Source organism: Benincasa hispida, chromosome 7 (genome assembly GCF_027475165.1).
Source record: "Benincasa hispida cultivar pf3 chromosome 7, pf3_genome.v1.1, whole genome shotgun sequence".
Classification (NCBI taxonomy): Eukaryota; Viridiplantae; Streptophyta; class Magnoliopsida; order Cucurbitales; family Cucurbitaceae; genus Benincasa; species Benincasa hispida.
Genome location: NC_143484.1, coordinates 36152687 through 36224775, shown reverse-complemented (window position 1 = coordinate 36224775; position 72089 = coordinate 36152687). Strand labels below are relative to the sequence as shown.

The window sequence follows — 72089 nt, the reverse complement described above, 5'->3', positions numbered from 1 at the left end:
AAAAAAGCTTAATCTTCCCCAAACCAAAATATCCTAAACCCAAATAAGTGAGATACTAAGTCAAACTAAGTAATCATCTAAAAATCTTCTCACAATCTCCAACAAATGATCTTTAATAATTTATACGAACGACCTGAACTAGGAAAAACAAATATTATGAAAGATTTCTTAGAATCAACAAAGAAAAATGTACAAAAAGATCTTAACAATCACACAAAGATTTAAACAAAATGTTTAAAATAGTTATGAGGAATGATCCCCCTCTCAAGCTACATACATGTCGTGAATGTTCATAATTAAAACAATGGACACCACAAACAACCATTTTACTATCTAAAAAGTGATTAAAATGGTTATAATTAAGACATGAACCCCTCCCCCACGCTATGAGCATGCTGTAAAGCCACTTAAACAAATATATAAATGCCCTTTAAATCTCCATAACTATCAGATTCCTACAAATAAACCAATAACAAAGTTCCTTTAAAGTGCACAATTAGGTTTCAAGATAATCTAAAACACAATGACAACATATACATCCCCCTTCCCAAGCTATGAACGTGCCCTAGTTCCACCTAAATGTCATTTAGACCTACAAAGTAGCAAAAAATGTATAGAAAGTGTCGAAGTGAATCTCCCCCCTCTAAATCCACCTAAATTTCTTTCAAGGCTAAACCCGTCATTTGATAGTTCTAAAAGCATATAACTCAACTCTCGGATCCCTACAAATAAGCCAAGAACAAAGTTTCTTTAAAGCGTACAATTAGGCTTCAAGATAATCTAAAACACAATTTCAACATATACATCCCCCAAGCTACGAGCATATCCTAATTCTACCTAAACACCATTTAAACCTACAAAGTAGCAACAAATGCATAGAAAGCGTCAAAGTGAATCCCTCCCCTCTAAATCCACCTAAATTTCTTTCAAGGCTAAACCCATCATTCGATAGTCCTAAAAGCATATAACTCAACTCTCGGATCCCTACAAATAAGCCAAGAAAAAAGTTCCTTCAAAGTGCACAATTAGACTTCAAGATAATCTACAAAATAATTACAACATATGCATTTCACTTCCTCCTCCCTTTAATGCTATGAATGCGTCCTAGTTCCACTTAAACGCCATTAAACCACAAAGTAGCAACAAATGCATAGAAAGCGTCGAAGTGAATCCCTCCTTCCTAAATCCACCTAAATTTCTTTCAAAACTAGACTTGTCATTCAAAATGTCCTGCCTAAACTATGCTACAAACATGTCGTAAACACTACAAACAACCATTTTACTGCTACGAACATGTTGTAAATCCACTTATACAACTTTTGAGACTAAATAAGTAATTAAATAGTCCTAAAAATATATAGTCATCAAAAGCTTAAATAAGCCAAAAGAAAGTCCCCCCCGTTTTAAACCCCTCCCTCCTAAATCCACCTAAATTTCTTTCAAGTCTAAAATCGTCATTCAAAATAACCTAGAAGTCTAAACTATACTACAAACGTGTCGTAAACACTACAAATAACCATTTTACTATGCTAGAACATGTTGTAAATCCACTTGTACAAGTTTTGAGACTAAATAAGTAATTCAATAGTCCTAAAAATATATAGCTCATCTCTCGAAAGCTATAAATAAGTCAAAAGAAAGTTCTTAAAAAGTATCGAAACCCCTTCCCACGTTGTGAATCCCTCCCTCCTAAATCCACCTAAATTTCTTTCAAGACTAAAACTGTTATTCAAAATGTCCTAGAAACCTAAACTATGCTACAAACGCATCGTAAACGCTATAAACAACTATTTTACTATGCTACGAATATGTCGTAAATCTACTTATACAACTTTTGAGACTAAATAAGTAATTAAGTAGTCCTAAAAATATATAGTCCACGAAAGCTATAAATAAGCTAAAAGAAAGTTCCTAAAAAGTCTTGGAATCCTTCCCTCCTAAATAAGCTAAAAGATTTTTTCTCTTGAAACCTACAAAGTAGGAAAAGAGGAAAAAAAAAATATTTCTACAAAACTACAAACTTGTCTTAAACACACCTAAAACATAGAGAATGTTGAAATAAAAGCATCTATATTGGCTACCATAGCTGCAAGATAGCCACATAACAATATAACAAGTTCCTAAATCTACTAAAACACACATATTTGACATAAATTTACACATGTATTGTTGGGAATGCGACCAAAGTCCCACTTGGTTAGATAAGAGGAGGATCATGGGTATATAAGTGAGAATGACTATCTCCATTGATATGAGGTCTTTTGGGGTGAAACAAAAAAAAAAAGCCACGAGAGTTTATGCCCAAAGTGGACAATATCATACCATTGTGGAGATAGTTTGAGGGTAGTTGTCCCTATCAAGTGGTATCAGAGCCATGCTCCTGAATTAACCATGCTCGGTAGAATCCTCGGTGCCGAACAAAGATGTATAGTGGAGCCTTGGAAGTAGTCATGGTGTGATCTGTGGTTGAACTCTATTGGATAGGCGGTATGCTCGGGTGAAAAGAAGTTAGCCTAGATATGAGTTAGACGGATGGATGACTGTTTGAGGGGAGGCTCGGTAGTCCTTTGTTCGAGGGACGATTGTTGGGAATGCCACCAAAGTGGAGCTTTGGAAGTAGTCATGGTGTGATCCGTAGTTGAACTCTATTGGATAGGTGGTATGCTCGGGTGAAAAGGAGTTAGCCTAGATATGAGTTAGACGGATGGATGACTGGAAGCTTGGAGGATCATGGGTATATAAGTGAGAATGACTATCTCCATTGGTATGAGGCCTTTTGGTTTTAGTTGTCCCTATCAAGTGGTATCAGAGCTCTAGTTGATCTAACTAAGGAGGATTTGTGGTAGTGTGTGCTGGCAGCCATGAGTAACTCTCCATCCTTGCGTTCCTTTTTAATCTTGAGGTTTCTCGTTCTCAAGGCATCCAACACTATATCCATGGACAATGAATCCCATCCATATTTAATAGCTGCCTTAACTTCTCAATACGATTCTGGCAAAGAATTCAGAAGAATAATTGCTTGATTTTCATCCGACATCTTCTCACCGATGTTATTGAAATCAACTATAATCTTCTGGTCATCTAGGTTCTCTTCTAAGCCTTTACTTGAGTCCATCTTATATCCAAAGAATTTCTCCTTTAGATATAATTTATTTGGCAAGGACTAAGTCAAATAAAGACTTTCTAATTTCTTCCACAACTCCGCTGTAGTAGTGGCCTCATTTACTAGCCTAAGTACCCCATATGACAAGCTTTGGAATTAATTTTATACTTTAAGTACCTCTTTAAAGTTTCTACTATTCCTTTCTATCCCTTCGAAGGGTTGTAACATGGGTTTCAGAACAACTCAAACTCTAGAAATGGATATACTTTCTTAGGTCCATTCCCAACCTTGACTCTCCAATTCGGTAGCATCATTGGAGCCAACCTCTGAAGTCTAAAAATGGAAGTTACACTTACAAGAGTTACTAAGTGTTAGTTGATCGAAAACATTAACTAAATGACTATAGGAATAAGAGTTATTCGAGATAATATTTAGTCAAGATTGTCTTGCTTCAATGAAATAGTATTTGACTGCCCCGCGGTAGCATCTATTCTGACTCACTAAAGTATAGTTGCAAATAAATAATGAAATTTGGGTAAATTATTACTTTTGCTAAAATTAAAATTGAATTTAAAAGCAATTACTAATTAGAATTTGTTTATAATTTCAGCATGTTGACTTCTTCAAAATCACTCACTTCCGATAAAAATAACCGTCTTAATCATTCAACATCAAATATAAACATAATAATAGAAAATGATGATTTTAAATTTTTTTTAACAAAGGAATGTCCTCTATCTCCCAACTCATCTGCAAATCAAAAGGTTTTGAATGTCACAGATGAGAAAACAAAAAAAGCACAACAAAGTAAATATGATTTGATTGTCATTAGGACATGTTTAGTGGAAAATGATAAATTAACCTGGATATTAGATTCAGGTGCCACTAACCATATCTATACTTTCGCTCAGGAAACTAATTCCTAGAGACAGCTTATAGAAGGCGAAACAACTTTTAAGGTAGGGACCGGGGTGGTTGTTTCAGCTAAAGTAGTGGAAGATATAAAGTTATTTATTGATGATAGATTCATTTTACTTGAAAATGTTTATTACATTCCTTCTATGAAGAGGAATTTAATATCTATCTCATGTTTGTTAGAACAAAATTATAAAGTATCTTTTGAAAATAATGAAGTGTTCATTATTTCGAAAGGTATCAAAATGTGTTTTGCAAAACTGGAAAATAACTTATACATGTTAAAACCAACTAAGGTAAAAGCCGTTTTGAATATAGAGATGTTTAAAACAATTGAAACTCAAAACAAGAAACGTAGAATTTCTCCAAATGACTATCTTTGGCACTTAAGACTAGGTCACATAAATCTCAATAGGTTGGCAATTATGCAGTTGACAAAGTGAGAGCCCTCATCGCTGATTAAGGCCCGTGGCGTCCCATATCGAGCAAAATTATTCTTCTTAAGAAACTTCGCCACTGTGGCTGCATCATTCTTAACACATGCGATGGCCACAACCCATTTTCACATGTAATCAACCACGACTAGGATATAGTGATGACCTTTTGATGGTGGAAACGGGCCCATGAAGTCAATTCACCAAACATCAAATAATTCCACTTCTAAGATTGATGTCAAGGGCATTTCATTTCTCTTTGACATATTCCCCATTCTCTGATATCTATCACATTGTACAACGTGGGCTTCGGCATCCTTGAACAGTGTTGGCCAAAAATAGCACACTGTAGGACCTTTGCGGTAGTCCGTTGCCCCCCAAAGTGTCCTTCGTAAGGGGACTCATGACACATCTCCAGAATGTGCTTGACTTCATGCCCAAGAACGCATCGACGTAATATGTGATCAGGACCAAGTCGATATAGGAATGGGTCGTCCCAGAAATAAAATTTGACATCATGTCTTAACTTCTTTTTCTGCTGGTAAGTATAATCGATGAAATTTGACCGCAAATGATGAGTCTTTATTTTCTTTATGCGATACTACTTCTAGATATGTGTTAATGATGGATGTTTTTGTAGTATGTTGTGCATTGTCACAAGTTTCCTTGCATTGGAACCAAGTATAATTCCACCGCAAGTTTCTCGGTGTGATCCGAGGTCGAACATAGGGACTGTTTGAGGTTATTGCGTTACATTTGTGATATATGCAACCAGGGGTTTTTCAATTTATAAAATATTTTTGTGTAGAAGTAATTAAACATGTGATAAAGTAAAGTAAAGCGGTAAAGATGCGATAATAAAATAAATTGCGATAAAGTAAACCTAAGCTAAGATGATACAAGATACATGTTTCATGATACAAGATACCGAGGTCAAGGCTGGCTGTAAAGATTATACAAAGATCGTGTAATGTGGTGGCAAGTCTTATGTGCGAAGCAGAAATAGAAAAGATAGTTAATATAAACAGTGTAAGTTCCTTAATTGCATTAAAGCTATAAGTCCAGTTCTGCTTTTCTCTTAACGTACACCTATCGGTGATCGGCCGCATTCCCACATCTCTGTGGTAAAACAGGGATGAACGTAATGAACGCAAGGTTGCTTCCATTTCTAGAAGTACTACTCGCTTTAGTTAACACATTCTTCTAACCTTCTCTCGATAGATCAGAATGGCATCTTCACTTCTGCTCTCACAGGTGAAGATGTCGTCTAGCATGCCTTAACTAAACGCATTTACCTCTTTAGCACAGCTTAAGTTACTCATTTAATCCATATTAATTACCAACGGATAAAGAAAACTTCATGGACAAAACGATTAATGGAGGAATGAAGGTAGACAGAGAAGTGGAAATGGAAATGATCAAGACATTCAATAATATTATTTAGCGTCTGATACATGATTCGTAAATGAAGAGATTAAGAAGATGAAATATAGTTGATGAATAGAGTTAGAAACAAATGTAAATAAGCGCCTAACATTTTGACACCAATCTGGATGGAGATTTGCTTGCCGGTGTGGATGGCTCGTGCGGAAGGATGAACTTCCCTCTCATGCTTGCTCAATCGGTAGCAAGGATCTAAGCATAGAGCTTCACAGCGGGGATCTGGCAGAATAGCACTGAGACTCACCTCTCGGCCTTGTCTCTTTTCTTCCCAAATTTCTTCCGATCAGTACTCAGCTCAGCCTCTTTCTCAATAATCTAGCATCAATTTGCCCTCGTATCAAATATATCTTCTCTGAATTCTATGGGGGTATTTATAGGCGAAAAGCTTTGACTCTTAGCTTGTGGACCCCAATTATTGTTATGGAAATTCCGAAGATGGAGGAATAAATATTCCCTTTGTTATGCAATCAGACCGTCAAATTTGCACAATGGTTAGTTGTACAAGTGTCACAATCCTCCGCATTTGCGTTGCTCAATTGCATTTTTCGATCGGGTGCTTGCATGCGGTGTTGTTTTTATTACCGCATGCGGTTGAAATTTAGCTCAGGATCGACTATCGCATTGCACCATCATTGCGTTGATCGTTTCTTCATTGTGGTTTGCCGAGTGCAATGTGACGGAGATGCGTTATTCGGTTTCTTGTTGAGCCTTGATCACAAGCGGTGGCTTGGTTTCCTACAAAACAGAATAGAAATCTCCTATTCTACCATTTTGATGATGTTAGCGGGTGTAATTACGATAATTCATAATTATTGTATTTCTGAGTTAATTTTCATACAATCAACGCATATTCCTTCTCTTTCGACCGCTTTATCTAGATAAGGCAGCATAAATAACTTGTATTTCTACAAGTTATCAGTTGCATGCATTGTGTAGACGATGAGATTCTCGTATATTGTTTAAAGCGTGCACGCTAGACGATCGTTTAGGTCAGTAAGCTTCATTGATTAGTAACTGATCAAACGATCGCTTAGTAATGCAAGGTAAATCGTTTACCTGTCGTCGCGCTACACGATCACATAGATGATTAGGCGTTGCAGCCTCGTTGTCATCTACACGATCGTTTAATATTGCTTCTATCGTCTAGTGCACGCTGAACGATCGTCTACCTACTGAAGTTTGCTACACGATGAAAACCTCCTGGCAGTTTAAGACCCGGTTTGCTTGTCAATCGGTTTGCTCGATGAAAAATGTAATAGATAGGGTTTTTTTCATTCGGGTTTTTGTAAAGGCTCATCCTGGTCCATTAATCCTTTGTTTATTACATGCGATGTATGTTTATTATATGTCATATGGTATGCACATATAGTAAATCCCACCTTAGGTTATGCAATGGTTATGCATCATCTCTTTATTATAATTGATTTAGAGAAGCATGATTTTAATTATGTAAGAGCATGCTCATACATCATATAATATAAGAGTTATATTTATGCATGCATAAAAAGTATTGACATGCATCATCTTTATATTATAAATGTTATAGTATAAGGGTGAACGATTGCATGTTTGCTTGGTTGTTATGCGATATATAAAAGTTATATATGATAATAGGCATAAATGCACGTTATCATAGTACTAAGTTCTTAAACAATGTTAGATTGTGTTGATGAAATATGTTAAAATGCGTCCATTAAGCATAAATTCTATAATACTGCGGTCGCATGCGTCCAATGCATTAGAGCAGTTGATCTTTACATTTTTGTGCATAATATGCGTTAACGCAATGCAGAGATTGCGATCATAGAAGTACATTGGTCGAGCGCAACTTCACCGCAAGACTTTGCGTTGATCGTGCTCGCAAACATTCGCCCAAGAAGAATCACTGCAACTTGGTTAGCACAACATGGTGGGCGCATCCGGGTGAAAGGATAATTAAGAGTGATGGGACAGAAAGCTGATGACAGTCGGATCCAAATTAAGTTGACAGCCGATAACAGTCACAAAGTATATTTAGCTTTATCGGTAACAATCATCCGGCACGTCAATCAGGAATTAAAGTTTCCCCATCTGTACAACCGGGAGGAGAAGCCGCCTTTCACCATGGAAACTCTATAAATACCAAGTGCATTCTTCCGAGAAGGGGTTAAGCAATCGATTACTTTATCACTTTACAAATTCACGCCTCTATCCATAGTCTTCTTTCATTTCAAGGCGGATGCGAGGAAGAAGATGTGCCGATAGATCGTCCCGGGAAGTTTGGAAAAGCACCGGAAGCTCAAAGACAGAGAGAGGGCGACGCTTGTGGAAGCAGGAACATTTGTAGATCAAAATAGAGATTCAGTGTAAAAAGCCTCGGTCAGCAAGGAATTGCTACCAGGCTCTCTACCTTTACTTTCCATTGTCATTTTGTACTCAACTCAGTTATAATAATGGAATGTTTTTCTCTATATCTGTTCACTCTCTGTTATTTATGCACGAGTAGCTAAATTAGTTGAATGGGTTGAGAAGTAGATAGCTAGCATAACGAGGGAATCTACATCTTTGCGATTAACCTGTTTATGTATGCTTCATTCATCTATTAGAGATACTCGGGAGGGTAGTCTAAAGATAGGATCTAGACTTAGGAAGGTCAGGTCAGAATCTAGGTTTGGAAGAACCAGATTAGAATGCATACACGGGAGATAGGCGCTTAGGAATAAGCACTATTTATTATTAACGCATCACATGCATCTTAGCAATAAGATATGATTATATGCGGTCATCTTGCTTTCATGCATTTTGCATCAACGCATAGGACAAGAGTAGAGACTTAGGGATAAGCTCTATGGACATTTTGCATTCAACACATGCGTCCTACACTTAGGAGCATTGCATTTACATTGGGAAATGATTTGCTGTGCATGGTTGTAACATGATCGCAAGGTTTGACGCATTCCTGAGTAAGCTAGCTAACGATCTTCTCAACCCGTTCATCACATACTCATTGCATCTATCAACGCAACTATCTTTCTCAAATCCGCCGCCTTTATTTACTTCTTTTTCATCAACACAACAACACACCCAAAACTTATTTATTTACTTGGTTACCACAAAAATTTCATAAATATTACCAACGTAACTATTTTCACAAGTCCCTGTGTTCGACCCTGGACTTACCAGAAAACTCAGGGGAATTTACACTTGAATTCCGCTGGGGAAACTTGAGTGCACAACGTAAGCCACCAACGCATATCATCCATATTTCCATTCATAAAATAACGCATCAATATATAGTAATGACTGGACATTGCATGAAGCATGACACATAGGTTATTTTATAAATGTTATAAACGCCTCGTTGTGTGCAATGGTTTAGTTGTTTTTTTTAAGTTAAAGAGAAATTAGAACTAAAAGAAATAAGAAAGACATGCATGCTCACTTAGGCTTAATTCATGGTTTTAAAATGTTTAAAACTTGGATCACTTAGACCTAAGATCACGATTCTAATACGATTAGCAACCCTAAGTCTCTAATCTTTTAATCAGTTTAATAGGATTAAATTGTCTAATAAAAGGTTAAGTGTAGCAAATCTATCTATAAGGGACCTTTTGTCTAAGGCAAGTTTTGTCTAGGCTGGGGTATTTAAGTTGACGAAAATGTAACACCCCTACCTAGGAACTTACCTGGAAAGGTGAATTAGATTTGATGCATGCATGCAAGTTAAGGACAATCTATTAAAGTGTTTAAATGTGACTACTTGAACTTGTTCATATTTCATAGACAAACGTTGTTTATGAGCAGAGTTTAAAAGGACGACTTAGACTAAAATCAGTAGCCGGATTGTCTAGGTTAATGAATCCCTAGGTAGAACATTTAGTGGGAGGTACTTGGGGCATAAGATGCTCTACTTAAACCTTTTACGTTTCTCCTAAATAGTCCACATCGTGAGATCCATCCTCGGCCTCGCGGCACCTTTGGCGTATCCCCCCAACGGATGATGTTTGAGTAGGTCAATATCAAGGTGGATGGAGAGAGTATTCATAGTAAGTGGGAGCAGGAAGTGCGATAGCATATCCCTCAACCTTCTTCGTTAGGTTGAATAACGTGACTATGCATCGCCTCGAGGCACACTGGGAGTGTCCCCCTAAAGGATGGCAGTTTTGTGCGTTTCTTTATTTGATCACCTATAAGAGGATAAGATTATTTAGTCTCTTGTCCTAATCTGTCTTTTCCCTACGGTGAGCGCATTAGGGCGGGACTCTGGCATTGAAAACGAGGGGTTACACTTACGCAGAATAGTTAAAGATTAACGATTCTGGACCGAAAAATGGTCATTGTTAGGTTTAGTTCCAAGAGTTGGTTCTGCCTAATGGTTGAGAATTTCTCATCTTAGCGAAGGGGTAACTGATCACCCCATCGATGGCGTTTATCCTGCCTCACTGGGCATCATTGCAAAATAGAAATCTATAACAAGAGGTTACTTGAAACTATTTTGCAAAACTGATTGGTTTAAAAGTGGTTTAGCAAAATCTAATAAAGTTTTGTTCGTATTTTCAGCAACATTTTCAAAATGGCAACAACTATGTTATCGTTGTTAAAGCCGAAAAACTTACTGGCGTTAATTTTGCAACATGGAAACACATGATCATGACGATCCTAATCATCGAGGATCTCATGTTCGCCCTCACAGAGGCTTGTCTTCCTTTTCCAGCTCCGAATGTCGCTCGAAATGTCGGATTGCGGATGCCCATAAGGCAACATTTAACCTCATCACCTCATACATCTCCTCCGAAGACCTCCAGCCTCTTTAAAGTTTATACTATTCTTTTCTAGCCATACCCCACAAAATAGCGAAAGAAAAAGCTTGGCTGCAACACTCTTCTCTTTTCGGGGGGAATTAATTTTAAGAAATTAATTATATAGACTAGCTTGGCTATACAACAGTTGGGCATTTTCCTTAGATGAAATTCTAAGTCTTTTATTTTGAGTTACAACAGTTTTAAACATCTCTATGTTATGGAGGGCATTTGTTGCTAACGGCCTTAGCACATATAAATTGTTTTCCAGTTTAGCAGAACATATATCAACACCATTCTTTGTAATAAACACTTTATTAAAAGAAAAGTTTAATTGATAAATATGTTCCAAAAGACACTTTACAAAAACTAAGTTCCTTTTTAAATCAGGAACAACTTATACATCATTCAAAATGAGAAATTTGTTCTGTAAAGTTAACTGGAGACCTCCCACTACCACAGTTAAGACGACGTGCCCGGTTCCAACTTGCATCGTCATCTCACCAGCATCAAGTTGTCGTCAGGAACTAATTCCCTGAAATGAAGAACAAACATGGTTAGTGGTCCCAGAATCAATAATCTAGGCAGAATCATTATTCTCCACTAAACAAGTTTCTAAGACAAGCAAATCACATTTACCTTGTTTGGCCTTCTTCTTTTCTGCCAAATACGTGGGGCAGTTCCTCTTTCAGTGCCCATCCTGGTTGCAATGGAAACATTTTTCCTTATCAACCCTCACTGGTTGTTTACCCCTTTGAGCAACAACTCTTGGGTTGGCAACAACCTTTCCCTTTCTATCCTTATTCTTCTTCCACTTTTTGGTGTCAAAGGAAGAATGTACAGACTTAGTTCCTGGTCAAATATTTATAGAACTTTTTAGAAGATGAAACAACATTTACTTCACCCTTCTTTTCCTTGCTTTTCAACAAGAATTGGAAAGTCTGCAGCTCATTCAGAAGGGTAGTCAGGTTGTAGTCAATCCTGTTAAAAAATGCATTACTACGGAAGTGCAAGAAACTTTCTGGTAAAGATTCCAGAATGATGCTAACCGGACTGGCCTCATCGATACTTGACTCATTCATCTCTGCCACATTGAAGTGGATCATCATGTTGAGAACGATTTCTTGAACAGATGCCCCTTCTTGCATACAGACATTGAAGATGTATTTGAAAGCATCGTGCCTAAGCTGTGCAGAAGGTTATCCGAACATTCCCCTCAGGGACTCCATGATCTCACGGATGGTGAGCATGGGCTCATGCTTCTTGTCAAGACTTCGTTTTTGACTTACCAAGATATACACCCAGGCCTTTTGATAACTTGTAAAAATACAAGTTATTATATCTCTTTTATTTAAAATAATAAGGCAAAGGCGTGCAACTTAGATAAATTTTTCCAATAAATTTATACAAAAAGAAAAGCATGCGATCACTTACTTCTAACACATAACATACACCCAGGCCTTTTGATGCTTTATTTTATGTGATGAAATTATGGAATGAATTGCAATTATGGGAATGCGTTGAGCAACAAGTTTTCTCAGCAGAATCCAAGTATAAATTCCACTGAGTTTCCTGGTAAATCCAGGGTCGAACTCAGGGACTAGGGAAACGGTATGCGGTGATAATTTTCAAGAAGACTTTGCGGTAACCAATAAATCAAATGGTTTTTTTGAATTGTTGTTTGCGGTATAAAAAGTATGCGGTGGATTTAAGAAAAGATTGATGATGCGGTAGATACACTGAGTATGCGGAGGAACGGGTTGAGAAGGTCTTTAGCTAGCGTTTCTCGGGAATGTGTCAAACTATACGATCATGCTACACTCATGCGACAGCAAATCATTTTTCAATGCAAATGTGGTGCTCCTAATTCTAGGACGCATGTCATGAATGCGATAATGTCCATAGAGCTTATTTCTAAGTCTCTACTTTTTGCCTATGCGATGATGCAAGATGCACATAACAACAAGGTGACCACACACAATCGTAACCTATCTCTAGGATGCATGCGATGCGTTAATAGCAAACAGTGCTTATTCCTAAGCTCCTATCTCTTGATTATGCATTTTAATCTGATTCTCCCGAGCCTAGATTCTAACCTGACTTTTCCAAGCCTAGATTCTGTCCTTAGACTACCCTCTCGAGTATCTCTAATGGATGAATGATGCATACATAATACAAGATAATCGCCTAAAATGAAGATCCCCAGTTATGCTAGCTAGGTGCTTCTTAACCCATTCGACAGAGTTAGCTACTCATGCCTAATAAACAGATAATGAACAGATATAGAGAAATAAATTCCATTTCTATAGATAAGTTTAAGTACAAACTGACAATGGAAGATAAGGATAGAGAGTCTGGTAGCAATCCCTTGCTTCCTAAGGCGTTTACATTGTCAACTCTATTATGTTCAAAAGATATTCTTGCTTCCACAAGAGCTGGCCCTCTCTCTGATCTCGACGCTTCCGGCAATCTTCCAAGTTCACCGTAATGATCTTTCGGCACAATCTCGCTTCTCTCACTTCCGCCTTAAATAAAAGAAAATCTAAGAACAAGGCTACTTCTAACTATGGAGAAATTTATCTAACTGTCGAACTGGACGAATTAACCCCTTCCCTGAAGTTTGCCTTCGGTATTTATAGAGCTTCAGGGTGAAAGACTTCTTTTCTCTTATGATTGCACTGATGGGATGACATTAATTCTCTGTTTGATGCGCCGAATATTTGTCATCGAAAAGCTGAGTGTACTTGCTACAGTAGTTCGTTAGCGACTTGTCAACTTAATTCGGACTCGACTGTCATCAGCTTTCTGTCCCATCGTGATTTACTATGCTTTTCACCCAAATGCGTCCACCAAGTTGTGCCGGCTCTATGCGGAAATCCTTCTTGAGCAGATATTTGTGAGCACAAATCACCGCAAAGCCTTGCAGTAATGCTGCACTCGACCGTTGATTTCTTGTGATCGCATTTTTCGCCTTGCGTCAACGCATATTCTGCATAAAAATACAAAAGTTAACTTTTTTCATGCGATGAATGCATACGACCGCAATGTCATGAACTTAATGCTTTTGGACGCAATCTTATATATTTTATCAATGCAAACCTGCATTGTTTAATAACTTAGTACTGTAATAACGTGCATTTCTGCCCGTTATCAGTACTGCACAATCGACATCAGCGCTAGGCGATGACGTTGGGCGATGGCGCTACGTGATGGGCGTGAGTGCTAGACGATAGCCGTGTTGCACTAGATGATGGGCGTCAGCGCTACACGATAGTCGTGCTGTGCTAGACGATGGGCATCAGCGCTACACAATGGGCATCAGTGTGCTATGTGTTGGGCGAGATTGTCGGGTGACAAGCATCAGCATGAGGTCACTAAACGATGAGCTAAATGATGGGGTAGTGAGCGAAACGATTAGACTTGTATTGGTCGGTATTAATCATCAATTAAAAATAGCAGATGTCCTTAGCACCAGATTTAAATCCATGAAAAATGAAGTTTCATGTTATGCTTTAACGAGAAGCGTGGAAAGCGGTATAAAAAATGGAGGTCGAACTTCAAACGATTAGTTTGATCAATTCCTTCGTGCAAATTTAAAGTTCTTGGTGTCGTTGGAAAGCTCTGAGAGTCTACTTTTAGAGGTGACGCTACCGAAAGAAGACCTCGTCGTATTAAGGCTGGAGAAGGAGAAAAAGGATCATAGGTTCTGTTCTTGGGTGAATCCGAGCCATTGTTAAAGAATTGAGTCTCTAGAACAGACCACGAGGAGTCTAAAGTTGAATTTTTGAGGCAGATGCTTGACTTGAATAAGCTGACAGCTCGAAGGAAATACTTGGACAGACTAAGGGCTGAGTTTTTCCATGAGTTAGACTTGTTGTGTAGGCCGAGGAGAGCTTGCAGTGGAGTTTTGGACGCATAAGCAGCCTTGAGGACGACGATTTGCAACTGTAAAAACACTTAGAGAGAAAAGTATGGTTGCATAAGTGGTGTTGCGTTTGTGAAGAGTGGTTGGAAGCTTTGCATGAGCCAAATCTCAAAGAAATTCCTAAGTGTCTAAACCTACAGCAAGGATTGACACCAGTGATAGAAGCATATCGACCCTTGAGGAATAGTTCTAAAAATTGTGAGTGACTAAATATTTACAATGTTTTAAAGAAACCATGTTTTAAAGAAAGATTATTCTCATGCTAGCTAGTTTTACAAAGTAATTTCCAAAAAAACCATGAGTTATGTTTTAAACGCATGCCATGTATGAAAGTTTATTGAAAAACTATTTATGTGTGTTTAATTACACAAATCATGCGTTAGCATCTTTAAAGACATGTTTTCTATGTGTTATGCTTTACATGCTTTAAAGAGAAAGTCATTGTATGACTAGTTTTAGTTGAAACTCTATACCGAGGGACATTTGAGAAGGGATTCGAGCAGCTCGATACTAAGGGTCAAGTTTTGAGAAGGTATCTGAGCAAAAGTACCTAAGGGATGACGGTACTTAGTTATGGCCACGTGCACGTAGGCAGTTAAAGTAAAAGATTGAGCAAAAGGGTTCTCTCTTGACTAGCAGTTGACGTTGGGATTTAACCATAGCAGGGTTATTCTCAACTAAGGAACAATTTAATGTTTTATGATGAAAACAACTTTTATATACTTTATGCTTGGAAAATGTTTACATAATGCAGTATAAGGTTACTGTAGAAATTTATATTTCAGTTTAATCTCTTTATTGGGACTTTTGTATGAGAATTAGTTTTCTTTCTTAAATCACTCACTGGGCTAGCAAGCTCACCCCGTTTTCAAATGTTTTCTTTTCCCCTCAGGTAGCGGTCAAATCCTCAGGATGTAGCTCTGCATTTGCTTTGCCACTCAAAGATAAAGTTATTGTAACCCGTCTGTTAGGTGGTTACTGTAAATAGTGTACACATGTTACAGTTGGTCATATAGGGACTAAGGTTTTGGACATCGGGACTTATGAAACTAGTAATGTAATCTCTCTAAATATTTTGTGTGTAAACTTAATGTTTTAGCCTTGGAGGCATCCGCTGTGTATGAGATTGCATATTGGTATCAGAGTTATTTCTGCTAGAGTTATTAAGCAGTAAGTGTCAACAAAATGGTTGATAACTGTTGCAGTCATGTCCTTTCCTAGGCTCAGAGAGTAGTCTAGGAGGGGGTGTGACATCATATGCTTCCCGAACGTTTCGAGGAGCAGTAGAAGGTGGAATGAGAGGACACTCTTCCATTAGAACGAAACGCAAGTCATCGATGATTAAAATTGTGTTGATCGTGCTTTTCCAACTAGCGTAATTATCACCAGTTAATTTATCGAGGGAAAGAAAACTAAGTGTAGCAGTAGCCATTTTATTTTCTTAAAAAAAAAAGCTTAATTTAGTCTACTTGCATTAAACAACTTTTAGAAAACCAATCAAGTTTTAGTAACATAGTCTAATATACACTGTGTGACATCTATTTTGCAATGATGCTTCAGTGAGGTAGGACAAAAGTCACCGTAGGGTGACCAAGTGCCCATTCACTGAAATGAGACATTCTCAACCATTAGACAGAAACAACTCTTTGTAACTGTAACTAATAGTCACCATTTTTCGGTCCAGAATTTTTTAACATCCTTAACAATTCTGTGTAAGTGTAACCCCTCGTTTTAGGTTCTAGAGTCCTGCTCCAATGAGCCAACCTTAAGGAAAAGTCGATTGGAACAAGAGACTAAAGCAACCCTATCCATTTCTGGAGATCAAATAAAGCGTCATGCAATACTACCATCCTTTAGGGGGACACCTACGATAACTCGAGGCGATGCATGAAAATTTATCCAACCTAATGAGAGAGACCGAGGGATATGTTATCACACGTCCCGCTCCCACTTACTATAAATACTCTCTCCATTCACCTTGGTATTGACCTACGAAATGCCACCCGTAGAGGGACACCCATGGTGTTGTGAGGCCGAGAGTATATCTCACGGTGTGAACTTTTAGGGAGAAACGTGTAGAGGTAAAATTGAAGTATCATATACCCCATTTTCCTCCCACTGAGTGTTCTGCCTAGGGTTCATTTGAAGGAACTCTTAAACAAGAGAACCGTTGAGTAGAAGCAGATCGTTCCAAACCCATTGTGAAAGAACAACACATTTATAATCAAACAAGAATAGTTATGCATCATCGAGTAAATTACAACATGCTTTTAAGTTAAAAACAAAAAGAATCGAGTGACATACCTTTGAAGAACTATTCTTTGAGTATTCCCTCGATCAACGCCAGTCCTTCGTCCAAGCAAACTAGAACAAGTGCACGAACACAACGAACAATTAGTGAATAACAAGAACTGTCAAATCGTCGAACACAATCGAGTAAGACTTGATCCTCGACCCTCAAATAGTAAGCTTGACACTACCAAGAGGCTACCTTGGTATTCTCAGTGTGAGAATCCAGGAGGTATGGGCTCTGTATGGATTTGGTAAGGGGAAGGAGGAACTAAACGATTGTTTACATGATCGAGTAAGTGGGAGAATGAGAAAGACTTGGATACTCAATCGTTGAGTAGCGAGGAGCTATCGTCTAGCAAACTCGACACCTCGATGCTTGATCGTTCACTCTCTCAAAGGCTATCGTATAGCTATTTTCTTTTACGCGATTGGAATGTGTTCGATCATCAAAAAAAGAAAACTTTTTTCATATTTATCCATCAGTTATGAAAACTGATTAAATAACTTCCCACTCAAACGATTAACGGAGAAAAAATTAACCACCAACAATTATCTTATAATTGTTTTATTATAAATAAATGTAATAACTAATTTATCATATTATATTTATAACCTATAGTCTTAATATCACATCATATGTAATATTTAAACCATGTAAATCATATTTATATTAATTCCTCCAATCAAAAAATGTATCAAATACATCAAATCAATTATATCATATATAATCGAACTAACTTAATTATATCATATATAATAAAATTCCCTCTTGTTAATTTGAACATTTCAAACTAACCCAAAAACTGATTCTCAACATGAATCCATTGAGCTACCAAGGGGACCTTATGGACCTGTAGCTTGAAGCTCCAACGGTACGTGAATAACTTACTAAACTCTTTAATCACGATATCCACCATCCGTTAACTGTCAGGCATTCCACTAAAGATCGACAGTTATACTCTTCGCACTAAAGATATATTTCTGTGTCCATTAGATATAACCAATCAACAATACGATGACACTTCACAAATCGCTCGTAAGTACAGTTGGGCCAATTTACCGTTTTGCCCCTTTAGTTACATCTAACTCCTTAAGTACCACTGATTCCTCTAATGAACAATACATTATAGTTCCACTATGAGTGAACTCTTCTCGAGCTATGAGAAGGTGTGACGCCACATTGTTCAAGCCCCAAAATCAACCCTTAAGGGAGCAATTTATCTACTTACCCCTGCTTCGGGGAAGGAGTGAATTCTGTCTTGTGTAACTAAGTTTCCAGCTCCCCAATTAGACGAATCTCCAAAAGGGTAGGTTTGAGTCAGCGATCTGGCCACTTGCACCCATGCAAATCAAAGAACTGCCCTCATAGGCAGGAGCTCCCAACTCACTCAGGATTAAGGTCATGTTACCTATGGTCATCCTAGTGAAATGAAAGTCTTTGTCAAGAATGACGTTATATAACGAGACTAAACATTTCGTGATCCGGTCTTATACAAACTCCTTTGTATAGAGCATCCCTACTCGCATGTCTAATACATGAATGCTTAGGATCAGACCATTTGTAGCATTTTACAACACTTGTAACACTTACAAAGCAGGCCACACTCGTAGGGTCACCGGGATAAGGTTTCCCTCCTTTATCCATATACTACAGACCATTTAGGTTATCACTTAAGGCACGATCCACTTGTATGTCTCTACATGCATGCTTAAGTTACAACGACAACCAAGGATCTTAGTTTTTTGGTTTGTGGTTAATGCAACTAAAATATCTCATATTTCTTAGACTATAGTGAATAAAATATCTCATATTATTACATCACAAATGTTTGTTCATATATATGTTTACAAAATACAGGACCTTACAAGATTTAGGTCATCAACCTCAACATCATTAATGTAGGAAAATCCGGCTATTGATTTTATCTAAGTGTTTGTTGAATTTTCTAAAAAACAACTCATGTCTTTGATGATTAAACAACTTTAATTCAAGTCTTTAAACTCTTTAAAAGACTTTCATCAAACTTACATGCATGTAACAAATCTATCTAATTCACCTTTCCAGATAGGTTCCCAGGTAGGGGTGCGACGTTTCCATCGACTTAAGTATCTCAGCCTAGCCAGAACCAGCCTTAGACAAAAGATCCCTTATAGATACATTTGTTACATATTTAATCTTTTATTAGAAATCAATTTAATCCTATTAGACCGATTTAAAATATTAAACTTAGATTTCTAATCTCATTAGAAACATGATCTTAGGTCTATCTCAATCAAATTTTAAAGCAATTTTAAAAAATGATTATAACCTAAGTTTTGCATGCAACTTTTCATTATTGATTTTAATTCTAATTTCATTTATTATACAACCATAAGTAAATGAAACAATTTAAACCAATTATTATATGAGAGATGTACATAAGTTAATTACATCATTTATAATTTAACCTAAGGTAGTATCATATTTCATGCAATGAATAACAAACTCTACACGATCACATAACAAAAACTAAATGATCGTTTAGCGCTAGCTACACAATGCCGCAACCTCTGTTTCATCTTCTCCATCGAAACACACTACAACCCTTCTTCTTTGAAGCTTCACGAGTGTATTAAAACTTAACAAATACAAGCTCGATTGCAATTTAATGCCCAAAAAATGCAAGGGCCCTTACAAAACAACTTTGTAAATTAAACAAAAATCCATAAAAAGAGATTTCTATCCCGGAACAACCATCAATAAAACATCCACAAACATTTATCACATAAATGCAATGCAGATTATAAAACCCACTATTATTGTAAACGGATTCAATACAAGAATGAAATTTGGAATCAGAAACCAACAACCTGGCTCTGATACCAATTGAAGAAACTCGTATTGAGGAGATCCTTGAGCAGAAGTGGATCGTCTAAATTATTGAAAGCTAAATTTTCAGTAAATATACAAGATATATGCATTCAAAATAAATTACAGCATGCTTTTTGCAGAAAAATGGTTCAAGATACATTACCTTTGAAGAACCTTTTTCTTCATGTATCCCTCGAGCAATAACGAACTCAGCAATTTCTTGAATACCTTCTTCAATAATCCTCAAACAGCAACCCGGACACTACCATAAAGAGTCCTTGGTATTCTCGGGGTGAGAACCCAGGAGTGATGGACTCTGACTATTTTGATTAGGAGGGATAGTTTGGGTGGAGGAGGAAGAAGGTTGAGAGTTCTCTCAAGTAATAAAGAACACAGATCTTTTCTGCAACTCACAATCATTTAGCCAAAGCAAATCGTTTAAGTTACAAAGATAAACTTGGATGTTAGATTATTGGTTTGTGGTTAATGCAACTAAATTTTCACATATTTTATAGTCAAGGTAAATAAAATATCATATATTATTAATCACATAAGAGTTTGTTCATACAATGTTTACAAACTACAAGATCTTACGAGATTTAGGGCATTAACCCTAACAGTATTTAGCATTATCCTGCCTTTTGGATTGTGTACAACCCACTGACTAGAGTTTTCATTTAAGTGGGAGTTTGTTGGGTTTTATGCCCTAAAACTCGTAGATAGTAAATGCTATTAATCGATTGTCATCAATAAAGAGTTATGTATGTTAATTCAATAAATGTTATTGCTTGTATTGTTGTCTATTTTGTTTTAATAATCCTAAATCTAATAAACTAATATCCAAGGTCATCTTATGAGTCTTGAACTGTATGTGGAGATATACAGGAATCAATGTTCAAGATACAGGCTAAAGAGTCTATAGTATAGGGATAAGGTTGGGTACCTTATCCTGGTAACATTATGGATACGACCCACTTTGTATTTGATACAAACGTAATGATCCAACGTGTTCGTGTAGGTGACACGCGAGTGGAGGTATCCTACGCGATGAGTTTTCATAAGACTGGACCGTGAAATAGTAACCACTAGATATAACACCGTTGACTAGTTAGGTTCCTATTTCATTAGGATGACCTAGGCAACTTAGTCTTAATCCCGAGTATATTATGAACTCATGTTCATGAGGGATTTTTCTTTGATTTGTATGGGTGAGGGTGGCCAGATCGCCGTCCCAATATGCCTACCATTTTGGGGATAAGAGAAAATGGTGAGCTAGGAACATAATAATACAATATGGAATTCACTCATTCTCGCTTTAAGAGCAAGTAGATGAGTGTTCCTTTAACTGATATCTCTAGGACTTGAACAAAGGGCCTACCCTCTCATTGGCCTGAAAGGGGTTTGTATTTATTGGTTGGACCATAAACAGATTGTTCATTAGAGGAGCAGTGGTACTTAAGGAGTCAGAGGTACCCTAAGGGTAAAATGGTAATTTGACCCAGTTAGAGTTACGAACACTCGTGAAGGACTAACTTGTTGGTATTGGTCTATATCCGTGGACACAAAAATATATCTATGGTGAGAATAGTGTAGCTGTGGGTCTTTAGTGGAGTGTACCCATAGTTAATGAATATTGATTAATTTGGCTAATGAGTTTAGTCAATTAATCTCATTTCGTTGGAGCTTCTGATCTATAGGTCCACCAGGTCCCCTCGTTAACTCACTAGAGGATACTTAGGAGGGATAATTTGAATTGTTCAAATTAATTTGAGGAAACTATATATTAATGTGATCAATATATAATTATGGATATGATCTATAATTAAATTGGAAAGTGATATGTAAATAAGATTCAAATTAATTAATCTAAGTGAAGTAGATTCATAAAGAAATAATTAATAGAGAAGTTTTGCATATATACATGGGATGTATATGATAATTAAATATATACATTAAATTGAGTTTAATATACAAATAGTTATTTATTTATTGTGCAAATTAAAATCAAATAAGTGTTATTTAATTGGGATAATTAATTAAATAAATATTATTTAATTTAAATGGATTAATTAATTAAATAACTGTTATTTAATTAGTTATATAAAAGGAAAATATTAGGAAAAGGGCTTGACCCTTCTCTATATAAAGATCTCCTTATGACCCTTTAGGAATACACTGAAAACACACATTTTCATATAGTCTCATTCCAAAAAAACTCTGACAATACACAATACCCTAGTGTTATTGTACAGAATTTTCTCTAAGTTTCTCTACTTTCCAAAACCTTATTCTCCTCTCCCTCTCCTAATAGTTGGATACCATCATATCCTCTATTGGAATCCTAAGAGAATAATGAGGTTACTCTCGTGGTAGTGTTCGAGATCGTTTAAGGAGTTGTTCGTGATCAAGACCGTTTGGAGATCCGTTCGTTGGAACCTTGGAGAGGCTTATTTGTCATATTAAGGAATGTATAAAGGTAAGAATCGTTCTAATCTTTTCCCTAATGCATGTTAATTTACATGTTTATATATTTTTCTTTATATAATGATTTTGTTTAATGTAAAAACCAATTTGCACAATGCAAGGTGTTCTAACACAACGCTTTCGTTGCAGGATTCGATCCCATACCCCAACAGATATTATATCTGAAAATGAGGATTCTGAACAAAAATCTATTGAAGAATATCGACATAGAAAAGATTGGCTTCAATGGAAAGAAGCAATCGAGGCATAATCAAACTCACTTTCAAAATGTCAGGTTTTTTTACCATTAATCCGAACACCAGAAGGTGTCAAACTTGTGGGATACAAATGCGTGTTTGTGAGGAAAAAAATGAAAATAATGAGGTCACAAGATATAAAAAAAGACTAGTTACACAAGGTTTTTGCACAAAGACATGGTATTAATTATGAGAAGATGTATTTTTCGATGGTAGATGCAATTACATCAAGATATTTAATTGGTCTGACTGTGTATGAAAGTTCGGACATGCATCTTATGGATGTAGTCACGACATACTTATATGGATCTCTTGATAATGATATTTATATGAGAATCCCAAAAGGATTTAAGGTACCTCAAACATATAAATCAAATTCTCGGGAATTGTATTCAATAAAGTTACAGAGATCATTATATGGATTGAAATAATCAAGACGAATGTGGTACAATCGCCTGAGTGGATATTTGTTGAAAGAAGATATCAAAATAATCCAATATGTCTGTGTGTCTTTATAAAGAAATCACAGTCAAGATTTGTTATTATAACTGTATATGTTGATGATTTAAATATAATTGAAACTCTTGAAGAGTTTTCAATGGCAATAAAATACCTTAAGAAAGAATTTGAGATGAAAGATCTTGGAAAAACAAAATTTTGCTTTGGCTTGCAAATTGAACATTTAGCATATGAGATATTTATTCCTCAGTCAACTTATACAGGAAAAACTTTGAAAAGATTTTATATGGACAAAGCAAATTCATTGAACATTCCAATGGAAGTTCGTTTATTAGATATAAGGAAAGATATATTTCGACCTCGAGATGATAATGAAGAACTACTTGGTCCTGGAGTACCATATCTTAGTGCAATTGGTGCACTTATGTATCTTGCTAATATACATGACTAGATATTGCATTTTCAGTAAATTTATTGGCTAGATATAGTTCTTTTCCAACAAAAAGACATTAGAATGGAGTTAAGCATATACTCCGTTATCTTCGAGGAACGATCAACATGGGTTTGTTTTATTCAAATAAATCAAATTTGGATCTAGTTGGTTATGCAAATTTTGGATATTCACATGTGGAGGAACTGTTATATCATGGCGATCGGTAAAACAGATCATAACAACCATTTCCTCAAATCATGCTGAAATTCTTACAATTCACGAGGCTAGTCGAGAATGTGTATAGCTAAGATTAATGACTCAGCACATTCATGAAACATGTAGTTTGTCTTCTAGTAAAAATCTTCTAATGATATTATTTGAAAACAACACAACATGCATATCCCAAATCAAAGGATGTTATATTAAAGGAGATAAAACAAAACATATTTCACCGAATCTTTTCTACACTCATGATCTTGAAGAAAATAACGACATCATTGTACAACAAATTTGTTCAAAAGATAACCGGACAGACTTATTTACAAAGTCATTACCTACAACAACTTTTGAAAAATTTGTGCACAACATTGGAATGTGGCAATACAGAGATCTCAAGTGATGTTTCTATGAGGGGGAGCAAATATATTATATTCTTTTAGAATTATTTTATTATATGAAATATGTACTTTTTTTCCTTCACTGGGATCTTTTTTCCCATTGGGTTTTTCCCTAGTAAGGTTTTAATGATGCATATTTCATACATATATAATAAGTATCTAACGGAGAGTATTATAAAAAGGGGTTGAGAGGATCCGTATATGTTGTTCAGGTCGATCAGAAGGCGCGGAAATAGCTAGAACTAAATGCGGAAGAATTATAAATCTCCAAAATAATACATAGGAATATCGCAAATAGACTCATCGCAACACCCATTAAAGGTGTAGTTCCCCACCTAGGAGCCATTTTACCATATTCCGAATTCAATGGTTTTAATAAATCCCCTACAATAGTTCATCTTGGCCCAGATCTAGAACTATCGTCAACGGTGCCCTACCCCTACAAGCATCCACTCCTATCAAAATGAAAAGCGTGATTTTACTAAACAAGCAAGAAAATCCCTTTCTATTAGTAAAGCTCTTTAGGCTTTACTAATAACATAGAAGGTTCACCTAAAATAAAGGTCAAGGAAGTCAGCTCTCAGGGCGAATCAAGGTAAATATCAGAACACATTCTAACTCGCCTAGAAGGATAGTCTTCCAGGAAGTATCAACTTATATCCTTAAATATTGGATGTTGTATTAGTTTAAACCATAAACTAATAGTTGTATCAATTTAAACCCAGAACTTTGAGGCCAGTATCAATTTAAACCACAAACTAATAATTATATCAATTTAAACCTTGAATTTTCATAAATATATTAATTTAAACTTTAAACTTTCATAAATGTATCTAAATATAACATAATAGAGAGTTTAAATCCGTACACTTATGAATCTTTGAGATTTAAATTGATATATGTATGAAAATTCAGGGTTTAAATTGATACAACTATTAGTTTAGGATTTAAATTGACATACTTATGAAAGATGGGATTTAAATTGATACAATTATTAGTTTTGAATTTAAATTGATATAACTCTCAAATTTCAAGAGTGTAGATTGATGTAGATTGATATTTGCCTAACTTTTTAATTTATGTTAGTAGATTAAATTTATGTAGTACCTCCTAAATTGGATGAAAGTGGTCTAATGCATAGGTGAGAATGATGGTAAAGAATTTCTCTCAATTCCTATCGAATTAAATGGAGAGTTACACGTGGATGAATATGTAAATATTATTTTGTTGGCACGTCTCATTAGTAAATGTCTTTTTTTTTAGTACAATAAAAGTAGGAATATTCGAACCGCGAACCTCTTAATCACAAATACATTCATATATCAATTGAATTATACTCGTTTTGGTTAATCCATAAAAAGTTAGGCGTTTTTCTTTTTTTTTTTTTTTTAAAAAAAATCAAATTAAAGAGAGAGGGATGGTGATAATTTTGGTATATTATTGGCTAACCAAACCAACATTTTTTATCGGTTCTCTCGTTTGTCTTAAGCCACGCGACAACGGTAGTGGCCTCACAATTTTGAGTTTCTCTTAAAAAATAATAAAATTCATTAATATTTTTTTAATTAAAAACACAAATTATTTGTCAACTTAAATATAAATAAACAAAAGCAGGTTTTAATTGTAGATTTGGCGAAAATATGATAAAGCAATAAAATCTTTATAATATACAAGCACTTACTTAAATTTTCTAAAAAGAATGAAAGCACTTACTTAAAAAAGTATATAATTATTTATAATAAATATTTATTCCTATGTTATAGTTTGAAAACTAGATAAATATGACAATATTATATTTATGAGGTAACGAGATAAATGGCAAAATAAAAATTTTCATTTTAAAGAATTACAAAAAAGTTTTGTAATTAGAAAAATAGTAAAATGAGTTTTGATATTATTAATTAATAAATAGCAAATGACCATAATATCCCATCAAATAAAAATTAGTGATATTAAAAGTCTTCTTTGTTTTGGGGATTTCATAATCGAAAATACAGTAAAACCACGAAATTCTTCTAGAAACTTGCAAAAAAATAAAAGAAAATAAAATATTCATAATACATATACACTAACCAAGAATCATAATTAGAGGAGATGGAAATGACATGCACGATGCCCGATACATGTGCAAAGATGCTTGAAGGAAAATCAAACCAAGAGCTTCATCCACAACCTTGAAGCTTCGTCTGCAAACATAAAGATGAGGTGTATTTTGGTTATGGAGGGGCGACTATTCTACAAACTTGGAGCTTCATCAAACCAAATCAGAGCTTCATATGATCATCACAGCTTCATCACAATTGTAGCTTCCTTACCCAAAATTATAAATTATTTCGCCCTTTAGTATTTTAGAGCTTCGTTGCGTATCTGAACTCCATTCTGAAACATCCCTTCCAAATATAAAGGTATGATTAGTTAATGAGAGTTTTTCTTTTTTTTAATTAAAAGATTATATCCAATATATTTAATGGTGTATTGCGTCAATTGGGCTCGTCGCATCGGGTGACAGGTTGAGATGTAGAGAGTTGGTTGTGCCGAGTGGGGTCGGGCAAGGGATGCTTAGTAAGTTGTTCTATGTTTTCTGGTATACTTCCATATACTACATCTGGCAGAAGCGTAATCGACAGCTACATGGAAGTCGACCAAAGTTGGTGTCTGCTCTGGTTCACCTATGATTTCTAGGGTTCGTGCTCGTGTTGCTTCCTAATGAGTTGATCTTCTTGGTCTTATCTGATGTGTTTATGGATGCTTTTTCTTTTTGAACTTTACGTTGTTCTTTGTTTTGTTGGTGTTCCTAATTTGTGGGGTTTTGGGTTCTTTTCTCTGGCTTTCTCCCTGGTGATTTGCGAGTTTGCGTTTATGTGTTGGTTTTGTTCTGGTCTTATCTTGTTGGTTTTGTTTTGGTTTTGTTGCCCTGTCTTTGCTTATGTTTTGTTGCTTTGATGCCTTGATCTCGGACCGTGGATCCCTTTATTATTGTATAATAATATCACTTATTCTAAAAAAAAATTATATCCAATATATTTGGAAAGTCATAAAACAAGATATACCCTAAATTATGACATATTAAACTTATTTGTTTATTTGTTCCCTAAAACCCTGACTAATACTTTTCAACTTGAATTGAAGACCATGGTAATGGAAAAAGAAGAACAAAGGAACGACTACATGGTATGGGTTCAGAAAAGAAAGAAAAAAAAAACAAAAAAGAAAAGGAGAATACAACTACGACAGAGGTTACGGCAAGAAAGCTATGACTGAATTTATAGCTTAGTTGTGTTTAGACTATATTTTGGCAATGTCTAGACATAAGTTACTTTGGTTTATATAGGTTTTGGTTTATAGGAGTGATCTATACTATATTTTGAATCAAATATGAGCTTTAAAAACCTTGTACTCTAATGTGAGATATTCATATGTTAAACCTATGAAAGTTAATTTGATGATTGAACAAGGACTAAATTTATAGTTTTAAAAAATATGGAGTGTAATGCAAGAAACGCAAAATTTGTAAACTCAACGTAAGGTCACACACATTATATATGAAAACATGAATTATAGTACAAATACACTATATCTGCAGGCTAAACCTTAATAACTTCTTGAATCAAACTGAAACCATAATATATAAAAATTATATAGTTAAGAATATAATTACTCTGCATTTATATTTTCGTCTCATTTATCATTGGATTACAATCTTATTTGTTGAAGTGTTATTAAAGCTATATAAATTGACGGAAAAAGAACAAACTGAAATCATTTAAAATCACTAAAGTTGTATTTGGATAAAAATACGATATTTGTAATTAAATTTGGAGAAAAGAACAAATATGATATTTAAAAAAGAACATATATAACAAAACAATAGAGTTTAAAGATTTAAATTTTAAAATGGAGATTCCGTTAGAGACATCTTGCATTTTCAAAAAGGAAAAAAAAAAGAATAGATAAGATGAGATGAAAACAGATATGTTAATATGATATTTAAAAAAGTAAATCTAATAAGATTTTTTTTTTTTTTTTTTTTTTTTTTAAAAAAAAAGATGAAGTATATCCGACATTCTCCGAGGGTATTTTAAGATTATAAAAAATTGGGAGCACGTACAAAGCAATGCTTTTGCCATAAATCTTTAAAAAATTCAATTTTGACATTATTCTAAATCAAACGTTAGATTTTGCTATATCTTTCAATTTCTAGTCAATAAGCCCAATCGCAGTTTAAATTGGGCTCTGAACTATAACTATAAGTGTCCGCCCAATTTGTGGGAGCATCAGTCACGTTCGGTTTTGGTATTTTTTTCCTTTTTTTTTTTTCTAAAAATAAATTATATATTATGTCCATAAACTTTAACGTAGATTTTAATTATGTCACTCAAGTTTCAAATTACTGACTTTTCCCTTTAAACCTTTAATTAAAAAAATAATAATAATCTAAGGTTCTACCAATTTTTTATTTAAATAAAACAAAGAATTATTGTGATAACTAAATGTACAATTGATATAGCTTCTCCATAGCTGTCAAGTTTTATTTATGTCACAAAATATCTCCATATTTTGAGGTCTGTTTCAATTATTCTTTTATTCATTTATTATTTCAAAAGTTTCAAAAGTTTATTTGGTGGGTTTAAAAATAAATAAATAAGGAAAAGTTTCATTTATGACTTTAAACCTTTGAGGTCTTTTTTTTTTTTTTTTCTTAATAATTATTTTGTGAAGTTCTTTCTATATAAGTGTTCGATTATTATGATTGTCATTGTATGGGAAAATTTATCCAAGCGAGTTTGCTCGATTGACAAATAATATATGTTAACAACCAAAAAATCTGTAGTTTGAATTCTTCACTTTTAAATTTGAGATGATAAGATAAATAGATTTAAAAGCATATAGTTACGAGTATTTAAATAAATATAGATATTGTGAATACCTATACAATGATCATAATTTATGTATATGTTAAATACGATCCAAAATTCACTACAAGAATTTTTACCTGTTTCGACGTTTTTTTTCCCGACATATCAATTTTCATCGACATAAACTGGTTTCTCCTAACGTAATTTTAATTCGTCGACCAAAACGAAGCAAGACTTACGTTTTTTTTCACATATTTATGCTGACACAACTAAACACTTATCCCGACACACAACGCGTCGGCCAAAGTTTTAAAAGAATCTATTTTTCCTTTTCCTCCCATTTTCCTTTTCCCTCGTTTTTCCCTTCCCCTTTTTTCCTAATTCCCACTTTCTTTTCCCCCCATTTCCTTTCTCACTCCACTTTTCCACCATTTTTCTCCCACTCCCCCCTCCCCCACCCCCCACGTTTTTTTCTTCCACCTCCCCGATTCACTTTTTTCTTTGCAAGCTTGGAGGTTCAACGGCCGTTCTTTCGACGCCGGCAATCGCATACTCCTCTGATGCTGGCGTCGCACGCTCCTTCGACTCCGACAATTGCACGTTGTAAGTTTACCTATTGTGTTAACACAATGCTTTTTTTTTTTATTATTATTAACATTGATTTTTCTTGAAAAAACAAGTTAAATGGTGGGTATTAGAGTGTCATTGACTAAAATAAAGATCTAACTGAAACTTCTAAATGGTACATTAGCTCATTTCCAACAACTTTTTTCTCCTCTTTTTCAAATGTTATTTTCAAATGATTAAAATGAATGCATTAGAAAAGAAATGAAAAAAAGAACCCACTTTTACTTACATTAGTGAGTTTTAACTAAAGGTAGTAACTTGTAGTTGAATATACTCTTTTTTCAATATCTTACTTGTATTTGTAGCATCAATTTTAAACACTTAGATTGTTGTTCTTTTACAAATAGTTGAAAAAAATGGGGGTGAAAAGATTTGAACTACATGGATGGTGATTTGAATTTTTGACATTCCATTATTATGTGATTTATGTTGATGGAAAAAAATAGAAAGTAAGATTTATAAAGTTAGAGAGAGAAACTCAATTACTTATTTAGCTAAATGTAAAAATGTGCATTTTGGAACTTAATTTGTTTATAGATTGTAACTAGAGGGACTCCACGAGCATTTGCTAGAGTTCAAAAAGCTTGTAAAAAAATATCGTATATAGAAAGCATGTCAAAAACTATTCTTGTGGACATGGAGTTACAAGATGTTTCAATTGTTATCTAGTTTCTTTGGGTAATATGTTTGTTATTCATACTTTTCAGGTACTTTTTAGGTTGCTTTAAGAGAAAGTGTTATTTGAGTACCTTTTAAGAGTTGTTTAGTTTAGCTTTGAGAGTGAAAGTGCCTCTTAGATATTATTTAGGAGCTTTTAAATTAGCTTTGAGAGTCAAAGTGACTTACAGTAACTTTTGAAGTTTTTTTTTAAAGTCAAAGTGTCACTTAGACAAATTTTAGGAACTTTTTAGTATGAGTTAGAGAGTGAAAGTGATACTTGGGAACTTTTTAGTTTGGATTTGAGAATCAAAGTGACATTTGCCATTTTTAGATTTTTAGATTATTTTAAGAGTTAAAAGTGCTTCCTAGATACTTCTTAGAAGCTTTTTTTAGTTGGTTTTGAGAGTTAAAAGTGACTTTTGTAAACTTTTTAGGTTTTTTTTAGAGTCAAAGTTTCACTTAGGTATTAATAAATCTTAAATTTGTGTAGCAAAAAAAGGAGACAAATAAGAAGAGTAGAAAATGCCTCAACTTCAACCATTGTTGTGTGTCAAAATCCTTTCTACATGTGCAAAATTAATTAATATAGTGCAAAATTATTGTTGTTTTATTCATTATCTCATTGTGTCTAACTAATATTTTTTTTTTATTGAACTATAGACAAAAAAATGGTGAAGATGTCGGCCCAATGGAATTGTTTCACGATAGTCACTTCTCAGAGAAGGATGGGTGGGTAAACAAAGCTGCTAAAGATGCATATGTACGTTGTATTGAGAGTTTCTGAACCTAACTTAGATACGCAAACAATCAGCAGAAATAAATCAAATGCAGTAAAGAACACCACTAGTTTGAATTAATTTATTAACGAGTAATAAAGGAATTTTATGTCAACGAAATTACCAATCTGTAATTTCAATATTCACTGATAGCGAGAGATCCGCATACGACGTCGTCTCTGAGAGAACCCGCTGCAAAACAGCCCAAAACAGTGTTACCCGACCAGCGAACCACGCGCAGACCCGGGCGTATCTCTCACTGCTACCGGAAGCAGCCTCCACGGCGAAGCCGAACCACCGCCTGCGCAAGAACCGGTCGCGCTCTTTCCACACAGAAAATCGGCCGCTGATTGAAACCCACGCCCACACTTACGCCGCGACTACTGCCTTCAGTCTCGTGTTCCAGCCTGCGCGACTCTCGACTGCAGCTCTCACAAGAACCGGCGGCTTCAGCGGCACTCTCGACTTAGGTATTCCACGAAGCCGGCCGCACGCCTCTCCCTTGCTCCCCTGACCGACCGCGATTTTCCTTCACAGTCGGCTGCGTTTTGTTATGCTTTTTTTAAAAAATCACGCCATACTGTGGAGAAGAAAGAGAAATTACAAAATTGCCATTGCTCATAAATTACAAGAATGACATTGGGCTTTTAAATTCACCAAAAAGCCAATAAAATCCACTTAAATACTTGTTATTTTCTACAAATCTCCCTCATAACAAGAGTATTTAACTGCCAAGCTGATTCCTCAATCTTCGTATCATCCAGATTTGGAAGAACCTTGGTTAACATATCAAACAAATTCTCAACTGTATGAACCTTGACTAGTTCAACATCTTTCTGAGCCCCAACTTCTCTTGATAAAATGAAATTTGACATCGAAATGCTTAGACCATTTGTGATGAGATGGATTCTTCGCAAGATGAATAGTATTCTGGCTATCACAACGGACGATAGGAATGAACTCCTGCGACAACAACTCACCAACTATCCTTTTCAACCATACTGCCTCTTTCACAGCTTCATCCACTGAAATATACTCTGACTCAGTAGTAGACAAGGCAACAACTGATTGTAGAGCAACCTTCCAACTAACCACATTACCAAACAAACGAAAAATGTGACCTGATAGAGACCTTCTTTTGTCAAGGTCTGTAGCATAATCTGCATCTATGAAGCCTTCCAACAGTGCTGATTTATCACAATCCCTGCTAAAACACAATGATACACTGGCACTACTTTTCAAATATCGAAGCACCCATTTAACTGCATTTCAATGCTCCTTCCCAGGATTTGACATAAACCTACTTATCATACTCATAGCATATCCCAAGTCGGGCCTAGTACAAATCATCAAATACATAATACTTCCAACAACATTACAATAGGGAATATTAGCCATCTCTAACCTTTCTTGTTCAGTAATAGAAGACTGAGACGAAGAAAGCCTAAAATGAGATGCTAAGGGTGTCGAAATTGCCTTACAACTAGACATATTACACTTTTCAAGCAGTTTATGCACATAACTCTCCTACGAAATAGTTAACAAACCTTTCTCCCTATCTCTTTTCACATCTATGCCTAGGATCCTTTTCAGTTCACCTAAATCTTTCATCTCAAATTCACTACTCAACCGTTTCTTGAGATCATAGATTTCAGAATAATCCTTAGACACCAGAATCATATCATCTACACCAGAAGTAGATAAGTATATGTACCTTTCTGAGATAGTTTTCAGTACACGCAGGCATCATATGAGCTCATGTGAAACCCCTGTTTCAGAATAAAGGTGTCAAACCTGATATACCACTGTTTCGGCGATTGCTTCAGTCCATAGATGGACCTGTGAAGACGACAAATCATGTCTTCCTTTCTTTTCACCCCATAGCCCTTAGGTTGAGCCATGTAGATCACTTCCTCTAATTCACCATGAAGGAAAGTTTTGGTGACGTCCATCTGTTCAACAAACATATCAAAGTGAACAACAATAGATAAAATTAATCGAATGGACGAATGCCTCACCATCGAAGAGAAAATCTCATGGAAGTCAACTCTCTTCTTTTGAGTGTAGCCCTTGGCTAACAGTCTAGCTTTATAACTAGGCTTGCTGTCACCTCATGTACCTGGCTTGATTTTATAAATCCACTTTGACTGAATGAGTTTCTGATTAGGAGGCCTTGGAACCAATGACCATGTCTGATTCTTCTGCAACGAGAACAACTCTACTTCCATAGCATCCTTCCATTGTTCCTTTGAATCGGATACAATAGCCTCCTCAAAAGTAAGAGGCTCTGCTTCAATACTGTCAGCTGCACAAGTAAGAGCATAAGCAACTAAATCAGTATAACCATACCTCGTAGGAGCTTGCCTCACCCGCTGAGGCATGTCACGTGTAAACTGATAGTTCTGTAGGTCACTGCTACTTGAGCTTTCTTCACCAAAATCTCCCTCATCAATCAAAGTACTCTGCAGTTGAGGCTATCTACCATCAGAACTGGATGACTGATCACTGAAATCACCTGAACTAACTAATGGTCGTGCTTTAGAATCAATTCTAACCTCTGCCTCAACCTGATCAACTGTCTGCTGTTTCTGCTGCTCTTTGACATGAAATGGCATCTCTGCTTCATTAAAGGTCACATATTTGCTGATAATACATTTATTTATGCCCTCTTCCAAGCACCAAAGTCTATATCTTTTAACACCTTGAGGATAGCCATTAAACATACATTTCAGTGCCCTTTTATTCAGCTTACCTTCCTTAACATGAGCATAAGCTGAACATCCAAACACTCTGAGATGATCTAAGCTTGGAGGCTTTTCCTGACCATATCTCCTGAGGAGTATTTAGGCCTAAAGCGGAAGATTGACTCCTATTAATAAGATAGCAGGCTGTTTGGGCAGCTTCCCCTCAAAACTTCAAGGGTAATGAAGCATTTGTCAAGAGACATCTTGTATGCTCCATAATTGTTCTGTTGAACATCTTAGCTAAACCATTATGCTGTAGAGTGTACATAACAGTGAAATGCCTCGTAATTCCCTCAGATTTGCAAAATTTATCAAATTTGTGATTCACAAATTCCAAACCATTGTCTGTCCTCAGATACTTTACCTTCCTGCCTGTTTGGTTCTCAACCTGCTTTTTCCATTCAAGAAATTTCCCAAAAGCTTCATCCTTCTGTTTCAGTGGATACATCCACACCTTTCTTGAAAAGTCATCAATGATTGACATAAAGTATCTCGAACCTCTCATAGAAGGTACCTTTGTAGGACTTCACAAATCTGAATGAATATAATCTAAAATTCCTTTGGTAGAATGCTTCTCTTTCCCAAACTTCACTTTAGTAGACTTTCCCATTATGCAATGTTCACAAAATGGGAGTTCAATGTCTTTAACTCCTCCAAGAAAACCTTGTTCTGAAAGAGCTTGAAGACTCTTTCATTGACATGAGCTAGTCTGTTATGCCATAACATAGATTTATCTGTTTCTTTTCCATATGCAACAACAACACTACCTGAAACTGCAGTACCCTCCAACACATAAAGACCATTCCTCAAGGTCCCCTTCAGCTTAACCAAAGAACCCTTGATAACCTTCAGAACTCCATTCTCAGATTTATAGGAATAACCTACTCTATCTAATTCGCCTAGAGAAATTAGATTTCGTTTGAGTTCTGGAACATATCTTACATTTGTAAGAATTCTGATCATACCATCATGTGTTGCAATTCGAACTGACCCAATTCCTTTCACATCACAAGCACCATTATCACCAAGCAAAACTGATCCCCCATCATTTTCCTGAATGTCAATCAAGAAATCCCTATTGGGAGTCATGTGAAACCTGCACCCTGAATCCATGATCCAAGCATTCTGCATGTCCCTGCTGGACACCATCAAAACAATTGTTGAATCATACCCATCAGTAACATTTGCTGCACTAGAATCCCCTGCATGCTTGCTACTTGATGCTTTCTTGCTCTTATTCAAAGGGCAATTTTTTCTAAAGTATCCTTTTTTATGACATAGGAAACACTTTTTGGTTTTCCCCTTTGATTTCGACTTGGATCTCTACTTTTTTCCTTTTGCGTTCTTTTTCTCACTTTTTGGAATTAATTTGACAGATGGCTTCGATGTCTACACGGTTTGAAGTTGTTAAATTTGATAGGAAAGGTGATTTCAGGTTATGGAGGAAAAAGATTAGCTGAAAAAAGGGATATGGATGAGATGACCTATTCGACGATAATTCTCTAGAACACATTAATCTCAATAGGATTGAGAGGTTGGTGGACTTCTGTGCGAGTTAGAAGAAAATTCTTTACCTGTGTGTGAGTCATGCCTTGAAGGCACAATGACTTAAAAGCCTTTTACTAGAAAAGATCATAGGGCGAAATAACCTCTAGAACTAGTGCATTCAGACCTTTGTGGTCCGATGAATGTAAAAGCTAGGGGAGGTTATGAATATTTCATCACTTTTACTGATGATTATTCAAGATATGGGTACGTTTATTTAATACAACATAAGTCAAGATATGGATATGTTTATTTAATGTAACATAAGTCTAAATATTTTGAAAAGTTCAAGGAATTCAAGGCTGAAATTGAAAATGCATTAAATAGAACGATCAAAACATTTCGATCTGATCGAAGTAGAGAGTTTATGGATTTAACTTTCTAGAACTATTTGATAAAACATGGAATAGTATCCTAACTCTCAGTACCTAGTACACCTTAGCAAAATGGTGTATTAGAGAGGAGAAATCGAACCCTGTTGGATATGGTTCGATCTATGATGAGTTACACTTCCTTACCCGACTCGTTTTGGGGTTATGCAGTGGAGACTGCAGCGTATATCCTGAACTGCGTTCCCTCCAGGAGTGTTTCCAGGACACCTTTGGAGTTATGGTGTCACATCCCGCCCTGAACCCGTGGTCCTGAGCCCGCAGTGAGGCGTGATATAATCTGTTACTACTTTAGCTCAACTACTAGTTTCTTTTAGTATATTTGTCGTGGAAAAATATTACATGCTTTAATAGAAACTAGTTTACAAGTTTAAATTATAATATACACATGGAAATCTTATCCTGATAATCCGTCTTATTTACAACTATTTTTTGACTTGTGGCAGACCTTAACCAATACCGCAACCTGGACTCGTCAGCTACCTGCAAGTAAACATAAAGACAAACCGTGAGCTTCTACAAAGTTCAGTGAGTGGTAACACAAGTATAAATCTTCCACTACAAACATGAGGTTTCCAAGTTAACCTCCAACGAAGCATGAAGCTTTCACGAATCCACCTACACACACGGTAGATGTTTAACATACAATATCATAATAATAATACCAGCCTATGTGCACATAGCTTCTCCTACCATGGGCTCAGAAACTAGGCCCGTCGGCCCTCTGATCATCCCACTTCAAGGATTCTTTATTCCACGGGCTCAAACACTAGACTCCTTGGTCCCTTGACCATCCTGTAAGGATTCACTTTGGGCTTAGGTTCTAGGTCCTTAGACCCCCTGACCATCCCAATCATCATACATAACCTACAACATATTAATTTACAATATGCTCAAAATAACAAGGGAAGAATTAACAACTCACAATGAAGTTATGGAGAACTTTCCACGCAGTTCACCTGGTTTCCCTGATTCTACCGTTGGATCCTATTCAGTTTTGAAGCTTATATTAATACCACTTCCAGGCCTTATCTCAAGATAATTCCTTCTTCAAAAATGTGTGAAAATGTCTTAATACAATACCTTAAAGTTTCGCCTCCAAATTCCTTGGCGAAAGTTCTGAGTATCAAATTTACTCTTCCTGGACCGGCTGTCTTCTTTCTGGTGAGCACCTCTCGATTTTTCTTAACTTCTACAGACTTAGATTTAGCATTTTGCTGAGGCAGCCACACACAGAAACTAGACTTAATTTAGAAACTTTTGGTTCAAGAATCACTTGATTCCCACGAGTGGTTTGGAAGAACTAGTGGTTTGAAGTTGGCCTTTCGCTATTGTCCAGACAGTTTGGCTCTTCCGTGTCCTTGCTGGAATCTCAGACCCACATTTAATTTTTCGCTCTTCTTATTTTTTCTCTCTTTATGCTCTTTGAGAAAATACTTGGTGTGTAGGTTGGAGTGGGGCGTCCCTCCTTTTATAGGCGTCCAAAAGCCTTCCAAGCTAGAAACTTACTCTTCCATGTGTTATTCTTAAAGTTTGCCAACCTATAGCCCCTTCCACCTCTTACTTGAGGTGTCTACCAACGCAAGGTTTGAGCCATGCAAGTGCTGGATGTCTCTCTTCTACAATGCCAACGCATGAGACTAAATTTGCATGTCTTCTCAAGCCTCTACCTCAATTTCTTAACTCTGAAGGTTTATTCTCAATGAGCCACATGTTAGGATGGCGTTTTCCTTATGAGCTCAGCATTCTGATGCATTCATTCCCTTCAATATGCCTTCACTAGGGTGATTCTCAATGCATACAACTAGCCTAAGGTATCAACGCATAGTGCATTTAGAACGCATAGTTGGTCCTCCACACATAGTATGATTCCAACGTATAGAAGTCCTTAGTTTCCCTTAACTTTCAACATAACACCATTGCAACCCTTAACCATCACAAGAGCCAACACCATGTGTCCAATCCTAGTCTAACGCATGGCCTATGTCCAATGCATCCCAAGTGCAAGCCATCTCCAACGCATCACAATGGCTCTAACGCATGGTTTAGCATCAACGCATGGTTCACATAGGTCGCATGGCATGGGCGCTTGGCCGACAGCTTGGCATCGATGCAATGATCAGCAGGGCTTGCTCGTCCACTCGACGCATGGGTGCTGTCATCGACGCATCATCTGCTTGGCCGCTCGACGCATGGGCGCTTGCATCGTTCGCTCGACCGCTCGACGCATAGGCATTTGCATCATTCGCTCGGCCGCTCAACGCATAGGCGCTTGCATCGATTAATCGCTTGGCACGGCAACTGGGCCCGCTCGCAGGGCTCGCTCGGTCACTCGATGCATAAGCGAGGTGTTTTGACGCATGGCTGGGCGAGGTGCTTCGACGCATCGCTGGGCATCTGTTCGAGTCTGCTCGACACATGCCTGGGCACTTAGCCGAGACTGCTCGATGCATGGCTGGCCGAGGCTGCTCGACGCATGACTTGCCGAGACTGCTCGACGCATGCCACCTTCTAGCCCTCGTACCATTCTTCAATCGCCTACCACCCTTCAAAGCATCCTTTACCTAATATGTTGATCTAACCTCCAAGACATGTGTTACTCTTACTACAGCTCCCCCTTTGCCCAAAACCTTATGGCCAATGCATGAACACACCTAAATACTTAGTCAATTTTGTAATAGGATTTCACTTAACCACATCTTCACCACTTAGGGTTAAAATTCCAAATTATTCCATTCCTTTTTATCCTTTAGGGTCCTTCCTACTCTTACCCCAAGATTTAATTCTTCTTTATTTTATGCTATTAGGGGAAAATGGGCTATGGGTTTCACATATGGAATGGTCGTAAAGCTAGTTTATGTCATTTCAGAATATGAGGTTGCCCAACACATGTGCTTGAGGCTAATCCTAAGAAATTGGAACCTCATTCGAGGTTGTGCCTATTTGTAGGCTACCCCAAGGGAACGAGAGGTGGTTATTTCTTTGATCCTAAAGAAAACAAAGTATTTGTATCGATAAATGCTACTTTTCTTGAGGAATACCACATAAGGGAGCACAAACCCATAAGTAAAATCGTGTTGAATAAGATTTCCAAAGAAACTACTGAATCTTCAACAATAGTTGTTGAAGAGCCAAATACCATAACAAGAGTTGTTGAAGTAGGTTCATCTAGTAGGTCAAATCCACCTCAAGTGTTGAGGGAACCTCGACGTAGTGGGAGGGTTACAAATCCACCTATTCGCTATATGGGTTTAACTGAAATTCTAGCTATGGTAGCTGATGATGAAATTGAGGATCCATTGTCTTACAAGAAGGCAATTGAGGATATTAACAGAGATAAATGGATCAAAGCCATGGATCTCGAAATGGAGTCTGATAGCTTGTAGAAATACAAGCTATTGTAGCCTTTTACTTAGAATTATGAGGGTTGATGAGCAGAATATGCGTTGATAATACTAAGGATTCATGTGGAAAAGTGAGCTTGCATCGATCAGCACTGAAAATCCCCGCTAACCCTATATCATGCGTTATTTTGTGTCAAAATGTCTATTTTTGTAGCTGTCGCAAGAATCGATGCATGCATTGATCCCAGACCATCGCAAAGTTGATCACATGTGTTGATCTTCATGAAGACCAGTTCGTCGCATGGAATGTTGCAACTAAAGAGTGATAACCATGATAGAAGGTTGATCGCAAAATGGGTGGAATGCGTTGATACTTCAGAAGAAACGATCATGATTGCATACCTCAAGAGTATCAAAGAGATAAGATGATAATGACATTTCACCTACCGCGCCAGAAGTAGTAGTGATTTAGAGCGGGACTACCAATGCTGTCGACATTTGAGCTCTATAAATAGAGTCTTGGAACCCAAATTCAAGCCATCTGAGTCTCTGCCTTTGGCAGATTCTTGTGATCACAGATGAGAGTGTGAGCAAGACATTCTTTGAGAGTTCTTCACTTCCACAACCCTTTTCGAGTGACGACTAGGGCTTTGCCGGAGATAGAGCTTGAGAGAGACTACTTCACCACCCATCCATGGCACCACCGGCAACCTTGACGTACATCTGATGGAAGCAAGAGTGCCTACATCTAGCCCTCCACCCCTCTTTTTATCTCTGTATTGTGTTACATTTTGGCTTAATACATTAATACATTTTGTAATCAATGCATCTCTTTAGTTCCTTCAATGCCATTTTCATCATCTTCTTCTTCTTTATCATCTTTTACTTCATTGCAATGAGTTAAGTGTAGATTGCAAGAGATATCACATACTCAATCATGTAGCATAGAGATATGACGCATGTAGCAAACCACTGAGAGGTGTGCGTTGCATGAGTATGGTGAATCAATCCTCTTTGGTTAGTGCGGGGCTATCATAATGCTTGTCTATGAGCTGAATAGCTATAACCAACTGCCTGAGAGGGTAAGTAGTGGAACGCACTAAGCAAAGTAGGTAGTGTTCCTTGAGATAGGAATAATCTTATGCTCAACCCAACCATGCGTTATAGAGATATAAGCATGTGGCTGACCACCGAGAGGTGTGCGATGCGTTAGTGTGGCGAGCTGAGATTATCCTTGCGACCAAGCTTAATGACGTGGTGAACTTATCCCCTCCACAATTCTACTTCTCCATGCATCTTATTATGCGTTAATAGTTGATGCATCTCTACCAATTCTCATAGTCAAACTTCCATTGCTCAATTTGTTTAGCTAGGAGTAGGAGTAGCTCATAATCAATTAACTTCTTTCTTTTTATTTTTATTCACCGCCTCAAAAGCAGTACTTCATAAACATCATTTAGTTACAAGTCCTTGTGTTCGACCTCAGATTATCTCGAGAAACTATCGTTCTCGTTATACTTGGCAAGGGAGTAAGAAAACTTGTGACATGAACACATGGTCATTGCATACATGATTAACACACATTGTATATTCTTTAGTTTAATGCATGATTATCAACGCATAGAAGTCAACGTATATCAAAAGATAAAATTTTCCTCTCACTAGAGTCTATGTGCTTCAATTCAGTATGGGATCTTGTAGATCAACCTGCTGGGGTTAAACCTATAGGTTGTAAATGGATCTATAAGAGGAAACGGGTGCTGATGAGAAGGTGCAAACCTTTAAAGCTAGACTGGTGGCAAAGGGTTATACCCAGGTAAAGGGAGTTGACTATGAGGAGACTTTCTCGCCTGTTGCCATGCTAAAGTCTATCTGGATCCTCCTATCCATTGCCTCATATTATGACTATGAGATATGGCAAATGGATGTCTCGACTGCTTTTCTGAATGGCAATCTTGAGGAGATCATTTATATGGTGCAGCCTGACGGATTCATAATCCAAGGTCAAGAGCAAAAGGTTTGCAAGACTGAAACAGGCATCTCGATCTTGGAACATAAGGTTTGATACTACGATCAAATCTTATGGCTTTGATCAAAATGTTGATGAGCCTTGTGTATACAAGAACATCATCAAAAGTCCAGTAGTTTTTCCAGTGTTGTATCTAGATGATATCCCACTCATTAGGAATGATGTAGGTTTACTGACTACAGTTAAGAACTAGCTAGCGATCAAATTCCAAATGAAAGATTTGGGAGAGGCTCAGTTTGTTCTGGGTATTCAGATCTTTTGAGATCGAAAAAACAAAATGCCAGCACTGTCTCAGACGTCATATATTGACAAGATGCTTGTCAAGTATTCGATGTAGAACTTCAAGAGGGGCTTATTGCCTTCCAGGCACGAAGTTACTTTGTCTAAGGAATAGTGTCCTAAGACACCTCAAGAGGTTGAGGAGATGAGACGGGTCTCGTATGCATCTGCCGTCGGCAATTTGATGTATATGATGTTATGTACTTGACCTAACATCTGTTATACAATGGGGATAGTCAATAGATATCAATATAATCCAGGATTAGATCACTAGGCTGTTGGGATTGGTGTCCTAATTCTCCCGAAGTCTCATTGTTTGTAATTATACACATTATTTATGAATAAAATAAGTGTTATTTCATTCTGGTATTTTTTCATATGCAATAAACAAAGTTCCATGGTTATTGTATGTAAACTTAAGCATGTATATGAGATATATAAGTGGATCATGCCTTAAGTGATAACCTAAATAGGTCTATAGTATAAGGATTAAGGTGAGATACCTGATCCTGGTGACACTACGGATACGACCCGCTTTGTAGAAGTTTACAAGTGTTGTAAACCACTATAAATGGTTGATCCTAACCATTCATATGGAGACATACGAGTGAGGGTGTCTTATACAAAGAGTTTGTATAAGAACGGACCACAAGATGATTCGTCTCTGTATATAACGCCGTTGATAATGGAGATTTAAATCTCACCTAATCAACCATAGGTGACATGACCTCAATCCTGAGTATTTTGGGAACTCCTGCCTTTGAGGGCGGTCCTTTGATTAGTATGGGTGAGAATGGCTAGATTGCTAACTCAACATACCTACCTTTTTGGCGACGTGTCTGATTGGAAAGCTGGGAACTCAGTTACACAAGATGGAATTCACTCCTTCCCCGAAGCAGGGTAGCTCCCTTAAGGGCTGATTCTAGGGCTTGAACATAGTGGCCACAACTTCTCTTTAGAAGAGAGGACTCAGTCATAGTAGGACTATGACTTATGTTCATTAGAGGGATCAGTGGTACTTAATGAATTAGATGTAACTATAGAGGCATAATGATTATTGGCTGAGCTGCACTTACTAGGATCTGTGAAGGGTTGTCACACTATTGATTGGTTAAGATGGATACGTAATATATCTGTGGTAAGGAGAGTTCAGCTGTCAGTTTTTAGTGGAGTGCCTGGCAGTTAATGGATGGTGGATCTCGTGACTAAAGAGTTTAGTCAATTATTCACGTACCGTTAGAGCTTCTAGCTACAGGTTCATAAGGTCCCCTTGGTAGCTTAATGGATTCAAGTTAAGGATCAGTTATTGGTGTTGGTTTGAAATGTTCAAATTAACAAGAGGTAATTCGATTATATATGATATGATCAGTTTGATGTATGAGATACATCTAGTGGAGGGTTAATGTAAATGAGATTTACATTAAGGACCATAGAATAGAAAAAGAGCTATGGTTTATATGTTTCATGAGATGAAATATTAAAACTATAGGTTATAAACATAGTATGGTAAGTTAGTTATCATTTATATTTATAATATTGTTATTGGATAATTATCTCTTTTTCTCTAATAACCAATTGAGTGGGAGGTTATTGGTGATTTCATAGTAACCCTGAGATAAAAGGAAAATGTTTTCCTAATTTTAGTAAGATTTGAGATTTCCAATCTCGGAAAGTTCTCATGGAATAATTGTCAAGTAAATCAGATTTACTAAACAAAAGCTTGGAGAGAATAGACGATTGTGGAGAGTTTCTATACGGTAGACTCTCAGCTGGCCGATGACCTAAACGATCACATAGCTTTTGCTAGACGATTGCATAGCTTTTGTTAAACAATTAGGCATCGTCCTATACGATAGGCTTTGACATCTCCCACTTGCTCAATCGTTTACATGATTGTTCTCCTCCGGTCTCATCCTCTAATCAAGTCCACACAAAGGCCACACTCTGGATTCTCACATCGAGAATACTAAGGTAACCTTTTTGGTGGTGTCATACTGAACTCGACAGAGTCGAGGTTCTGTGGGGGCCATTCGTGGTGTTCAGGGTGTTCGTGACTTGGAGATCGCTGTGTTCGTGCAGTGTAGAGTTTGTAGTGTTCGAGCATTCTTGTGTTGCGGTGTTGTCATTGTTCGAACGTTCATGATCAAGGGTCTTGAAGATGAGTCTTCAAAGGTATGTTAATTCCTTCCCTTGATTGCGTAGTAAAGCATGTTGTAATTTCTGTTTTGCGCATAGCTTATTGTTTTCGTTTGTGACTGTAATTGTATATGTTCATTTAGATTGAAATTTGGAAAGATCCTTCTGCTGCTCATGGAAATCCTCATGTCCGATTTCCTTCATGGACAACCGTTAAGAACATCCTCAAGTATCTACGGAGAACGAGGGACTACATGCTTGTGTATTATTCTAAGGATTTGATCCTGACAAGATACACAAACTCTAATTTTCAGATTGATAGGGATTCTAGGAAATCCACACTAGAATCAGTGTTCACTTTTAACGGAGGTGCAGTAGTATGGCAAAGCACCAAGTAGGGGTGCATCGCAGACTCCGCCATGGAGGCTGAGTATGTAGCGGCTTATGAAGCTGCTAAGGAAGTCGTTTAGCTCAGGAAATTTCTGACTGATCTGGAAGTTATTCCAGACATGTCAAAGCCAATCACATTTTATTGTGATAATAGTGGTGATGTGGCTAATTCTCGAGAGCCTAGGAGTCATAAGCGCGGCAAGCACATAGCGCGGAAGTATCATCTGATCCGAGAGATTGTGCATCGAGAGGACGTGATTGTCACGAAGATAGCTTCAGAGCACAATGTTGTTGATCTGTTTACATTAGTGGGTGGTTATTAATTTTATGGTAAAAGGAATAAAAGAAAAGTGGTTTTCTCTTCTTCCTTGAATGATTTGCTTTGGCTAAAGGATTGTGAGTTGCAAAAAATTTATGTGTTTTGATTACTTGAGAGAACTCTCAATCTTTTTCCTCCTCCACCCAAACTATCCATCCTAACCAAAATAGTCAGAGCCCACCACTCCTGGGTTCTCACCCCGAAAATACCAAGAACTCTTTGTGGTAGTGTCCAGGTTGCTATTCGAGGATTCTTGAAGAAGGTCTTCAAGAAATTTTTGAGTTCGTGATTGCTCGAGGCATATGTGAAGAAAAAGGTTCTTCAAAAAGCATGCTGTAATTTATTTTGAATGCATATATCTTGTATGTTTACTGTAAATTTAGTTTTCAATAATTAATGGAATTTGGATCCGCTTCCGCTCAAAGATCTCCTCAATACGAGTTCCTTCAATTGGTATTAGAGCTAGATTATTGGTTTCTGATTCCAAATTCCGTTCTTGTATTGAATTCGTTTACAGTAATGGTGGATTTTATAATCTGCATTTCGTTTATGTGATAAATGTTTGTGGATGTGTTGTTGATGGATGTTCCGGGATAGAAATCTATTTTTATGGCTTTCTGTTTATTTTAAAGTTGTTTTGTAAGGGCTTCTGTGTTTGTGGGCATTTATTTTTGCTCTTAAGTTGGAACAACTAAGGTTTTTAATGATAAATTCTCCTCATTTTTAGAAGAAATGCATGGATTTATTCAAACATTAGCAAACTCATGCAAAAGAAGTTTTATTACTAAATATCGTGGCACTAACGCATTGTATCGCAAGATTTCAAAGCAAGGATTAACGCTAACGCATTAGACAAGTGCCGCAGGAAAAGCTCTAATGGGTCATGCGTCGGAGGGAGTTCAACGTAGAAAAGATTCATTACTCCAGGCTGATTGTGTCACATCACCATTTGCAAGTATGGGCACCTGCAGCAGGGGGTGTCTGAAAAGCTTCCAAGCAGCAAGCGGCGTCTGAAAAGCTTCCGAGAGTCAGGCGGCTAATCAAGGCATGGACTTTAATGCTGCCCATTCACCAAGTGGACGTGACCAACGCCTATAAATAGATGAAGTCCCTCCAGAGTTAAGAAGTTCGGAAATTATCAAGATCCTTACTCTTTGTATATTGTAGTCATAGTTTTTAGTTCTTTAGAAGCTGTGCTGTGGTGCCAGACGATCAGAAGGGTTGAGAACCACCACCACCACTGGTCAGGGAGCGGAGGAAGGCACTCTTGAGAAAGATACTTCATCCAAATCCTATACAAGTGATTGTACACAATGAGATTGAGCCAAAGAAATACAAGAGATTGTATTCTTTAGCTTGACTCAGCTTCCTTCATCTCATTTATCGCTTTCATTTCATTTGAGTAAATATTGCTTTTGTAAAGACTCTCTGTTTCTTTATAAAATTCATATATTTTATCCATCATACTTGCCATTGTTTATTTCTTGTTTATGTTGAACGCATTAATACTTTATGTCAAACTTCATTCCAACGATCAAGCCAACTTGACAAATTGGTAAAAAGCATCTTTAACTTAGATTGTCCAAAAGAATAACTAAGCTGCATCAAGTAGGACGCGTAGTACAGCTAGAGATAAACTTGCTGGTGTCTTATGCATTCTGTGTTAGACGCATGCATCATAGAGATAGGTTTTGTATTTTATTCGCATTGAGAAATGTTGAATGAAGTCTAACGCATGAACAAAAGATAAGCAAATCACTCCATCTCATCCACATCTCATCTTGGTTTGTGTACATTCATCTTAGATCGACGCGTCCACTTACATGAAACTTCATTCTCACAGGATCCATCACTAACTACTCAACTCTTTTGCATCTCTTGCACAGGCACAACAATTTAGTGTAAATAACACATTTCTCACATTTATTTAGGAAAACCCCTACTGTAGATACAACGCAAGGTCTGTGTTTGGTTAACTGAATCCCTGAGTTCGACTTTGGACTTACCAGGAACCTAAATTAGATTTATACTTAGGTCTGGTTTAGGAAAACTTGAACGTCATTAGAAGAAGTTGTGTGCGTTCTGTTGCATATACCTGACGCCTCAACGCGTTACATTTACTTAAACGCATCAAAGCATAAACGCATCACTTACACTTAGAACTTATTCTTCCAATTTAGTTTATACAATACACTCTTAGAGCGAATCATGATAGCAACAAACAAGTTTTTGGTGCCGTTGCCAGGGATTCAGAAACAAAACTAACCAAAAATTTCGTTTGTATTTGTTCTAGGAACACTTCGGTCGAGGGACTATTACAAGTTAAGCCTAAGCTTGTGAACATTTATGAGCAAGGAGAGCACTCCTGAACTTAGATACGACCCGAGATTGAAAGAACCTTCCGGAGTAGGAACCGATCCAACCGTCGTCAAAGGTTGAGGCAGCAATTTATCAGACAATAAAACAGGTAACGAGCAATGGTGGAAGAACATGTAAATCAACAACTAGCTCAGCAACTAGCTCATGCTGCACAGAATCCAATCCTGATGGCGAATAAAAGCACGCTTCCCATAAGGGAGTATGCGTCTCCTGTACTGTATGATTTCTATCCGAGAATCATATACCCAACACCGGATGGAACCAGGTTCGAGATGAAATCTGTTATGCTCTAAATGCTCCAAACTGCTGGACAATTTGGGGGTGGTCGTGGTGAAGATCCTTACGCCCACATGAAGCGTTTCCTGGAAACGTGTAATTCATTTGTGATTACTAGAATCACCCCAGAGGTGATCAAGCTATTTTTGTTTCCCTATTCTTTGCGTGATGATGCAAAACAATGGGTGAGTTCACTGGAGCCTAGTGAAATCACCACCTGAGAGAAGTTGGTGGAAAAATTTATGCAAAAATACTTCCCACCTAGCACCAACGCGAGGAGGCGTCGAGAGATTATGAATTTTGAGCAAGAAGATGCTGAGACCTTAAGCGCCGCATGGGAGCGTTTTAAGGGCTTGGTCAAGAATTGCCTAAAGCATGGACTACCATTAACGATCCAAATGGAGACGTTTTATGGAGGACTGAATAGAGCATCACAGATGACAGCAGACGCAGCAACAACTAGTGGACTTATGGATATATCTTACACTGAGGCTAAAGAGATATTAGACCGCATTGCGAAACACAATATGGAATGGGTGGATGATACGTATGATGGAAGAGCTGATAGGAAGAAGAGATCTCAGAACGTTAATTCTATGATGACTAGCTTTCTGCAGAACATAACGCTGGGAAACGCATCAAGTTAGCAGAAGGTGAATCAGGTAGAGGCGTTTGGGCAACCCATGGCTAGCTGTATGGGCTGTGAGATCCTCAATCCTATGCTGAATGTCCATAAAACCCTCAGTCAGTATGCTTTATAAAAAATAACCCATTCTCTAATACATATAACCCTGGATGGAGAAACCATCATAATTTTTCTTGGACAGGAGGAAATCATCAAGAGCACCACCTAGGGGCGAACCATCAGTAAAGGAATGGACCACCGCCTGCATTTCAATAAATGCATCAGCAACATCAACAACCCTTTAATAGAGGGGGACAGACGTCGAGCTCAGGATCTCCGCTTGAGAACCTATTGAAGAAGTACATAGCCCAGAATGACGCGTTGCTGAAAAGTCAGGCGTCATCTATCAGAAACCTAGAAATCCAGGTAGGACAGATAGCGAGCGAGTTAAAAAGCAGGCAACCTGGAGTTCTACCTAGCAATCCTGAAACACCTGGGAACAATAATGGAAAGGAGAAATGTCACGCGGTGACGTTGCGAAGTGGAAGAGCTCTTGAAGAAAGAAGAATGAATAAAAGAAATAGCAGTCCTTTGAAAGAATGCATCACATGTTCAATGGATTAGGAAGAAAGAACGCCTGAGAGTACAAGCCATTCAGAACCTAGTACGTCTAACGCGGGAAAGCCTGAGGTGACTTTGAACGCACCATTCCCTAGGCGTCTGATGAAGAAGAATGATGAACAATAATTCAAGTGCTTTCTTGAGCTCTTAAAGCAACTGAATATCAACATTCCACTTATAGAGGCTTCAGATTAGATGCCAACATATGTCAAATTTTTTAAGGACATTTTGACGAAGAAGAGAAGAGTCAATGAGAAGGAAGTAATAGCGTTAACGTAGGAGTGTAACATGTTAGTAAGCAACAGTCTACCAAAGAAGCAGAAGGACCCTCGGAGTTTCACAGTTCCTTATTCGATAGGAGGATTGGAGGTGGGTCATGCATTGTGCGATCTAGGAGCCAACATTAATCTCATGCCACTTTCAATTTTTAAGAAATTGGGGATTGGCGAAGCACCTACTTCATTTACTCTTCAGCTTGCTGACAGAACAATTAAGTACCCAGAAGGGAAGATTGAAAACGTTCTGGTGAAGGTTGACAATCTCATATTCCCAGCAGACTTTATTATCTTGGACTATGAAGCAGATAGGGAGGTACCAATTATCCTTGGACGCCCCTTCTTAGCTACTGGGAAAGTTTTAATTGACGTGCATAAAGGCGAATTAACTATGTGCGTGGACAATGAAGAGGTGAAGTTTAATGTGCTCAATGCATTAAAGTTCCCAGATAGTGGTGATTGTCAACTAAATAGTATTGTGTTTCCTGAAGAAGAGACTCATGTACGTGAGGTCCTCGCGTTGGAGGAGAATCTGAAAGAAACGGAGCCGCCAAGTCTGAGTGAGTGGCGAAAAAATCCAACGCGTCCATCACTTGAAGAACCACCAGATCTCGAGTTGAAACAGTTACCTGGACACTTGAAATATGCATTCCTTGGAACCAACAACACTTTACCTGTGATCATTTTCGCAAATCTTACAGAGCCTAATGAGCAATCTCTCTTGCAGATGCTGAAAAAGCACAAGTGTGCAATAGGCTGGACGCTTGCGGATATCCGTGACATTAGTCCATCTTGTTGCATGCATAAGATTAGGTTGGAAGAAGGGAAGTCGGGGTCAATCGCACCTCAAAGAAGGCTGAACCCATAATGAAAGAAGTGGTTAAGAAAGAAATTTTAAAATGGTTGGACGCGGGAGTTATTTATCCTATATCCGACAGTAGCTGGGTAAGTCCAATCCAATGCGTTCCCATTAAAGGAGGAGCGACCGTGATATTCAACAGCAATAATGAACTCATACCCTCGAGGATTGTCACGAGCTGGCGCATCTGTATGGATTACAGGAAGCTCAACGCAGCAACTAGGAAAGACCACTTCCCTCTTCCTTTCATCGATCAAATGCTTGAAAGACTTGCGGGCAAAGAATTTTATTGCTTTTTTGATGGATACTCTGGTTACAATCAGATTCTGATAGATCCGGAAGATCAGGAGAAGACCACGTTTATTTGTCTCTTTGGAACATTTGCATTCAGACGCATGCCCTTTGGGCTATGTAACGCATTCGGGACATTTCAAAGATGTCTGATGGCTATCTTCTCTGACTTCCTAGAAAATACCATTGAAGTCTTCATGGACGATTTTTCAGTCTTTGGAGACTCATTCCAGTCATGCCTAGATAATTTGGATACCATCCTCGCTCGATGCGAGGAAATAAACTTGGTGCTGAATTGGGAGAAATGTCACTTCATGGTGACTGAAGGAATTTTCTTAGGTCACAAAGTATCTAAGGCTGGCTTGGAAGTAGATGAAGCCAAAATAGATGTCATAGCAAAACTTCCACCACCATCAAATGTTAAAACTTTACGAAGTTTTCTAGGGCATGCCAGCTTCTATAGACGGTTCATTAGAGGATTCTCTTAGATTGTGCGACCTCTGAGCGCATTACTAGAGGTGAACCGACCCTATGACTTTAATGAAGACTGCACTGACCCATTTGAAACCTTGAAGTATGCGTTGACGACAGCTCCAGTACTGATAGCACCGGACTAGACGCATCACTTTATTCTCATGTGCGATGCGAGTGATGTGGCAGTAGGAACAATGTTAGGGCAGAAAAAGGGTAATTTGATACATCCCATCTCCTACGCGTCCAAAAAATTAAATGACTCTCAGAAACACTACACCACTACTGAAAAAGAAATGTTGGCTGTAGTGTTTGGCATTGAAAAGTTTCGATCTTACTTAGTTGGTGTGTCAGCCACCATATACACCGACCACTCAGCCATAAAATTCCTGATGAGCAAAACAGAGGCGAAGCCAAGGTTGATAAGATGGGTGCTGCTGCTACAGGAGTTTGATATTGAAATCCAGGACAGAAAGGGAACAGAAAATCAGGTGGCTGACCACCTGTCTAGGCTAGAGAATCAAGAAATGCAAGCATAAGAAGGTGAAATCAAGGACTCATTTCTTGATGAAAGCCTGTTTAGAGTTGAAGGCAGAGAACCATAGTATGCGGACATAGTCAATTATTTAACCACCAAGCAATTCCCTAGGAACTTCAACTCTCAGCAAAAGAAGCGGTTAGTTCATGACAACAAGTTTTATTTTTGGGATGAACCATTTCTATATAAACAAGGCCCTGACTCCATAATGCGTCGATGCGTTCTGGAGGAGGAGACACAATGCATCTTAGCTGAGTGTCATGACTCTCTTTACGGAGGGCATTTCGGTGGGCAAAGAACTGCAGCGAAGGTCCTTCAAAGCGGATACTTTTGGGCCACCGTCTTTAAAGACGCGAGGGAGTTTGTTCGAAAATGTGAACCCTGTCAACACACCGGGAATATTTCTTCAAGGGATGCAATGCCCTTGAACAATATTCTCGAAGTTGAGCTGTTTGACGTTTGGGGCATAGATTTTATGGGACCTTTTCCCCTGTCCTGTGGCCAACAGTACATCCTACTTGCAGTAAATTATGTATCTAAGTGGGTAGAAGCAGTAGCCTATGCTAGGCATGATGCGTCCATTGTATCTAAGTTTCTTACCAGAAACATCTTTACACACTATGGACGCCAAGAGCCCTCATAAGCGACGAAGGTACGCACTTCATTAATCACATCATTTCCAAATTACTTGTAAAATATAATGTCAGGCACAAGATCGCCACTGCCTACCAATCACAAACAAATGGTCAAGCGGAAGTATCAAATCGAGAAATCAAGTCTATCCTGGAGAAAGTCGTCAATGCGACGTGGAAGGATTGGGCACAGAGGCTGGATGAAGCACTCTGGGCCTACAGGACTGCATACAAAACTCCTATAGGTGTGTCTCCATACTCTCTTGTTTTTGGAAAAGCTTGTCACTTACCTTTAGAGGTTGAGCACAAGGCATTTTGGGCAGTTAAGAAGCTAAACATGAACTTGGACGCCGCGGGTGCTCAACGCAAACTTCAGTTCAATGAGCTTGGGGAATGGCGATTGAACGCGTACGAGAACAACAAACTGTACAAAGAAAAGACAAAGCATTGGCATGACTAACGCATCAGTAAGAAAGAACTTGTTGTTGGCTAAAAAGTTCTATTGTTCAATTCACGTCTGCGTTTGTTTCCAGGAAAACTAAAATCCAGGTGGTCAGGACCCTTTATCATTAAGACAATCTTTCCATATGGAGCTGTGGAAATAACACGAGAAGATGGCACCAATGCATTCAAAGTAAACGGCCAAAGAGTGAAGCCTTACTATGAAGATGGACTGGAATGCCAAAAGTCATCTCTCGCACTACACGAAGCCAGTTGAGGCCCACATCGAAGTATCCCTGCGTTCGCATCGCCATATATTCCAGGGACGATTCCTCTATCCTTGCCTTTTTGCATTATGTATTTTGCGATGCGTTTGAGTTTGTTGATTTATTTTTTTGGTTATTTTAAGATTGATTATTCTTTGTTTTTGCTTTTATAAAAGTTGGAAACTTTTTTGTTTTTATTTAAAAGTTGTGTATAATTGAGTTGGGAATAATGGACGCATTAGACGCAAGTCTAACGCATGGCCCAGTTGAAGGGATGCGTCTCGAGAACACAAAAACACTCGAGTATTTAGAAACCCGAGACGTCTCTTCAGCTTTACATTTATTACGACGTCAGGCGCCGTCTGACATCAGCCACTAATTCTCTCTCAGCCTATAAAAGGACCCAACGATTCGAAGCCTTCTTCTTCTTTATTTTCACTATCGAGTTCTCTGAAACAAAAAAAAAGGAAAAAAAACCTAACCTCTCCGTCTCCCTCGCTTCCGATTCGCTCGAGCTTCTCTGGCCACAATGTCGTCCGCCTCAGATAGCCAAAACCAGACCGTGAGCTTCGGGAATGACTCACTGGTAAGCTCCTATTCCTCGTCCTCTGTTTCAATTTCACCTCCCCCGAGCCCTAGAAAAACCACCAAAACCCTTGCTCTAACTAAACCCACACACGGTGGAGCCACCTCTTCCCAGCGGTCGTCTGTTTCGAAACCTTCCATAGTACCCATGAAACTCACTTTCAAAGCCTCCAAATCCATCGTTACCCTTCCGGCCAAGACCCCTCAACCTAAACCTAAGACCCCTCAACCAAAACCCAAAACTACCCCCAAGCCAAGGGCCAAAACACCTGCAAAACCAAGGATGCATCCATCATCTACGGCTGCCTCCAAACCCTACACCAAGCCTGCCCCACCACCAGTCATTCCTAACATCACTATGGTGGGTGCAATGCATGATCCACTCCCAGCCTACATCCACAATGCACCGTCACCATCCATGCATCTACCACCTCCACTTTCGATCCAGCTCTTAGCCACCATTTATCTAGTGGAATCAGATGCGTCGAGCCAACCACCTCATTCGCCCATCATCATATCCTCCCCAGGGATGCCTCATACCCCAGTGGGCACCCCTCCATTTACTCCACCTATACGACCCTCTGACAGTCCTGCGTGAGAGCGCAATCTTGAAGAGTTGGTAGAATTGGCTCGACTGAACGAGCAAGAGGTTTTTGGTGTGATCTTGGCGTCTATCAATGAAAGCCAAGAGGAAGAACAGGTGATGCGTTCAGACCCACCTAACGAATCACTTGAATTAGACGAAACGAAGCGGTATGCTATGATGCTTGAAGAGGAACTAAAAGAAGAATTAAGAGAAGAAGGGGAAGAAGAAGATAGAGAAGAAGGGAGAATTGGCCCTGATGCGTCTCAATCACACCCATCCGACACGAATGAAAGGCCCTTGAAATAAAAAAGAATAACAAGGAAAAGAAGGTTAATATTGGAGGAAGAAGATGAACAATCTGCATCCGGACCTGAGGATGCAACGCATGGAAGTAGCTCAAGGCCTAACGCACTAGAGCAGGACTTGGAAGAATATTAGCCTACAAGGCAAGGGCGAAGGAAGACGGCTCTCCAAAGGGAATTGCAGAATGAACTGAGAGAGCTGGCAAGGGAAGCCAAAGAGCACGCGGCAGGAAAATGCAAGGTAACCAACGAGTTACCTAAGAAGACCTCGGGAAGAAAGCGTCAATTTAGTGACATACTCATAGAAAAGGGCTTCTTTCCCGAGCACCACCCACTGCCAATATACATAACAGAAACAATAAACGCATTGGGGTGGAATCAGTTCTGCGTTGGGTACACCTGTATTTGGCTCAATCTCGTCTGCATGTTCTACAACAGTGAGTTTGATATGGAGAAGAACATAGCTTTTGTTGATGAGGTGTTAGTGCGTTTCTCAGCTGACAAGATAAACGAAGTATTCAACATTGATAGTAATCCGGACGCGGAAGGAAATCGCATCTTAGAGCAGCCAACGCCAAGCAAATTAGAAGATGCGTTAAGGATGGTAGCCAAACCTGAAGCAAATGGCAAACATCGAGAAACGGGGCAAAAATGTTAGCTTCCAGGAATTTAACTCCACACGCGAATTTGTGGTATTACTTGATCAAACGGAGCATCATGCCTACAACGCATGATGAGACATTATCAAAGGAACGCGTCCTGGCTACCTATTGCGTCATGCAGTGCATCCCTTTGGACGTTGGAAGAATTATAAGGGATCAGATCAAGGCCATCAAGACTAAGCCACAAGGGCAACTCTACTTTCCATGGCTTATCTGTGCACTATGCGAACGTGGGGGCATCCCTTTAGAGGATGATCATGAAGATATCGATGGCTTGATAGACATAAAGTTTGTGAGGTGTCTACTTCGCGGTTCACTGCATCAACCTGCCTTACCTGCCAAGGAAGTGGCAACCAAACCTCGATCATCCAAACCCGCCCTCAAAAGAAGACGTGTCCAAATTGTTGAACACAGCGATGAAGCTGAGCTTGAACTTCCGGCTGAAGAAGTGCAACCAACCCTCAATCTTACTTTCCATGACTCACCATTGGCCCCGCCAGAAGGGAGTCCTGATCAAACGCACCAAGAACCAACTCATATAGATCAGGACATCCCTTATTCCCTTTCTTCGCCCCAACCAAGTCCAATTCCCAACATTATGCCTCCTCCAATAATCTTTGAACTAACTGGGCTAGGGTCAAGCAACGCAACAAATTTTGAAGACCCAGTTGGAAGAAATGAAGAACCAATACCACCTCAACACAATGCAGACTTAGAAGAGTTTAAAACTTTTATTAGTGATCAGCTCAGACCGCTGGCCGTATCTATCGAAGGTCTTCAGCAACAGAATCAGGTTCTAAGAGATTATCTAAGACAGCAAACAAGACAGATGCAAGACCAATTTGTTTACACAACATAATACATCAATTAGGTCTTGATTGGAATGTTTGCTCTACCTCCACTACCTGCCCATCTTAGAAACCCCTTGCGTTTTATGGATGAAGACCCTGGGGAAGAATGCAGAGATGACACGCCAGCATAATAGAGTTTTGGGGTGTTCGGGTATTTTTGTATTTTGATTTAATTGTTCTTTTGTATCTGCTTGACTTGTTTGTTTACTTCATGTGAATTTATGAAAATGAATGAGAAATTCCTATCATTTTGTTCCTTGTGTTTGACCTTGGCATACTTGATTTTTGTTCTTTAAATATTTTATAAGTCTTGTGCTTTTCCTGACCTCAATGATATCAACTATATGAAATCTATAAGTATAAAGTAGGTGTTAGGGAAATCAACAAGGCATGAACTTTTCTAAAAAGGTTATGTTTACCTTCTAACACGTGCAAGCTTTAAGTCTTAAACTCCTTTCAGACTCTCAAAGCCTTTTTGAAATTTTGTTTCTCTTTTAGCAATGAGGATTTAGCTCGTCTCTAAATTCGGGATGAGTATAGCTCATCTCCAAATTTAGGGATGAAGGAAATCCGAGTTAGGACGCATCAAACGGGTACATCATAAAGAAAAGGGAACAAAATAAGAAAAATGTTAAATGCAACTTCTCTGTCATTACTTCAAAAGGAAAACCTTAAAATGGCATGAGTATAGTTGGAACAGGCACTTAGCCGCAGTTGGATGCTCGCATGACACCCATGGGGGCAAGCCAAAACGAAGTTAAGTCTCCTAGACTAACGCGTCCCATATAACTCTTTTATCTAGTCTGAAGAAATTATATCTTGAAGTGCATGAATATTAGATATGAGTTTAGTTGTGAAAGGTTCTCACCCGTAGTTGGATGCTCGCATGACACCCGTGGGGGCAAGCCAAAACGAAAGTGGGATACCTGGAACAACGCATGGGTAAGTGAGTTCATAATTTTTTCTTTTTATCCGACATTTATTTTAAAAAAAAGAGCATCTAACACTTTGCTGGTTTAAAAAAAAATGGGAATGTTTTGAGAAATGAAAGGAGTTATGATAAAAGGCTTGCTGCACCTGAATTTAAACATTAGTCCTTGTAGAAAAGAGTCAATCTGAGTTATATTTTTCAAACTCTTATCTCAAGCTTATGACTGAATATGATGGGAGGCGAACTCTGCACACTTAAGACAAAGAAGATAACAAAGAATTATTTTGGAATGCTTGAGGACAAACATTGTTCAAATCTGAGGGTGGTGATAACTTGTAGAAATAAAAGTTATGTTTGCTCTTAAGTTGGAATAACTAAGGTTTTTATTGATAAATTCTCCTCATTTTTAGAAGAAACGCATGGATTTATTCAAACATTAGCAAACTCATGCAAAAGAAGTTTTATTACTAAATATCGTGGCACTAACGCATTGTATTGCAGGATTTCAACGCAAGGATAAACGCTAATGCATTAGACAAGTGCCGCAGGAAAAGCTCTAATGCATGGGCCATGCGTCGGAGGAAGTTCAACGCAGGGAAGATTCATTGCTTCAGGCTGATTGTGTCACATCACCATTTGCAAGTATGAGCACCTGCAGCAAGCGGAGTCTAAAAAGTTTCCGAGAGTCAGGCGGCTAACCAGGGCATGGACTTTAATGCTGCCTATTCACTAAATGGATGTGACCAACGCCTATAAATAGATGAAGTCTCTCCAGAGTCAAGAATTTCAGAAATTATCAAGATCCTTACTCTCTGTATATTGTAGTCATAGTTTTTAGTTCTTTAGAAGCTGTGCTGTGGTGCCAGACGATCAGAAGGGTTGAGAACCACCACTACCACTGGTTAGGGAGCGGAGGAAGGCACTCTTAAGAAAGACACTTCATCCAATTCCTATACAAGTGATTGTACACAACAAGATTGAGCCAAAGAAATACAAGAGATTGTATTCTTTGGCTTGACTCAGTTTTCTTTATCTCATTTATCGCTTTCATTTCATTTGAATAAATATTTCTTTTGTAAAGACTCTCTGTTTCTTTATAAAATTCATATATTTGATCCATCATACTTGCCATTGTTTATTTCTTGTTTATGTTGAACGCATTAATACTTTATGCCAAACTTCATTCCAACGCTCAAGCCAACTTGACAAATTGGTAAAAAGCATCTTTAACTTAGATTGTTCGAAAGAATAACTAAGCTGCATCAAGTAGGATGCCTAGTACAGCTAGAGATAGACTTGCTGGTGTCTATTGCATTCTGTGTTAGACGCATGCATTATAGAGATGTTGAATGAAGTCTAACACATGAACAAAAGATAATCAAATCACTCCATCTCATCCACATCACATCCTGGTTTGTGTACATTCATCTTAGACCGACGCGTCCACTTACATTAAACTTCATTCTCACATGATCCATCACTAACTACTCAACTCTTTTGCATCTCTTGCACAGGTACAACAAATTAGTGTAACTAACACATTTCTCACATTTATTTAGGAAAACCCCTATAGTAGATACAACACAAGGTCTGCGTTTGGTTAACTGAATCCCTAAGTTCGACCCTGGACTTACTAGGAACCTAAATTAGATTTATACTTGGGTATGGTTTAGGAAAACTTGAACGTCATTGGAAGGAGTTGTGTGCGTTCTGTTGCATATACCTGACGCCCTAACGCGTTACATTTACTTAAACGTATCAAAGCATAAATGCATAACTTACATTTAGAAATTATTCTTCCAATTTAGTTTATACAATACACTCCTAGAGCGAATCACGATAGCAACAAACAATATTAAATTGTAATCGAGTCTGTATTTGTTAAGTTTTGAGTTGCTCGTGAAGCTTCAAAGAAGAAAGGTTGCAGTGCGTTTCGATAAAGAAAACGAAACGGAGGTTGCTGCATCGTGTATTTAGATCTAAACGATCATTTAGTTTTTGTTATGCTATCGTGTAGAGTTTGCTACACGATCGTTTTGCATTGGCTGCATGATCGCGTAGGTGCTCGCTTGGCGGACGATCGCAAGGTATTCGATACTCGACGCATCCTTGCATGCTAAACGATCGTATAGACTATCATGCTCATCACATAGTCATTAGCTACACACGATCATGCAGTATATGATAGTTGATGCATGGATGTTTACTACACGACATACTTCAATTATGTTTGGGTTCTTGTAGATCAACCAGATGGGATTGAACCTATCAGTTGTAATGGATCTATAAGAGAAAACAAGGTGTTGATGGGAAGATGCAAACCTTCAAGGCTAGATTAGTGGCAAAGGGTTACACCCAGGTTGAGGAAGTTGACTATTAGGATACTTCTGTCCATTGCCTCATATTATGACTATGAGATTTGGCGAATGGACTTCAAGACTGCCTTTCTGAATGTCAATCTTGAGGAAACTATTTATATGGAGCAGCCCAAAGGATTCATAATCCAAGGTCAAGAGCAAAGGGTTTGTAGGCTTAATTGATCCATTTATGGACTGAAGCAAGCTTCTCGATCTTGGAACATAAGGTTTGATACTGCGATTAAATCTTATAGCTTTGATCAAAATTTTGATGAGCCTTGTGTTTACAAGAGGTTCATCAACGATTTATTAGCTTTCTTAGTGTTACAGATGAAAGATTTGGGAGAGGCTCAGTTTGTTCTGGGAATCTAGATCTTTCGACATAGAAATAACAAAATGCTAGCTTTGTCTCAAGCATCGTACATTGACAAAATGCTTGTCAAGTATTTGATGCAGAACTCCAAGAGAGGCTTACTGCCTTTCAGACATGGAGTGATATTGTCTAAGGAACAGTGTCCTAAGACACCTCAAGAAGTTGAGGAGATGAGAGGAATCCCCTATGGATCGATTGTTGGCAGTCTGATGTATGCGATGTTATGTACGAGACTTGACATCTGCTATGCAGTGGGGATAGTTAGTAGATATTAATCTAATCCAGGATTAAATCACTGAATCGTTGCTAAAAACATCCTTAAGTATCTATGGAGAATGAAGGATTACATGCTCGTGTATGGTTCTAAGGATCTGATCCTTACTAGATACACAGACTCTGGTTTTCAGATTAATAAGGATTCTAGGAAATCCACATCAAGATCAGTATTCACTCTTAACAGAAGAGCAATAGTTTGGAGAAGCACGAAGCAATGGTACATCACTGACTCCATCATGGAGGCTGAGTATGTAGCGACTTGTGAAGCTGCTAAGGAAGTTGTTTGGCTCAAGAAATTCTTGATTGATCTAGAAGTCGTTTCAGATATGTCAAAGCTCATCACACTTTATTGTGATAATAGTGGTGCTGTGGCTAATTCTCGAGAGCCTAAGAGATACAAGTGTGGGAAGCATAAAGAGAAAAAGTATCATCTCATCCGAGAGATTGTGCATTGAGGGGACGTGATCATCATGCAGATTTCTTTGATGCACAATGTTGTTGATCCATTTACAAAGGCCCTCATGGCTAAGGTGTTTGAGGGTCACCTGTAGAGTATGGGTCTATTAGGCAGGCCACGTCTAGACTAGAGCAAGTGGGAGATTTGTACTGGGCGCGTGTTATGTCCTAGTTTATTATTTGTGTACTTTGTATTTGTACACCGTACTAGCTTTAGGTCAAGTGGGAGATTGTTGGGGTTGATGCCCTAAATCTCATAAGGTCCTATAGTTTGTAAATGTATTGTATAAACTCATTATTTATTTAATAAAATGTATGATATTTTATTCTGAATTTTGTTGCATTAATCACAAACCAACAAACTAAGTGCCAAAGTTACCTCGTAGTTTAAACATGTATATAGAGACATACAGATGGATCATATTTTAAGTGATAACCTAAATGGTCTATAGTAGATGGGTAAGGCTGGATACCTTATCCTAGTGACATTATGAGTATGACCTATTTTGTAGATGTTACAAATGTTGTAAAGTGCTACAACTGATCTGGTCCCGATCATTCATGTGGAGACATATGAGCGGGGATATTCTATACAAAGAAGTTTGTATAAGATCGGAACACGAAATGAGTAGTCTCATTATATAACACTGTTCTTAATAGAGACTTACATTCATCAGTATGACCATAGGTAACACGACCTGAATCCTGAGTGAGTTGTGAACTCCGGCCTATGAAGGCGGTCCTTTGATTTGCATGGGTGAGAGTGGCCGCCTACCATTTTGGGGATTCGTCTGATTGGGGAGTTGGGAACACAATTACACAAGATGGAATTCACTCCTTCCCCAATGTTGGGGTAAGTATATAAATTACTCCTTTAAGGGCTGATTCCAGGGCTTGAACAATGTGGTGCCATACTCTCTCCTGGCCCGGGAGGGATTAGTCATAGTGGGACTATGATTTATTGTTCATTAGAGGAATCAGTGATACTTAAGAAGTTAGATGTAACTACAGGGACAATATGGTAATTTTCGCCATGTTGTACTTACGAGCAATTTGTAAAGGATCGTTGTACTATTGACTGGTTATATCCAATGGACACAGAAATATATCTGCAGTGCGAAGAGTGCAGCTATCGGTCTTCAGTAGAGTGCCTGACAGTTAACGGATGGTGAATGATTTAATTAAAGAGTTTGATTAATTATTCACGTACCGTTGAAGCTTCAAGCTACATGTGCATGAGGCCCCCTCGGTAGCTCAACAAGATTTAATGAGGATTAGTTTTGGATTAATTTAAATTGTTCAAATTAATTGAGGGAATTAATTGTATGTGATATAATTAAGTTAATTATATATGATATAATTACTATAATATATTTGATACATTATAATATAAAGTATTTTTTAGAGGAATTAAATATTTGAATATGTTTCAAATATTAATTATGTGAATTAGATTCAAATATTAATTGTGTGAATTAGTTTCATATAATTAAAATTTAATATAAATATGATTTATATTAAATACCATTAGTGAGATAAAAGAAACTCTAGGTTGTATTGTATATGATACAATATTGAAACTATAGGTCATATGTTATATTTGATATAACATATAGTTTAATATATATCATATGATAAAGTAATTATCATATGAATATATATTAAATAAATAAATAAATTATTATTCAATTTATTTATTAAAATTAATTAATTTTAATTTTAAAATTAATTATAGGGAAGGAGTTGTAACTCCCTCCCCCTTTTTTCTCTCCACCAGATACGTGTTACAAAGGTTCTTCCTTCTTCCTCCTGTAAGAAAGGGAAATAGGTGTAACACACGGTGAACCCTTTGTAATTCTCCCAGATCTTTCTTCCTCTAAAAAATTCTCTCAATTCCCTCAATCCTAAAATTAGCTAGAGCACACCACTGGATCCCTCATCCCAAAGGATACCAAGGTTGTATTCGTGGTTGAGTGAATTGGAAAGGTTCTTTGTGAAGAAAGCCATCAAAGGTAAGGTTTTCTAAAAACCCTAAAATTTCTTTTCTTTTTATCATTTTGTAGCATGTTGTATTTTTTAATAAATGCATGATCTGTACTTCGTCTCTATAAAATTGTTTTTCTAAAAAGAATTGGGATTTGGGACAATCCCGCTTCTGCTCAAAGTTCTCCTCATAGGGGTTCTTTCAACACGAACTCTGATTTTTAGACTGATAAGGATTCTAGGAAATCCACCTTAGGATCAGTGTTCACTCTTAATGATGGGGCAGTAGTCTGGAGGAGCACCAACCAAGGGTGCATTGTTGACTTCGCTATGGAGGCTGAGTATGTAGCAGCATGTGAAGTTGTGTGGCTCAAGAAGTTTCTGACTGATCTGGAAGTAGTTCCAGACATGTCTAAGCCCATCACCCTTTATTGTGATAATAATGGTGTTGCAACTAATTTTCGATAGCTTAGAAGTCACAAACGTGGGAAGCACATAAAGCGGAAGTATCATCTCATTCGAGAGATTGTGCATCGAGGGGACGTGATCGTCACATAAATAGCTTCGATGTACAATGTTGCTGATCCATTTATAAAGACCCTCACGACTAAAGTGTTTGAGGGTCACCTGTAGAGTATGGGTCAAAGGAACATGCCACATCTAGTCTAGGGCAAGTGAGAGATTTTGTACTGGGTGCGTTTTATGCCCTAGTTTATTGTTTTGTGTACTTTGGTATTAGTGTGACTTTTATTATGTACACCCCACTAGCTTTAAGAAAAGTGGGAGATTGTTGAGGTTGATGCCCTAAATCTCATGGGTCCTGTAGTTTGTAATTGTAATGTACAAACAGTTTATTTATTTAATAAAATATGAGATATTTTAATCGACATTTAGTAGCATTAACCCACAAAACCAATAAAATAACATCTAAGGTTATCTTCTGTGACTTAAACATGTATGTGTTTAAGTGATAACCTAAATGGTCTGTAGTAGATAGATAAGGCTAGGTACTTTATCCTGTTGACACTAAGAATATGACCCGTTTTGTAGATGTTACAATTAATGTAAAGTTCTACAAATGATCTGATCCTGATCATTCATGTAAACACCTATGAGTCGGGGTGTTTTATACAGAAGGGATTGTATAAGACCAAACCACGAAATGAATAGTCTCATTGTATAACGTTGTTAATAATAGAGACTTACATTTTACTAGGATGACCATAGGTGACATGACCTAAATCTGGAGTGAGTTGTGAACTCCTGCCTATGAAGGTGCTCCTTTGATTTGTATGGGTAAGAGAAGCCAGATCACTGACTCAATAAGCCTACCATTTTGGGGATTTGTCTGATTGGGGAGCTGGGAACATAGGTACACAAGATGGAATTCACTCATTTTCTAATGTCGGAGTAAGTAGATAAATTGCTCTTTTAAGGGCTGATTCTAGGGCTTGAATAAAGTGGCACCACACCCTCTCTTGGCCTGAGAAAGGTTTGTTCATAGTTGGACTATGACTTATTGTTCATTAGAAGGATTAGTGGTACTTAAGGAGTTAGATGTAACTACAGGGGAAAAACAAAAATTTTGGTCAATTGTACTTACGAGCAATTTGTGAAGGATCATTGCACTGTTGACTGGTTATATCCAATGAACACAGAAAAATATCTGTAGTGCGAAGAGTTCAGCCGTCGGTCTTTAGTGGAGTGTCCGACAGTTAATGGAAGTTGATCGATTTAATTAAAGGGGTTTAATTAATTGATCAAGTACCATTAGAACTTCAATCTATATTTCCATAAGGTCCCCTTGGTAGCTCAACTAAGATAATTGAGAATCAAATTAATTTTAGGTTAATTTGAATTATTCAAATTAATTGAGGGAATTAATTATATATGATATAATTATATAATGTATTTGATACATTATAATATAAAGTTTATTTGAGAGGAAATAATTATTTAAATATGATTCAAATATTAATTATATGAATTGGATTCATATAATTAATTTTTTAATATAAATTTGATTTATATTAAATAATGTAATTATTGAGAGATAAGAAACTATAGATTATTTTATATGTGATATTATATAATCTATAGGTTATGTTAGATTTTGATGTAACATAAGATTAGTGATGTATATATTAATTATATATTAATATATTTATATAAATATATTTTTATTAAAATAGGGAGGGAGTTATGTAACTCCCTCAACAAAACCTCTCCAATGATTTTTGACGTGGGGTTGGAGTTGGAAGATATTTCTTCTTCTTCTTCTCCCAAAAACACAGAGTTTGTATGTTTTCCTTACTCTCTCTTGGCTCCCAAGTTTATACAATAAAAATTTTTCCTCTCAAAAGATTACTCTTTCCCTCTCCCAAAGATTAACACAGAGCCCACAAAACTCTTGTGGATTCTCAACCAAAGGAGAATATCAAGGTTTCGTTGTGGTGGTGGCCATTTTGGTGGAGTTGCTATTTTCTGTGATAGATTACGATTGAAGAGTTCATGACCGGTTGGAGAGGAATTTCGTGAAGATCTCTAGACTTCAAAGGTTAGTGTAATCCAAACCTAATTCCTCTTCTTTAATGTTTTAAAAACATGCTGTAAAATTATTTGTTTTTTTTATCTAGAATTAATAAACTAGGTCTATGTAATTTTAATTCTCTGTAAGATTTGAAATTGGGACACGATCTTTACTTCTGCTTCGGACCTCACAGTTCTTCAGCCTCGACGTAGTGGGAGGGTTATAACCCAACCTACTTATTATTTAGGTTTAATAGAAACTCAAAACATCATATCAAATGATGACGTCGAGGATCCATTGACCTATGTGCAAGCAATGGTTGATATGGACAAAGATGAATGGATTAAAGCCATGAATTAGGATTTGGAGTCTATGTACTTCAATTCCGTCTAGTCAGTTGTAGATCATCCTGAAGGGATAAAATCCATAGGTTACAAATGGATCTACAAGAGAACGAGAGGTGAGATGATAAGGTGAAAACCTTTAACGCTAGATTAGTGGCAAAGGGTTATACCCAAGTTGAATGAGTGGACTATGAAGAAACTTTCTCATTTGTTGCCATGCTTAAATCTATCTAGATTCTCTTGTCCATCGCCACATATTATGACTATGAAATATGGTAGATGGACGTCAAGACAACCTTTCTGAATGGTAATCTTGATGAGACCATTTACATGAATCAACTAGAAGGATTCATTAAACAAGGACAATAGCAAAATGTTTGCAAGCTTAATCGATCCATTTATGGGATGAAACAAGCATCTCGATCTTGGAATATAAGATTTGACACTCCGATTAAATCTACTGGATTTGATCAGAATGTTGATGAACCTTGTGTTTACAAGAAGATCATCAACAATTAAGTAGATTTCTTAGTGTTGTATGTGGATGATATCCTACTAATTAGGAATGATGTAGGTTTTCTGACTGACATTAAGAAATGAATACCTACTCAGTTTCAAATGAAAGATTTGGGTGAAGCACAGTTTGATCGAGGGACCCAAATCATTAGGGATCGTAAGAACAAAATATAGTCTTGTCTCAAGCATCGTACATTGACAAAATGCTTTTCAGGTATGCGATGCAAAATTCCAAGAAAGGTTTCTTACCTTTCAGGCATGGAATTATCTTGTCTAAGAAACAATGTACAAAGACACTTTAAGATGAGACAGATTCCCTATACATCGGCAGTAGGTAGCCTAATGCATGCCATGTTGTGTACTAGCTAAGATATTTGCTTTGTAGTGGGAATAGTCAGTAATGAAGGACATCTAAAACAAAGATCTCCATGAGCAACGAAAGTAGATCGTTCAAAATCCCATTCAGAATGAACACAAAAATCATAGTCTAATCGAAAACAAACAGATTATGCACAAACAGAAATTACAGCATGCTACTTTAAGACACAAGGGATAGAGTATGCGTACCTTTTAAGAACTATTCTTCAAGTATCCCTCGATCAGTCTTCAATGCGTCCAAAGCAGCACTCGAACACAACGAACAGAACACAAAAAAGATGAACAACTGAATGCTCCTCGAACCCAATCGAGTCCAAATCGATCCACAAATGGATTTAGAATACCACCATAATCGTTACCTTGGTATTCTCGGTGTGAGAATCCAGAAGTTGTGGGCTTTTCATGATCTTGGATTGAGGAAGATAGGAAGTATATGATCGAGTAAGTGGGAGATATGAAGACTGTCTATCGCATAGACGATGTCCTCGGTTGTTTAGAAAATGGAAGCCTATCGTATAGACTTTGCTACTCTATCGTTTAGCAACGATCAACGAGTAACTATCGTATAGTGAACTCTTAACGATCATGTATGCTCTCAACGACTATCGTTTAGTAAAAACTCTTTTTTACTTGATAGCCTTTTTTTCGTGAGAATTTCCCGAATGAATCAACTTCTAAATTTGGAAAACAATTTTCCTTTTTATCTCACGGTTACCATAAAACTTCCAATAACCTCCCACTCAAATAGGTTATTGGAGAAAAAGAATTAATTATCATATAATTAACATATTATAAATAAATATGATAACCAACTTATCATATTATATTTATAACCTATAGTTTTAATATTTCATCATATGAAACATATAAACCATAGTTCTTTTTCTATTTTATGGTACTTAATATAAATCATATTTATATTAATTCCTCCAAATAATGTATCTAATACATCATATCAATTATATCATATATGATTAAATTTCCTCTTGTTAATTTGAACACTTCAAACTTACCCAAAATCTGATTCTCAACTTGAACCCATTGAGCTACCAAGGGAACCTCATGGACCTGTAGCTTGAATCTCCAACGGTACGTGAATAACTGACTAAAATCTTTAGTCACGAGATCCACCATCCGTTAACTGTTGGTCACTCCACTAAAGACCGACAGCGACACTCTTCTCACTACAGATATATTTCTGTGTCCATATGACTAATCAACAGTGCGATAACCCTTCATAAATCGCTCGTAAATATAGCTGGGCCAATTTACCGTTTTTCTCCTGTAGTTACATCTAACTTCTTAAGTACCACTGATTTTTTGAATGAACAATAAGTTGTAGTCCTACTATGACTGAGTACTCTCTTCCAAAGAGAGGGTGTGGCCACTATGTTCAAGACCCAAAATCAGCCCTTAAGGGAGTAATTTATCTACTTACCCCTGCTTCAGGGAATGAGTGAATTCCTTCTTATGCAGTTGAGTTCCCAACTCCCCAATCAGGCGAATCCCCAAAAAGGTAGGCTTGTTGAGTTGGCAATTTGACCACTCTTACCCATACTAATCAAAGGACTGCTCTCATAGGCAGTTATTTTCAACTCACTCGGGATTAAGGTCATGTCACCCATGGTCATTTTAGTGAAATGTAAGTCTCAATTATCAATGACGTTATATAAAGAGACTAATCATCTCGTGGTCCGATCTTATACAAGCTCTTTGTATATGACACCCTCGCTCGCATGTTTCCACATGAATAGTCAGGATCAGACTATTTGTAACACTTTACAACACTTGTAAATTTCTACAAAGCGGGCCGTATCCGTAGTGTCATCAGGATAAGGTATCCCTCCTTTATTCTTATACTACAGACCATTTAGGTTATTATTTAAGGCATAATCCACTTGTATGTCGTACATACATGCTTAAGTTACATGAAATAACCACGGATCTTAGTTTATTAGATATGAGTAAATGCAAATAAAATAACATTTATTTTATTAATAACAATGTGTACAAAATTTTTACAAACTATGAGACGGCCGAGAGAATTAAGACACCAATCCCAACAATCTCCCATTTGTCCTAATGCCTCCGGAGACTAATGTACAATACATAAAAATAGTACAATATACAATAAACTAGGGCATACTTTATACCCCAGTATCATCTCCCACTTGACCTAGACAAGATGCTGAATATCTCATAGACCCAGACTCTCCAGATGACCCTCGAACAGTTTAGCCATGAGAGACTTTGTAAATGGATCGGCAACGTTGTGCTCCGACGCGATCTTTGTGACTATCAAATCACCATGATGCACAATCTCCTTGATCAAATGATACTTTTTTTCAATATGCTTGCCTTTTCGGTGACTCCGAGGTTCCTCTGAATTTGTCACAGCCCCGCTGTTATCAAAATAGAGAATGATCGACAAAGACATATTTGGAACAACTTCCAAATCTGTAAGGAACTTTCTAAGCCAAACAACCTCTTTAGCAGCTTCACAAGCGGCTACCTATTCGGCTTCCATAGTGGAGTATGTGATGCATCTTTGCTTGATGCTTCACCAAACTACAGCCCCTCCATTCAGATTGAACACTGACCCTGATGTCGATGTCATTTCTGAAAGTCAGAGTCTGTGTATCCTGTAAGGATCAAATCCTTATCTCCATATACGAGCATATAGTCTCTCGTTCTCCGAAGATACTTGAGAATTGTTTTGACAACCATCCAGTAATCTAATCCTAGATTGGACTAATATCGACTGATAATCCCTACTGCATAGCAAATATTAGGTCTAGTATATAACATTGCATACATAAGGCTTCCAACAGCCAAAGCATAGGGAATCCGTCTCATTTCCTTAACTTCTTGAAGTGTCTTTGGACATTGAACTTTAAAAAAATAATTCCATGCCTGAAGGGTAATAAACCTCTCTTAGAGTTCTGCATCGAGTACCTGATCAACATTTTGTCAATGTATGATGCCTGAGACAAGGCCAACCTTATGTTCTTACGATCCCGAATGATCTGGATCCCTAGAACATACCGTGCCTCTCCCAAATCTTTCATTTGGAATGGGGTGGCTAACCTTTTCTTAACGTCAGACAGAAAACCTACATTATTCCCAATGAGTAGAATATCATCCACATATAGTACCAGGAAAGCTACTGAGTTGTTGATGATTTTCTTGTAAACACAAGACTCATCAACATTCTGATCAAAGCCAAATGATTGGTTTGCACTATTAAATCTAATGTTTCATGATCTAGATGCTTGTTTCAGCCCATAAATGGACCTATTAAGCTTACAAGCCTTTTGCTCTTGATCTGAAACAATGAATCCCTCTGGTTGAGCCATGCACATGGTCTTCTCAAGATTACCATTCAGAAAGAAACTCTTCACGTCCATTTTCCATATCTCATAATCACAAAATGTGGCTATGGACAGGAGAATCCTGATAGATTTTAACATGACAAAAGGTGATAAAGTTTCCTCATAGTCCGCTTCCTCAACCTAGGTATAAACCATTGCCACAAGTTAGCCTTAAAGGTTTGCACCTTTCCATCTATACCTCGTTTTCTCTTGTAGATCCACTTACACCATATAGGTTTTACTCCATCAGGCTGATCCACAATTAAAGTACATAGACTCCATTTCCTGATTCAAGGCTTTAATTCACTCATCTTTGTCAACATCCTTCATTGCTTGCTTATAAGACAATGGATCCTCATCTCCATCAGACATGATGCTTTTGGCTTCAGTCAAACCCATGTAGCATTCCGGTGGGTTCACAACCCTCTGACTACGTCGAGGCAGTCTCAACTCTTGAGATGGTTGACTAGATGAACTGACATCAACAACTCTTGTTGATCTCTCAGTAGTCTCACCAGAAATCTCATTTAAAACAAGCTTGCTTCGTGGTTTATGATCCCTGATGTGGTCTTCTTCCAATAAGATAACATTTTTGTTCTCACTCAGATCATAGAAGTATCCACCCCTCGTTTCTTTGGGGTAGCCTACAAAGAGGCAAACTTTCGAATGGGGTTCCAACTTTTTAGGGTTAGCTACAAGCACGTGGGCCGGACATCCCCAAATCCTGAAGTAGCGTAATCTACCTTTATAGCCTCTGGATAGCTCAAAAGGTGTTTCAAAAACACTCTTTGAGGGAACGTTGTTCAAAATATAACATGCAACCTCTACTTCAAATCCCCAAAACGAGTCTGGAAGATGAGCATAATTCATCATAGACCGAACAATGTCCAATAAGGTTCTGTTTCTCCTTTCTGATACACCATTCTACTGAGGTGTACCTGCGGCCGAGATATTGGACGTGATTCCATGTTCTATTAGATAGTTCTGGAATTCAAGGTTCATATACTCTCCACCGCGATCAGATCGTAGTGTTTTTATCTTCATACCTAACAAGTTTTCAACTTCGGCCTTATACTCCTTGAACTTTCAAGAGCATCAGATTTATGTTGCATTAGGTATAGATACCCGTCCATTGAATAATCATCTATGAAAGAGATCAAATATTCATACCTACCTCGAGCTCTAACACTCATCGGATCACAGAGGTCTGAATGTATAAGCTCTAAGGTTTCCTTGGCTCTATAACTTTTTCCAGTAAAAGGTCGTTTGGTCATCTTGCCTTTAAGGCATGATTCACATATTGGTAAGGAGCTTTCTTCTAAATCTTTTAGAAGTCCACATTTCACCAACTTCTCAATCCTATTGAGGTTGATGTTTGTTGAGATTGATGCCCTAAAGTCTCGTGTTCTATAGTTTGTAAATAGTTTGTACCAATGTTTGTGATGTATAATATATGATATTTTACTTCACATCTTGTTTTTTCTCAGTTTTTTGTTTTATTTGCTTTACCACAAGTCAATAAACATAAAATCCCTGGTTATCGGTATGTAACTTAAGCATGTATGTCATGACATACAAGTGGATCATGTCTTAAGTGATAACAAAAATGGTCTGTAATAAATGAATATAGGAGGGAAACCTTATCCTGGTAACGCTACGGATGTGACCCGCTTTGTGGAATGGTCACAAGTGTTGTGACTTGTCACAGTGGTCTGATCTTGATCATTCGCGTAGGGGACATGCGAGCAGGGGCGTCCTATACAAAGAGTTTGTATAAGACCTGACCACGAAGTGTTAAAGTCTCGTTATATAACACCGTTCATGACAGAGACTTCACTTCACTAGGATGACCATAGGTAACATGACCTCAATCCTAAGTGAGTTAGGAACTCCTGCCATTGAGGGCGATCCTTTGATTTGTATGGGTGCGAGTGGCCAGGTTGCCGACTCAAACCTACCATTTTGGGGATTCGTCTGATTTGGGAGCTAGGAACTCAGCTACACAAGATGGAATTCACTCCTACCCCGAAGCAGGGGCAAGTAGTTAGATAGCTCGTTAAGGGCTGATTCCAGGGCTTGAACAATGTGGCACCACACACCTTCTCTTGGCCCGAGAGGTATTCACACATAGTTGGACTATGTTGTATTGTTCATTAGAGGAATCAGTGGTACTAAAGGAGTGAGATATAACTACAGGGGCAAAACGATAAATTGGCTCAACTGTACTTACGAGCATCTGTGAATGGTCATCGTACTCATGATTGGTATATTCGATGGACACAAAAGTATATCTGTGGTAAGAAGAGTTCAACTGTTGGTCTTCAGTGGAATGTCTGGCAGTTAACTGATGGTGGATCTCGTGGCTAAAGAGTTTAATCAGCTATTCACGTACCATTGGAGCTTCGAGCCACAGGTCTATAAGGTCCCCTAGGTAGCTTGGATAATGTCGAGAATTAGTTTTTGGGTCAATTTGAAATGTTCAAATTGACAAGAGGGAGTTCGATTATATATGATATAATTGAATTGGTTAATTATATATGATATAATCGACTAAATGTATGAGATACATTATTTTGGAGGAAATTAGATATAAATATGATATATATCAAGTAAAGGAGAAATTACTATAGTAGATATATGATATCAAACTATAGGTTAAGGATATAATATGATTATATTCATTTATTAATTAATTGGTTGGTTATGTGATAAATCGCCGGATATTTCTCCTGAATCGTGCGTTAGTGGGAAAATCAAATTCGGTTATTGTAACTAAAGAATAAAATTAAAATTGGTTTCATTTTGCAAAGAGTTCGAAAAATCGCTCAAGGTGTGAAAACATAACGATCAATTAGCTGAGAGCCTATACGATAGCGCTTTATCGCCTAAATGATCGTACACCTCGCGTACTAAACGATCACACGCGTTCTCAAAACGATCGCTTACTTTTTACTAAACGATTGCTTAGTAAAACCTACAAAATCGTGTACCTTTCTCTAAGCGACAAGCACCCGCTATACAATAACTATCTCTCACTTGCTTGTCGTTCTACACGATTGTCCCTTTCCTTCTTCCTCTACCAATTCCATCAAAGACCACTCTTTACATTCTCACTCCGAGAATACCAAGGGCTCTAAGTGGTGGTGTTGTATGAGGTTGTTGCTTCTTCGCGTGCTGCCATTCGGGTAGACGATTGTGCTGCTAGTAGCCGACTGTTTGCTGGGCGATAAAGAATATAGAGGGTTGCTTTCACTGGATTGAGTTTGAAGTCAAGATAGTCTTCAATTGGTAAGTTTACTTAATCTGTTCTTATTTATTGGTGAAAGTATGCCTATAATTAGTGTGAAATTGCATATCTATTTGTTAGAATGTGTGTATGGTAATTCAGTCACAATGAAATAAGAAAGATCCGAACGCGCTCATGGATGCTCTTGCTTAAGAGTTCCTTCAGTAATCTAACCTTAGATGCCAAAGATGGGCATTTTCCTTAGGAGAAATCTTTAGTCTTTTTTGCAGTTTTCGCTGTTTTGAACATTTTAGTATTAAACAAGGCTTTTATGACTAATGACATTAGTACATATAAATTATTTTCCATTGAACCAAAACCAATCTCCATACGATTCTTGAAAATAAACACTTTACTCTCAGAAAAGAAGACGGTATAACCTTGTTCAATGAGACACAAAACTGAGATTAAGTTCCTCTTGATATGAAGAACTACAAAAACATTATCCAGTAACAGATAACATTTTTTGTCCACAAATAACTTCAGCCTGCCGAAAGCAATAGTTGAAAGAACCTCACCAGTACCGACTCTAAGAGACATCTCTCCATCTTCCAACGCTTTCTA

At 37.6% G+C, this 72089-nt stretch overlaps 1 protein-coding gene and 1 non-coding gene across 2 annotated transcripts; one reads left to right on the top strand and one right to left on the bottom strand.

The window, feature by feature from the left end:
• Positions 1–46997: 46997 nt before the first annotated feature.
• LOC120082314 (small nucleolar RNA R71) lies at positions 46998–47096 on the bottom strand. Its single transcript, XR_005483144.1, has one exon. It is a non-coding gene; the product is annotated as a small nucleolar RNA R71 (small nucleolar RNA).
• Positions 47097–48253: 1157 nt separating this feature from the next.
• Positions 48254–49108, top strand: LOC120081040 (uncharacterized). Its single transcript, XM_039035719.1, has one exon. It carries the CDS (start codon positions 48254–48256, stop codon positions 49106–49108), a length of 855 nt encoding a protein of 284 aa, XP_038891647.1.
• Positions 49109–72089: the final 22981 nt, after the last annotated feature.

Bases quoted from the DNA above. Each gene is read 5' to 3' on its own strand.
- LOC120081040 (XM_039035719.1), top strand. From the start codon at position 48,254: ATGTTAGTAAGCAACAGTCTACCAAAGAAGCAGAAGGACCCTCGGAGT.